The sequence below is a fragment of the Triturus cristatus genome, chromosome 3_1 (genome assembly GCF_964204655.1).
Source record: "Triturus cristatus chromosome 3_1, aTriCri1.1, whole genome shotgun sequence".
NCBI classification, from domain to species: Eukaryota; Metazoa; Chordata; class Amphibia; order Caudata; family Salamandridae; genus Triturus; species Triturus cristatus.
The window spans coordinates 1,001,500,137-1,001,572,225 of record NC_140583.1 but is presented as its reverse complement, the minus strand read 5'-3'; the positions used below and the strand labels follow the sequence as shown (position 1 = coordinate 1,001,572,225).

At 45.0% G+C, this 72,089-nt stretch overlaps 1 long non-coding RNA gene across 1 annotated transcript; it reads right to left on the bottom strand.

Annotated features, from left to right (window-relative positions):
* Window positions 1-32,625: 32,625 nt before the first annotated feature.
* On the bottom strand, window positions 32,626-58,204 carry LOC146861389 (uncharacterized). The gene is made up of 3 exons (XR_014978957.1): window positions 58,023-58,204; window positions 48,006-48,090; window positions 32,626-34,154 (listed from the first exon to the last, which is right to left on the bottom strand). It is a non-coding gene; the product is annotated as an uncharacterized LOC146861389 (long non-coding RNA).
* Window positions 58,205-72,089: the final 13,885 nt, after the last annotated feature.

The following is a 72,089-nucleotide window of genomic DNA, read 5'->3' as shown; positions in this document are numbered from 1 at the left end:
ATGGAAGAGTCTAGAGGCACCTCAGTTTTTTGGTGAGAAGCAAATAGGTGGGAGAATGACTGTGTATGCTATTGTATAGTGAGGGTGATATTCATTTCAAGCCCTACCCTTGATGCCTAAAGAAGAGAGCCGATATATTGAGATTTCATACATGTCCAATGCAGCGCGGATGTTCTAAATAGCCAGAGCAGATCTGCCTCCTAGATCATGGATGTGTCAGAGATACTCAGAGACAGATAAGAGCTACATCAGTCCCATGAAGGGAGCAGAAGCCTTCTTGGATGGAATGTAATGGAGAATTGACTTTAATGAGGCAGAAATATATCTATGGATTTCCTTTTCAAGGACTTTGGAGTAAAATGGGTCTAAATTTTCTAAGCACTCCTTGATCTGCAGATGACGTACTGGACAGTGATACTACCAATGTTTTTTCAGTCCAAAGATAGATATATTGCATTAAGAGGCAATCACCAGGGCAGTAACACTCAGTCCTTTAATAGCCGTCTGTGCGTTCAGGATGTAATGAGGACACAGATTTGGAGGAAGGAGAAAAGGCGAATAGAGATAAGGAGATGGTGTTTCTAAAGATGGATATGAAAAGGCAGAGAAACAAAGCTACTTACTAGTACTAGTAGCAGAAGTAGTAATATCAGATGGACGGTCCATGCTAAATGATTGATAAAATGTAAGAATGTTGTCTTTAAAAAATTGGACAATGGAGTTACATACTATCGTTTGATGCAGGCACTGCAGATGCACCAAATTGTTTACCATTAAAAAGCCTGTGCATGAATGCTGATTCACCAAAAAGGGAAGGGGTAGGGGAAGTGACCTCACAACTCAATGATAGCACAGAAAGTAACATCATATGACCTTTGATGCCACAAGATCTTAATCCTGATGACATCATAATAATTGACATCACTGAAGCCTAGTGTATACCTCAAAGGCAAACCATATTGCTAAATCACAGACAGATGCAGAAAAAAGAGTTAAAAAAAAATATAGTGGTCAGGCATGCTAGTACTAATTTGTACGTACTATAAATTGTATATGAAATCTGTTGTTTGCTTAATTTACTTCATTTTATTGCTTGTAAGTTTTGATTTATCATTGCTTGTAGGGAACCATCACAAATGCTTAATGCTGAGGTGATGGTTCTATTCAAAAACATATTTCTTTCAAGCCTTTACTGTAGTGGAGACTGCGGCAATTTTTTTAATTTTCTTTTTTTATTTGTTTAAATTTATCTTGTATTATCAAGAGTGCACTTTCCACTTCTGAATTTATTTATTTCTAACTTAAAGTGTAATCTCCTAGTGGGATCTGCAGAAGGTAAAAAAATGTTCACTAGAACACTGTTTACCTTCAGTGCTTGGTACTGCTTTTGAGCAGGGGTGGTTTCTGCTTTAGGGCTCTGGGACTGCGCCACTCTGAAATTCCGAGTCCAAAAGTTGAAGAGGTGCACCACCAGTTAGGTGTAGGATAATGTGATTTCAATAAGTTTCATAGCTTGTTGGTGTTGATGTTTCAAACAGTCTTTTATTAAGAAGATCCAGATTTTAGAAACTTTCAGCCAACACGTTTCGTTCAAACAAATGAACTTCTTCAGGGCTGTAAATTTACATTATAACATACATAAATATATATAAATGCGTGTTTTCTGCAAAAATTATTAAATACATTGATTTATTGTGAGATATGATTTCAGATCGTAATTCTAATAACATTGGTGTATTTAATTCTCGGCTGCCTGTCCAAGACTGCCTGCCCCGTTCTGAACAAGGAGACGGAATCCAGGCAGTAAATCGACTTTCTTTAATATGACGCATGATACAATGCTTACCTTTCTAAAGCCCTTCCGTGCGATGGGATTCTTTGGTGATATCCACTCTAAGCCAGGAACACTTCTGGTATCACGGTTCTGGGCATTGCAGGCTGCATCCTTACATGAGACCAGGCCTCATTCACAGGCATATATCCTACCCATTCCCATTGTTCATGGGGTGGGATTGGATTAGAGCGCAATAAGTGAGATTTGGCACTATGTCCTCTGTGGTGGTAAATGTTAATGCTACACTTGTATTAGATATATTGTGCTGCGACGCCTGGTCACGCTGAACTTCCCCATTGTGACATCCCAAGCTGTGGTTGTAAGTTGTTGACCCCTTTAGAAGTGGAGATGCTGTGTTTGTTCACAGGCAAACTTGGTCCAAACGTTGTGCAGGGTTTTTGCCCCCTGGCATAGTTGATCCAAATATCCTCAGCTTTTGAGGGAGTCAAGCTCAACAGGAGACATATGTGCATATAGTATCTTGGTTTGTTGAATACCAGAAACATGTCAAAAACCACTAAAATGCTATAAGTATGCATGCCTAAAATATGGCACGGATATTTGGGTGCTTATTAGGATCCTGAATAATTGTGATCAGCGCAATGAGTCTAGAATGTTTTATTCACCCTCTGTACATTTTTTGATTTTAAAGGCAGTTAGACACTCTAGTATGCCCAATGTTTGTGGTGGTGTAATTGTGGGGATCTGACTCCGTCAAATAGCATTAGAACAGACATTGAAACAGGTCACTGTCAGGCTCTATATAAATGCCCTCAAGTCAGCGATTTAGTTCCTGTTCCTGTTTAACTTGTTTTACTTCACTTGTTTTACTTCATCTTGCATTTCCTAAGAGTGTTAGCAGTTTCCATCATGTTGTGTGTCTGTGTTTTTTGTGCATCTTATTACCCTTGTAGAGTGTATACTTTGAACTGAGTCGTGCCAGGTGTTTATGACAATCCGCAATTGAGAGCTTTGGCACTGAGGCTGAATGCAGTGTGAGTTACTCATAGTGCCTGTCAGTGAGTTACTCATAGTGCCTGTCAGTGGGTTGGCCTCTGCAGAGCAATCGTCACATATTCCAGTTCCAATTGAAATTCTATATAAATGTGTGTGAAAGGGTACACAGTTGTTAAAATATTGACAGAGCAAAAGTAAATGTAAATAAAGTGCTTACAATTGAGTAAGAGCAGTCTATGTTTGGGGGGATGAAGTGAATGAGATGCGAGGAAGTGTTTGAAGAGAGAGTGAAAGGAGGGAGCTGAAGAGGAAAGAGATGAGGTGTAAGATATGCAGATTGAAAAGATGAGGAAAGACAAAGGGTAGACATTTCTAACATAAAGTGCCCATAACTGAAGACCAATACTCCTTCCACAGGCCTTAATAATTTAATTCACAGTCTCACAATTTAAGAATCTGAGGCCAGATATACGACTAAGAAAATTGCACATCGCAAATTTGCAAGTCGCAATTTGTGATGCGCAGATTCCGATGTACAACAGTGTATTTTACACAGTTTGCGATTCCTAATGGGGTCGCAAATTGCGAGGCTCATTAATATTAATGAGCCTCTCGCAATTTGCAAGCCCATTGGGAATGACAGCCCTCCCATGGATGGTGGCCTGCTGGGCTCAGCAGACCACCATGCCTTGGACTGCTTTTTAATAAAGCAGCTTTTTATTTTTTTAAATGCAGCCCGTTTTCCTTAAAGGAAAACTGGATGCATTTAAAAAAGAAAATGAAACTTTACCGTTTTATTTTTTTAAGCGCAGGCAGTGGTCTCTGGGACCACTGCCTGCTCTTGAAAAATATTTCCCAACATACTCACAAAGGGGAAGGGGTCCCCTTCCTCACTGCGAGTGGTGGTAAGCTGCAAGTGTTTTGCGGCCGCAAATGCGGTCGCAAAACACTAGTACATAGCATGTTGATTTGCTATTAGGAAGGGACGCCCCTTCCTAATAGCGAGAGTCGCAAATGCTATTTTGAGAGTCAGGGACTCCCAAAATAGCATTTGTAAATGCTATTACCCTTTTTTGTGGCTCACTACATTAAAGTGATACCCAACTTTTACTTCCCATCACTTTAAAATGTCACCAGCCACCAATGCTTCTCTGAGGCAAGGGGTCACAAAAGCAGTATTGGAGGGAGAGGCAGCTCCTTCATGTGGGCGGAGGATAGTCGCCCTACCCGCGAGTCATGCCGGCCGCAACTGGCTGCATTTAAAAAAGAAAATGAAACTTTACCGTTTTATTTTTTTAAGCGCAGGCTGTGGTCTCTGGGACCGCTGCCTGCTCTTGAAAAATATTTCCCAACATACTCACAAAGGGGAAGGGATCCCCTTCCTCATTGCGAGTGATTTACCACTTGAAGTAGGTGGTAAGCTGCAAGTGTTTTGCGGCCGCAAATGCGGTTGCAAAACACTAGTACATAGCATCTTGATTCGCTATTAGGAAGGGACGCCTCTTCCTAATAGCGAGAGTCGCAAATGCTATTTTGCGAGTCAGGGACTCCCAAAATAGCATTTGTAAATGCTATTACCCTTTTTTGTGGTTCACTACATTAAAGTGATACCCAACTTTTACTTCCCATCACTTTAAAATGTCACCAGCCACGAATGCTCCTCTGAGGCAAGGGGTCACAAAAGCAGTGCTAGAGGCAGGGGCAGCTCCTTCATGTGGGCGGAGGATCGTCGCCCCACCCGCGAGTCATGCCGGCCGCAACTGGCCAGAGGTCACAAGGGGCTGTGGAAATCTGCACAATGCAATGTAAGCATCTGCGCAACCATTAATAAATAAATATAAATATAAAACATAAATAAAGCCATAGAACTCTAATGAGGGCGGGAAGGAGGTAATTAACACAGGAGAGCCCAATGCAGTTCTTAAATTTCTTAAATACTTTTCTGACTGAGTTATGAGCATTTTTATTCATGGAAGAAACGTGCACATGCCCTTTTAACCATCTTTCAGTACTTTTAGATAGTTGGATCTAGCAGTTGGTCAGTAGAGGCGCTGTCCCCAGTGCTTAATGCACACACACAAAAGTGGCAGTGACAGCAGCAACACAACTACAAACCATCACACTCAAGTGTGGCAATGCAGACTATTCCGGGTCCCCAAAACTATAAGAATGGCTTGGACTGCAGGTACAAGTCCTTTTTAAAGTATATTGAATTAATAAACAACTGTTGTTATGCTCATCTCTACATTGTACAGACAGCGCCACCATCTGGCAGACTGTCAGAAGTGCTGGTGTTGATAATTAAGTACCATAAAAGTTTCACAAGAGAACTATGATGCCATTCTTACTCTAGCACACAGCCCCGCATGCATTAATTCTCTGGGGGTGTAGTTTTAATCCTTAATCCAGAGCAGCAATGGGGCATATCAGCAAGGGCCTGCGATAATTATGGCTCAGCGCTTTTAGCGCGAGGATAATTATCGCAGGCTAACGCTGGATTCTATCACGGAGATAGCGTGCTATCAGCAACGCTTATCTCCCAAGCGATCGGAATCCATGTGTTAGCTGGAAAACAGTGTGATTATCGCTGGAAATCCAGCGATAATCACACTGCGACGAGCGATACCTTGCTGATAGGGCAGGGTGGTTTTAGCCATGTAATCCACCTCCCATTGGATTACATGGCTAAGTCAGATCACAAGCAGGCATAAGGAAAGTAGAGATAACTGTGGTTAGTGCTACTTTTCTTATCGCTCTGCTTGTTTGCGTGCAGCTTGATAATTGGAGAAAAGTCGGTTAGCGACATTTCTCCAGTTATTCTGGAACGCAACGCCCACTTTGCATCTCATTAGAGATGCAAAGCTAGGCTTTGTTGTAAGGGGCGATAAATCAGCAAAACACGCGATAGCGTGTCTTTGCTGATAAGGCGATAAAATGATCGCCGCTTTTCGGCCAAAAACGGCCGCAAAAGCGGTGATAATTTTTTATCGCTGCCTTGTTAATATGCCCCCAAGTTCTATGGCACAGTACTACTATGGGGCATTGTTTCGACTGAGTGCAATTCTGACAGAAATGTTTTCCTGTCCATATCGTCAATATGATATTTTATAACCGTGACACTTTATGCTTCAAAAGCTGATGAGTTTCCGCATTTTTAAGGGTGAGAGGAATAATATAGATTTTCCACAGCCTTGGTGGGCTGAACATCTGGATTTTATTAAGGACACAGAGGCTAATATTATGCAATAATTCCTTTATTGCTACCACTCAGCAGCAAGAAAACAAACATCATGTTCTTAGAATAAAAAATACAGAATCTTTAAGAACATTCCAATATTAACAAAACTCCTCAACATCATCTACTCTCCCTTCTAACATTGCCTGCTAAAAGAGAAACATTTTAAAACATGTTTCATATTTCGAGTCCATGAACAGGAAAACAAATCCAACAAAAAGAAGTCTTCTTTCTTTCTCAACGAAAGCGACCAATCTCAATCAGTTTAACTTGACCTGCATAAATACAAGATATAGACATTAGGGTTTGGGAAACAGAAAAGGGAGGGATAATATTAGCCTCCGTGTCCTTAATAAAATCCAGATTTTCAGCCCACCCAGGCTGTGGAAAATCTTCATTTTATGGCACGACACGGAGGCCAACATTATGCAAGTTCACAGCATATCAACAATACATTGAGCTGCACTCTCAATAGGTTTAAAATAATATTTTCTAAACACAGAATCCGAAGACCAATCTGCACATCTTAAAATGTCTTGCAAACTACCTCCCAAAACACGTGCTTTTGACGCAGCTGCACCTCTTACGGAATGTGCACCAAACTTACTTATATCTATACCTGCTTTTTCCATTAATGTTTTCACCCATCTAGCCAAAGTGGGTGAAGAAACCGCTTTATATGGGTACCTGTAAGAAATGAGTAATTGATCTACCCCAACAGGTCTTATAGGCCTTGTTCTAAATTCAAATTCCTTCACACAGTGTATCACACAAAGTTTCTCCTTATCCTGAAAGTATTGGAAAAAAAATAACATTAGAGTTAGTTTTCGTTCTTTGTTTAATATAAAAACAAATACCCTCTGGAGTAAAGCATCTGCTTGTTATTTCTAAGGCACGTACATCAGAAACTCTTCTAAAAGTAAGAAGACATAACAACAATGTCAGTTTATAAGATAAATCTTTAAGATCCAATAGACTATTATCATCCCATGATTCGAATAAACGTAATACTATAGTTACATCCCAAAGAGAAGTATATCTAGGACCAGGTGGTTTAGCCAACCTGATACTTCTCAATAATCTCCTGACCATAATGTCCTGACCAACAGAAATTCCATTCACCAAAATATGTCCTGCAGATATTGCAGATCTATACAAATTCACTGACCTATATGCCAAACCTCTTTTATACAAATCTGTCAGGAAGTTCAAGACATGAACTACATCTGCTGTTACGGGATCCATATTCCTTTCCACACACCAACCATTCCATTTATTTCATGCAGACTTATATACCTTCCTTGTTCCGTGTGCCCAAGATTCCTCAATGAGTTTTGAAGCTTCTGATGAAAGCCCTGGCTTACTCCAGACTCTCCTGAAAGTCTCCATGCCAACAGTTGAAGTTGACCTGAATCCACCAAACAGTGAACCTCCCCCAGAGGGCCCCACAAGATCCCTTGAAATATAGGAATTAGAATTGGAAGATCCACACTCATCTCCAATAACATAGGGTACCAAGCTTGCGAGCTCCAAAACGGAGTGATCAGCACCACTGTTTCTTTCCACTTCCGAATCATCCCTGCCACTCTGCTTATCATTGAAAATGGTGGAAAAGCATACGGACGAAGACCTCTCCAATCCTGCAGAAAAGCATCTATTCCCATTGACTCTGGGTCCGGATGCCAACTGAAAAACCTCTCTAGTTGAGTGTTTACTCTGTTCGCAAAAAGGTCTGTCTGAAAAGGACCCCAAAATTGGTTAAACTTCGCAAAAACTAATCTGTCTAACATCCAATCGCTGGAGTCGTAAAAATTCCTTGAAAACCAATCTGCCACAGAATTTGAATTCCCTGGGATATGCTCTGCTTGAACATGAATATTCCTCTCCAAACAATACTCCCAAAAAACTCTCGCTAAATCTGCTAGGCCTTTTGATCTTGGACCACCCATCCTGTTGACATATCGTACTGCTGAAACATTGTCCATCCTTAAAATGACAGAACACCTTGCAGTCTGATCCCCAAAACATTTTATTGCAAAAGATCCTGCTAATAATTCTAAACAATTTATATGTAGATTCCTTTCCTGACTTGTCCATTTCCCTCCAGTACTTACTAATCCGCATCTTGCACCCCAGCCTTCCAAGCTTGCATCTGATTCCACAATCAGATCTGCATTCTCTCCAAAAATTGCTCGCCCATTCCAAGCTTCCATATTCCTCAGCCACCAGATCAACTCCTGTCTTGCTTCTCTCTGAATATCTCAAACCATTCCTTAAATGGAAACCCTTCAATCTCTGTAATGCCCTGTAATGTAAAGGACCTGGAAAAATAGCCTGAATTGTTGAAGATAATAGACCTAGTATGCGGGCCAACATTCTTAAAGAGATGCTGTTCAATTTAAAAAAAAATTCAATTATTTTCGAATCCTCTTTAATTTCTCTTTTGGAAGTTTCAAAACTGCTTCCACTGTATCTACTACAAAACCCAAAAACTGAGTCTGTTGACTGGGTATACATTGTGATTTTATCCTGTTCACAACAAAACCCAAAGACTTCAGCAACTCTATCGCCAACTTCGTATGAGACAGAAGAGTATTCTTGTCTTTATCCATTATCAAAATATCGTCTAAATAAATTATCATTTGAACACCCCTTTCTCTCAGAAAAGCTGCCACCGGCCGGAGAACCTTCGTGAAACACCACGAGGCGGAAGACAGGCCGAAAGGTAGACACACAAATTTCCACATCTGGCCTCTCCATATAAATCTCAAATACCTCTGATGCTCTTTCCATATTGGTATTGTCAGATAAGCATCTTTCAAATCTAATCTTGTCATCCAATCCCCTCTCAATAACACATCTTTCAACAAATGTATTCCCTCCATTTTGAAATGGTGATATAGCACCCAATCGTTCAATTGACGTAAATTTATCACAGGGCGCATTCCCCCTTTGTCTTTCTTTTCCACCAGAAAAATATTGCTTATGAAACCTTCCACATTCTCTCTCTCTTTTTCTATTGCTCCTTTCTTTAATAATTCTTCTACCTCTAACTCTATCATCTTCATTTGATCTTTTTTGAAAAGCATACGATTCAGAAACATTCTTTGAACTGGTTTTCCTATAAATTCTATTTTGAAACCTTGTACTGTTTCCAACACCCAAGGGTCATTTATTATTGACCACCAAATCTCTGAAAATTGGGCAAGTCTGCCGCCCAATTTTAAGTGGGTAACAGAAGGGTCTTGACTTACCAATCGAACCTCTGCCTCGTCTCTCCCCTCTATTAAATCTTCCTCTCGGTCTTTGTGGAAAAAATCCTCCACCACGAAAAAATTGTTGACCCTGGTAGCCTCTTCCAAATCCACGAATGAAGGAGCCTCTTGAAATTCCTTGTCCTCGGCCGGGGAACCGACTCTGCGTTCTCCCAGCCGGGCCAAAAACACGTTCACCAAACACCTTCTTAATCTCTCTTTGAGATTTTTGTAGGCTGCTGAACGCCCCTACATACCTTGATAATTCCTTTATAAATTCATCTCCAAACAGGAGCCCCTTAGCCAAAGGTCCTTCCTCTTTTGTTGCAAAGTCTATCAATTTTGGGTCAATTTTTAATAATAAACTCTTCCTTCTCTCTATAGATAAAGCTGTGTTCGTGTTACCCAATAAACATACAAATCTTTGAACCCATTCACGAAGTTCTTGTACATCAATATCGTTTTTTCCAGCATAGGCCTCCTCCGCCATGTCAAATATTTTTGACACTGGACCAACCACATCTAATAACCTATCTTGACAAGATTTTAACCCACGATCTATTCCTTTCCTTGAGTCACGACCCCCTTTCGCAATATATGCAAACATTTTCGGGTCAAGTTCTGGTGTCATCAACACCTTATTATTTACAATTGGTCGTGGACAGTCGGATCTTAGTCTTACTCTCACCTCCTTTGGAATTTCCCTTCTCATCCAGCATTCTAAATACTGTGAAACATGATCAGATGTTGACCACTCTGGTGAAAAAGGATGTTTGATTAATAATGGGTCAAACATATTATCTCCCAATGGATCTTTAATTATTTTACTCTCTGTACTTGAGCTTTCTTCTTTTTTTTACTTTTTTAACTTGTATTTCATCATCAGAGTCAAAATCCTCACTACAACTTAGTTCCATCTCTGTACTCTCAGAGGATTCGTCACACACCACATATTTGTGTCTGCGCATACCTTTTTTTGCTTCATCACTTGGGCCTCTAACTTGCCCTTCGTTTACGCCCGAGGCTTTCGCTATTTGCCTGTCTGAACAGCATTCATCCTCTATTATAGTGGTTTTTGATTTCTTATTATGATCTTCTTTTGAAGAAACATGCTTCCTTTTCCTTGAAGCCTTTTTACCACTACAATGCGCCGTTTCATTCTCAGGTGCTGACCAAAATCTTTCCTCCTCCTGTCTATTTGATTTTGACATGGCTAACAACTCTAATTTCTTTTCCATTCTTATTGAAACTTCTGTCGTTATTTTTTCAATTGCCTTATTCAATTTCTCCTCTAGAGTTCCTTCCCCTTGCTCCATAATGCCAAATTTGTAACTTTTATACTTCTAAACAAATAATCCCAAAAAAGTTTTTTTTTTTTTAATTATTATCTAATTATTAAATTATATCCTTTTTCTATTTTATAACTAATTTATCTATTCACTGACTATAACTCCCTTCACTCCCTTTGAAAATAAGCTCCTTCGATCTTTCTGACTGAAAAAACTCCGTCTCCCCGTGTCAAAACGTCGTTGCTAAGCAACCGGCGTCACTATGTAAGCTGTAAAGGGACATTTCTCCTCTAAAAAATACAACGCTTTCCAAAACAAACAAACGCGTTGTCAGGAATCAGGTCACTGCGACATGCAGAAGACTCTACAAGAGACCTAGAATCTTTGTAAAACCTTCCTTGTGCAACCTGTGGTTGAATGTCTAGAAGAGTTGCACGTTTTAAGATGGCCGCTTGGTTTTCCATTTACGCGGCATTGGGTCTATGGGAGTCTAAGTTATCGCGAGACTTTAGGTGCCGAGTCGCGAGTCGGCGCGCGAATCTGCGCACTTCAATTTGTATGAGGAGACGAGTGGTTGTTCGGAGAGAGTCTCGTAAGTTCGCTGCCGTGGGAAGTAATTCTCTCATGTCAGACTTCTAGAGTTATCCTGCAGTGTTACGTCCAGTCAGTCGGACGTTTTGGCTTCCATAGTGCCACTTCAGGAAGGGTGTCGGAGTTACCTTCTATGTGGTAAGATACGGCTGTATCCAGTAGTTGGACTTCAGCTCTTCATCCTCGACCCTTCCAGAGTTCCTTCAGCTTAGAAGAATACTGAGAAGTCTTCGGTGAGGACACCATTTCCAGCATCACAAGTAAGACTGTTCCGGTCTCAGGATTCCCGTTCGTCATTTGACTGTGACTACAATGAAAAGTTGAACCCCAGTGTCCTAGCGCTTTTCCTGTTCTCTCCTACCTCTTTTTCCTTCCTTGTTCCCTTTTGCGCGCATCAAAAGAACCTGTAACAGTGAACATCTCCTTCATTACTCTTTATGAGGAACTGAGCTATCTGCAGGGATAAAGTCAATTTGCCTTCAACTGACTAACTGCTCACCAAGTCATATTCTACAATAGCCTACTGGCATATAGCAGGTGGGAATTGTGAGGTAAAATTAGTCATTGATGCGGGGAGGGAAAGGCAATGTGTTAACCCCAGATATTTTCCCTTGTGTGTATTAGGAGTCTTCAGTCCCAATATAACTGAGGCTACTGAGTGAAAGAAGAGAAGCAAGACTCCGTCAGAACCTGGTAGGGTAAAGAAAAGGGTTTAGAACAAGTCCTACAGTGAACGGAAATATATATTTATGTTTAAGTGTTACCAAGGTGTTATCTCCTGTGTGCATTAGGTGAACTCCAATTCCAGCCAATAGAATAACCAAACGAAGACTTGGCAGGCAGGCGGAGGAAGTCCAGGAGTAGTCGGAGTGTCTCTTCTCTGTCCAATTCCCCTTTCCCCCTTCCTGGAACAGCTGCCTGAGTTGCAGTGGGTTCTGGGGAGTGGGCGTTGGGAACTCTCATCGTTCTGTCTCCGTGAAGAAGTTGGGCACTTGACAGATTGAAGTGCCCACGAAGTATTTTCACCCAGACAGAATGACGGAGGGATTTAACTTAAAGGCTGTAGGAGAAATGTTGATAGGGATTCAACGAGAGTTAGGAACCCTCAGTGAGGAAAATAAAAATTTGAGGCAAGAAATTCAGGCTTCTCGTCAGGAGACCTTGATATTATCCCAAAGAGTTAGTGAGATTACAGGGGGAGCATCTAGTTCTTCTCAAACAGTTCCCACGAGTTCCGTCCCTGAACATAATACACGCACTGTCACGCAGGTTCTCCATTCTGTTTCACCCATTATCCCATTGGCCCCTCCAGAGAAGTTTAGTGGGGATCCCCAGAAAGCCCAAATCTTTTTCACACAATGCTCCCTACACTTCATGTGTCGATCCACCCTATTTCCAGATGCACAGTCTAGAGTGGCATTCGTTCTCTCTTATCTAAGTGGAGATGCAGCTAATTGGGCGATGCCTTTAGTTACTCAAGATGATCCGCTGCTATATGACTTTGATCAATTCAAGGCTGAATTCCTTCGGATTTTTGACAGACGCAAGATCTCTCAAGCAACTGATAACGAACTGCTAGAGCTGCGACAAGGCAATAAAGATTTAATTGCATATTTGACGCAATTTAATAAATTGTTAGTAGAGACTAATTGGCCGGAGGAGAAGAGAGCAGCCTTGTTTTATCGTGGTTTGAAAGATGAGATTAAAGATACTTTGGCCCAGATTCCGAACCGACCAACTGAATTTTCTGAGTTAGTGGATCTGGTTTTGGAAATTGATTTTCGCAGCTCCGAAAGAAAAGGCGAAAAGAAGTTTAGAGACTTTCGATGGAACTACCCTCGATTTGATAAAGTACGTTCTGAGGGTGGCAAGAACTCAGAAAAGACTGCTGAAAGTGAACCAATGCAGATTGGCTCGGTACGTGGTCCGTTGAGCAAGGAAGAGAAGGAACAAAGGAGAGCGAAGAAATTATGTATGTATTGTGGTGGTTCGGGGCACTTTGTGAAGGAATGCCCGAAGAGACCTAAGACTCCAGTTTCGGGAAACGGGCAAAACCATCTGTAGAAGGAGTCATTCAGATGGCGAAAGGGGAACACGAGACTCCAACCTTCCATCAAGTTATGAATACCCTTCAAACGCAAGCGCCCCATTTAATATTGCAAATGACCCTGAAGTTTGGGGAACAAGAAATTACTGGAGTGGCGATAATGATTGATTCAGGTGCCACAGGCAATTTTTGTGACATTAAGTACGCAAAGAGGATCGGAATACAAGCAGTATTAAAAGACAAAAAAGAATCTGTTCGGGCAGTGGATGGGACTAATCTCTCTTCCGGCCCCATCACTCATCATACTGAAGTTGTGGAACTCATTCAAGCCAATGGACATCGAGAACTAATCCAATTCAATCTCATTGATGCCCCTCAATTCCAAATCATCTTGGGGCTCCCCTGGTTAACCATACATAATCCTACCATTGATTGGGAGAATCGGACTGTGGAGATGGATTCCTTATTCTGCTTGGAGCATTGTTTCCCTGCGACCCCTGAGAATATTGAAGAGAATATTGAACCCTCTCAAGCCGCCTTGTTGTCAGTCCTGGAGTTATTGGAGTGGTTGAAGCAACAGAGATTCCGAAAGAGTACCGAGAATTTCAAGAAGTCTTTAATGAGCGAGAAGCTGAAAGACTGCCACCGCATCGATCATATGACTGCGCAATTGATTTGGAACCAGGTGCTGTGCTGCCTTGCAGTAGAATATATGCCTTGACTGAAGCGGAAAATGCCTATCTTAAGGAATATTTAGACCGCTATCTAGCCAACGGATTTATTCGACCATCTCAGTCCCCGGTCTCATCTCCATTATTTTTCATCCCTAAGAAAGAAGGATCTTTGAGAACGTGCATTGACTACCGAGCCATAAACAGAGTAACAATCAAAAATCGCTATCCTCTTCCTTTGATTTCAGTTCTTTTGGATCAGATTAAGGAGGCTCAGATTTTTACCAAACTTGATCTTCGAGGTGCCTATCACCTTATCCGAATGAAAGAAGGACATGAGTGGAAGACGGCATTTCGAACGAAATATGGGCTGTTCGAATACCAGGTGATGCCATTTGGCCTGTGTAATGCCCCAGCCGCCTTTCAGCATTTCATCAACGACATCATGGGAGATTTGATTGACAAAATAGCTGTGGTTTATTTAGACGACATCTTAATCTTTTCCAAAGATCCGCAAGAGCACACTGAACATGTCAAATCAGTCCTAGAAAGACTTCGTCAACATCAGCTCTTTGTTAAATTGGAGAAATGTGCTTTCAGCGTGCAGTCTGTGGAATTTTTGGGATTCATCTTGTCTCCGGAGGGAATCACTATGGATATGAAGAAAGTTCAGTCAGTCATTGATTGGCCTTCTCCAAGAGATGTTAAAGAGGTTCAGCGGTTCCTTGGGTTTGCCAACTTCTACAGGCGATTTATCTTGGGATTTTCACAGAAAATCATCCCCATTACGAGACTCCTCAAAAAGGGAGTAAAATTTCAGTGGGGAGAAGAAGCGGAGCAAGCCTTTGCTTTTTTAAAGAAGAGCTTCACTTCGGCTCCGATCCTGCTTCACGCGGACCCAGCTGAACCCTTCTTTGTGGAAGCTGATGCATCTGATCAAGCAATTGGAGGTGTGTTATCTCAGCGACACAAATCTACGGGGCAATTACATCCAGTGGCCTTCCGGTCTAGGAAGTTAAATGCTGCAGAAGTCAATTATACGATTGCTGAGTTACTGGCGGTGAAGGATGCCTTTGAAGAATGGAGACACTATCTGCTTGGAGCCAGGCATACGATCACGGTGTTCACAGACCACAAGAATCTTCAATTTTTGAGATCCGCAAAGACTTTAACACCTCGCCAGTTACGTTGGTCCCTATATTTTGCAGACTTCGATTTTGTGATCACGTACCGCCCAGGGAGCAAGAATGGAAAAGCGGATGCTCTGTCAAGGATACAAACCGAGACCACAGAACATTCGGTGGACCCCCAACCTATTATTCCAACCTCTAAGTTTGTATGTTCCTTGACTGTGCTCAATTATCAAGAAGAAGTCAGAAAATTGATGTCTGAGGAGGAGATGAAGGAATGGGCGCAATTGGAAAGTGGCAGGGACATTATCAACTCCTTGCCTTATCATAACGGAGCTCTATATTTACCCACCAAAGAAATCCAAGAACGAGCATTGAGAGACTGCCATGATCTACCCCTAGCAGGACATAAAGGCATATTTAAGACCCAAGACCTGATTCAACGCTATTTCTGGTGGCCCAGTATGAATTCCCAAATTAAACGCTATGTAGAATCTTGTGAGCTTTGTGCACGGGGGAAATCCAGTAGACAGGGTCCCCGGGGACTGTTACAACCCTTGCCCACTCCTACACATCCATGGCACACAGTCACATTGGATTTAATTGTTGACCTGCCCCTGAGCCGAGGGTTTGATACTATACTGGTGGTAGTAGATGCCTTCACCAAGATGAGCCATTTTGTCCCGGTAAAAGGGGTTCCCTCAGCCCAGGAAGTAGCTAGACTCTTTAGTGAGAATATAGTAAAGATTCATGGGATTCCTAAGATTTTGATCTCGGACCGAGGACCCCAATTTGTGTCCCGCTTTTGGAATGCATTTCTGCAGGGTTTGGGAGTAGAAATTCGACTCTCGACCAGTTACCACCCTGAAACAGATGGACAGACTGAAAGAGTAAACCAAGAATTAGAGCAATATATTCGTTTGTTTCTTCTGGATCGGGGTGGTGAATGGGCGGATGTTTTGTGGATGGCAGAATTCACACACAACAATGCTACCAATGTCTCTACAGGGTACTCCCCCTTCTTTTTGAATTTTGGGTTGCATCCAAATCCTTTTAGCTTTCAGGGGGATTTAGGGGTACCCGCTGTAGGGGATCTTTTAGAGAACCTATCCTCAGTCCGTAAATCAGCAGAAGCTAACTTGATAAAAGCAAAAGACAATTTCAAGAAACAAGCAGACAAACATCGAAAAGAGGCACCAATATTTCACATAGGGGATTTAGCTTGGCTATCCTCCCGGAACCTTCGTCTGAAGGGAAATAGGAAATTTCAACCCCGTTTTGTAGGTCCCTATCCTGTTGAGAAAGTACTAGGACCAGTAACAGTGAAACTTAAACTTCCTTCTAGTTTAGGTATTCATCCAGTTTTCCATGTATCCCTATTGAAGAAGACGGTCCCTCACATTCGATTGGGTGATCCACCACCTCCTTTAGACATTGAGGGACACTCAGAGTATGAGGTAAAAGAAATTTTGGATTCAAAAAGAGTACACCAGAAATTATTCTATTTGGTTGACTGGAAGGGTTATGGCCCTGAAGACAGATCTTGGGAGCCAGTACAGAATGTTCATGCTCCCTTGTTAATTAAACGATTTCATTTACAGCACCCTTTCAAGCCAAGACCGATGAATCGGTCATTGAGAGGGGGTACTGTCAGGAATCAGGTCACTGCGACATGCAGAAGACTCTACAAGAGACCTAGAATCTTTGTAAAACCTTCCTTGTGCAACCTGTGGTTGAATGTCTAGAAGAGTTGCACGTTTTAAGATGGCCGCTTGGTTTTCCATTTACGCGGCATTGGGTCTATGGGAGTCTAAGTTATCGCGAGACTTTAGGTGCCGAGTCGCGAGTCGGCGCGCGAATCTGCGCACTTCAATTTGTATGAGGAGACGAGTGGTTGTTCGGAGAGAGTCTCGTAAGTTCGCTTCCGTGGGAAGTAATTCTCTCATGTCAGACTTCTAGAGTTATCCTGCAGTGTTACGTCCAGTCAGTCGGACGTTTTGGCTTCCATAGTGCCACTTCAGGAAGGGTGTCGGAGTTACCTTCTATGTGGTAAGATACGGCTGTATCCAGTAGTTGGACTTCAGCTCTTCATCCTCGACCCTTCCAGAGTTCCTTCAGCTTAGAAGAATACTGAGAAGTCTTCGGTGAGGACACCATTTCCAGCATCACAAGTAAGACTGTTCCGGTCTCAGGATTCCCGTTCGTCATTTGACTGTGACTACAATGAAAAGTTGAACCCCAGTGTCCTAGCGCTTTTCCTGTTCTCTCCTACCTCTTTTTCCTTCCTTGTTCCCTTTTGCGCGCATCAAAAGAACCTGTAACAGTGAACATCTCCTTCATTACTCTTTATGAGGAACTGAGCTATCTGCAGGGATAAAGTCAATTTGCCTTCAACTGACTAACTGCTCACCAAGTCATATTCTACAATAGCCTACTGGCATATAGCAGGTGGGAATTGTGAGGTAAAATTAGTCATTGATGCGGGGAGGGAAAGGCAATGTGTTAACCCCAGATATTTTCCCTTGTGTGTATTAGGAGTCTTCAGTCCCAATATAACTGAGGCTACTGAGTGAAAGAAGAGAAGCAAGACTCCGTCAGAACCTGGTAGGGTAAAGAAAAGGGTTTAGAACAAGTCCTACAGTGAACGGAAATATATATTTATGTTTAAGTGTTACCAAGGTGTTATCTCCTGTGTGCATTAGGTGAACTCCAATTCCAGCCAATAGAATAACCAAACGAAGACTTGGCAGGCAGGCGGAGGAAGTCCAGGAGTAGTCGGAGTGTCTCTTCTCTGTCCAATTCCCCTTTCCCCCTTCCTGGAACAGCTGCCTGAGTTGCAGTGGGTTCTGGGGAGTGGGCGTTGGGAACTCTCATCGTTCTGTCTCCGTGAAGAAGTTGGGAACTTGACACGCGTGATTCTACACATGCGTCGGAAGACAGACTCCAACGTTCCGGTAAGCGCGAGCTAAGCTCGTAATCCTTACAAACATTCCAATTATCTCTTTTTCAAAAATGCGCACATTAACCGCCTCGCTAGCACCTTTCAATCCGTGCCAAATATTTCAAAAATGCTCATTTACTTCGATCTTTTACGCGATCGTGATCCTTGATCTTTTACGCGTTCGCGAACCTTTTTATGCCGCTTAACCACAAAAATTCCTTATTTTCAAACGCGCAACTAGCAAAAGCGATCTAAGAGTCTCCAACCTCACAAAATTAATTAACAAATAAAATCTCTTAAATGAACGTTTGCCTCACCAAACTTTTTCCTATTGACATTAGTACATACTATTTACTTTTCTAAACTAACCCTTATCTAATTTATTTTATACTTTTTGTTGGAAACCGGGCAACCGGGTTAGCAGTCACCAGGTTCCCAGCACAATGGTAGCTTGGCTCGAGCGGTTGGGGTCAGGCACCGTGTTAAGCGTACGTCACACCCACACAATAACCATGCGTTCATCCGTTCCAAAAACGACACTACACCGTAAAAATAATGGAAGTCAAGTTGAAAATATATATGTCTTTATCTTATTTTCTCTTAGTTGCAGGTTTCATAACATAAATACAATACCATAAGATTTTCCTTTAAAAGAGCAGGTCAAATAAATAATACTACATTGGAATTGCAATAAATAGGTTCAGGTCCTCACTAAGCAAAGAATAAATAGATGTGCAATAAATACAGATGGCAAATAAATACAGTCAGACAATAAATATAGTGCAGGAATAAATTAGTGGATGACAATAAATAAAGCACCTTCAATAAATAAGGTAAAACAATCAATGACAGTTACAGTTCAAATCATTTTCATGAGGTCACTTGGTCTTACTTTGCCCATACACAACTTAAGGACACTTGGATGGCATGGGGGTGTCCCACCTAGATTGGTCAAGGCTGGGGCCTAAACTGAGGCAGAACAAGAGTAATCTAAAGATCTGGCCCTCCAAACTACACAACCCTTTATGGAGGTCACTGTACCAGTCTCAGTTCACCCCTGGCACTCCCAGGCTGGTTCTAACGCCCCTTTAGCCCCTAGAATGGTCTTTTAGGGCTCCACGGGGCCTCAGACGCCCCCTCTACCACTTACTGTCCTTTTCAAGATGATTGGCTCCACTCGGCACCGTGTCGACGCCGTGAGGCGGCTCCGGATCGATGTCGTTGGGCGGCCTCGACTCGATGTCGCTGGGCGGTCTCGACTCGATGTCGTTGGGCGGTCTCGACTCGATGTCGCTGGGCGGCCTCGGCTCGATGTCGCTGGGCGGTCTCGACTCGATGTCGCTGGGCGGCCTCGACTCGATGTCGCTGGGCGGCCTCGGCTCGATGTCGCTGGACGGCCTTGTCTCGATGTCGCCTTCCGGCGTCGCAGGGACTCGGTCTCCCCGCTTCTGGGTGTCTCCGGAGTGCGATCTCCACTCCCGACCTCCGGCGCGCTTCACCTCCGTTTCCGGCGACTCCGGTGGGCGGACTTCACTCCCCCGTCGACGCCTCACCTCGACCTCAGGTGACTCCCGACTCGACCTCCGGCACCTCTCCACGACCTCCGTCAGCGCCCTCACTCGACCTCGGGTGATTCCCGACTCGACCTCCGGCGCCTCTCCACGACCTCCGTCGGCGCCCTGACTCGACCTCGGGTGACTCCTTACTCGACCTCCGGTGCCTCTCCACGACCTCCGTCAGCGCCCTCACTCGACCTCTGGCGGCTCCGGGTACGACGTCTGCTTTCTGTCAGCGCCGCTTCTCTACCTCCGGCCCCAGGTCTCCAGGCTTCTCGACGTCAGGACTCCAGGAGGACACTGCTGAACAGGTCAGGAGCTTGCTGTTCTTCTTCTTTAAGGCCTGTTCCAGATATTCAGTTCTTTAAGATGGTTCTTCTAGTCTTGATCCCACACAGGGCTCTAGGCTGGGCTTGGTCAGTAGAGACTAGCATCAAGGGTGGGTTTCTGGACCCCACTCCAAGCACTGGTTTCCACCTCTGCTGCCTTACTCCGACCTCCTTCTAACTCTGTCCTCTCTCTTCTCCAGTCAGATGCTAACTGCCACTCTGAGATGGCCTCCCAACATTCTAAACTGCCTCCCACTGTCACAGGGTTCAAGAATGTTCCAGGAGGTTCTGGTGATGTCACAGGTGACAATGGGTGGCCACCATTTTGTGTCTCAGGCCCTCAGACAGAAGTTCCAGGGGTAGGGAAAATGGCTCCCTGACCCTGCATCAACACTAAAAAGTCTGGTGGTTCCCAAAAAGGAAAAATTATAACAGGGTTTGAGGCAAAAGTGGGACAAAATAAATAATGATGAGGAGGGACCACCCAAAGGGCTGACAGGTCTAACACTTTTTAATTATATCAATCAACACCATTCTGATCAAACTAAAACCCATTTAATACTCTTTATATTCCAAACAACATTCTCCAAGCCTCTTATATTTAAATTCCTTCATTAATTATAAAAATGTTATACTTATCTCTTTGAGCAGTAGCAATAAAAGAAGGGAGAGTAGATGATGTTGAGGAGTTTTGTTAATATTGGAATGTTCTTAGAGATTCTGTATTCTTTATTCTAAGAACATGATGTTTGTTTCCTTGCTGCTGAGTGGTAGCAATAAAGGAAATATTGCATAATGTTGGCCTCCGTGTCATGCCATAAAATTCAACTTAAAATATTCCCAAAGCAAGCCCTGGGCCCACATGGATATGTGCAGGGAAAATGACTGAAAATAATGGAGAAGTCAAGGAAAACAATGCTACACGATGATGAGCTGCTTGTCAGCTGCAGACAAAGGAAGCTGTAAATCTGCTTCTTATAACAGCAATTTACAAGCAGAGCCTGCCGAATGCAATATTGAGAATGTAGCAAAATCATGTTAAAAGGCCTTATGTACAAAGGAAAATTATTCTGATTTACGCATTTAAATGTGATCACCTTGCACTAGCATAAGTTACACCATACTTACAGAATAACACAATAATAATATATTCACTTAAGCTGCCTCTCAAGTGTAGCTTGAGAGAGTGCCCAAGGGTGCGTCATGGAGTAATACAGAAACCCCTTGCAAATGAGGGGGCAGATTTACAAGCCCCTTGCGCCACTTTTGCGTCACTTTTCCCATGTTAAAAATGACGCAAAAGTGGCGCAAGGGGCTTGTAAATCTGCTCCGAGGTGCGCACCGAGTCAGGCATAACATTTTGGGGATTCCCAGAAGGTTTTAAGGACATTACTCGCACCTTCCATCATATTTACGTTACAAGTGCAGGGCAGACACACAATAGATACAGGAGTGGCAGGGAGCACCAATTACGCCAGCATTATCGGAGAGAAAGGGGATAGAGGAAGAAAGGACGCACTAGAGAAGAAAGGAATTCTAGAGTTAATGCGAAAATCTATGAATTTTCGAATAGTAAACTCATATATTTTACATGCATTAATGAAATATGAATACTTAGGGATATGATTTTTTTTTAATCATATCTGTTTGGAACGGGATGGTTGATAAATACCTAATTAGACATCATTTAAGAAAAGACATAGAAGTAACTCATGAGAGTCATAAGTTATGCCTGTGTTTGTAGCTCAGAACCCGAATTCTAACCTGACTCTACAGTAAGGAAAAATAAAGGCAATTTTTCGTATGAGCTGGGCTCTAACATTATTTTGCAGATGACTACAATAAGAGGGTAGATAAACATAGTACATGAGGCAATGATGGCATTTCTCAGGGTAACAAATCTGCTCTCATTGGCATAGGATTGTTTTCCGTTGCGTCATCAATTATTGTCTGCCATTTTCTCTTTACATATACATCTTGGCCCAGGCTTGTGTTTGCTGTCCGTAGAGTTAACTCTAATGTCTCATATTTTGTTGCCTTCAACATTCTATCTCTCCATCATTTCATGAAATCCACTTTCTGGTCAAATCGCAGAACTTTATCTAACATTGATATTGGAACTCACAATTACACCTATTTCCCATCATCCCCAGAAGCACTATTCTCATGACTTCGTATCTTCAGAACAGTCCTCATGTGCACAATCGGTGCTCCTCAATATCACAGTCAGTCACGTACAAGCGTTGTGAATCTTGGGTTCTAGACCCAGATCTGCTGGCTCTGGGTTCCTAACTCATGATTTAGTTCAGTGTACCGTCACTGTGGGCCGATTCACAGAACTAATCTGAAATAAAATCCTAAACTTACTACTTTTGGTATTCACAGAAGGCTTTTAGTAGTAGTAAAGTTAGGACTACTAACTTTACTACTACTAAATGCCTTCTGTGAATACCAAAAGTGGTAAGTTTAGGATTTTGTCTAAAGTTAGTAGTCCTAACTTTACTACCACTAAATGCCTTCTGTGAATACAAAAAGTAGTACATTTAGGATTTTGTCTCAGATTAGTTCTGTGAATCGGCCCCTGAGTGAGGAAGTGCAATTTAATTGCAGTCTCACACAACCCACAAAGCATTCCTTTGAGGATGATGTTTGAATTTTCTGGGTTAGTAACAGCCTTATAAAGGTTCGGGGACACCGTGGTAATTCATACCCAATTATGGTCTTAGAATAGCACACTGAAGCATAGCACTAAGAACTCACTGTATATGTGAAAGTGTTTAGTTCAACAGTCTTACTCCTTTGCTAATTGCATGAATAAAAAGCACACACAATATAATTAAAAAAGCACATATGCATGTTGCTATTAGCGAGATAAAAATGAACAGTTCTAACATGTATTGGAATGTTCCTAGCATCCTACCACCCTAACGCTACCCCCTAATGCTACTTCTATGCATTATACTAAGAGAGCATGGAATAGCTAACGTGAGTTTCTTGTGGCTCTATGCACTGCATACCCATTCACAGCAAATCAGCTGGGTAATCAGACTTCAGTTGGGAAGAGAGTGTGCATTTAGAAAGCAAACACACTATTCACTAGACTCAGCTCCTCTCATGACTTGATTGACTCTTGGCATAAGAGCAGATGCTCTGGCAGTCAGGCAGAGATAATCAACAGGGGTATACCCAAATTACCCTTCAATACCTGGGTATGGGACGTAGTTTTATACAATGAAAAATGGTATAAAGGAAACAATACTAAGCTATTTTTGAGTAGAGCACATTTAATTACCCTCTCCAAAATTATTATTATTCACAACGAATATATCAAAATCTGTTTGTAACACACACAAGCAATGCCGCCTATTCAAAGAGAAAGACAAACAAATGACATATATCGCACTATATTGTACATCAAAATGAAAAGCAAACAAAAAACATATAACAATAACCCTAAAGAAATTATTCAGACTAGTGTCCCCCCTATACTTCTGGGCGAACCACTTAGAGGTAGTCGAAGTGCAACACTTTAAGGCTTGTATACTAGTTGGCCTAGCTCTAGTGTAACACAACACAATTCCAAAGATCACTATAAATCCAATGACTCCTCCTTAAAAGTGTTGACGTGACCACGTTTCAGCCTTTTCTTCTTAGGCCTCTTCAGGGCAGGGGTTATACAATAATGATCCTAAAGACCGGGATAGAGGGATCTATCGCGCTAAATATATTACAGCGCCCCGGGTACAGTATCTCCCTATCAATAGGGTGGGACACCCACCCTTTAATGAATCTCCATTCCCGTGTGTTTCTACAAACACATAAATCCAGATTTAAACGGTTAGTGTATCAGCTCAATGAATCAGCCGACAATCCCTCACTCGGCCTCTATTATCCACTGCCGCCAAAGTGCATCTGCTGGACCTCTCATGATAGCCTGGTGTGAAGGCTTCTCCCCCATCACTTATCAATTCCAGGGGTTTGATGACTGACATTTAGACAGAACTTCAAAATAAAGCTGAATTTTCCAAAATCAGAGATGCAAATACATAATTTTGGGCAACATGTTTACTTTACATATCTCCTGTGTCTTGTGTCACTCAATGTGATAACAAATTAGGGGCTTATTTACAAGCCCCTTGTGCCACCGGTACGTCACTTTTTCCCATGTTAAACGTAACGCACTTGCAGCGCAAGGGGCTTGTAAATAAGCCCCTCAGTGTTTGTTTAGATGCTAATGATACTGCTACAAGTTCTGCAAAAGCTAGTGACATGCTGACTGTGAACCAAAGGCAGTCTGGCTAATTTAATGTTTTTCAAAATGGAGTCTGACTTGGGGGTTCACGACACAAGAATGCAAGCCTACCTACTCCAAGGGCATTTTAAAGTTATATTCATCCTGCAGCACACACTAGGTATCCATTTCAGAAAATAACAGAAAGTCAGACACCTGTAAAACATGGGTGTACATGTAAATTTCTCATAGTTTTCTGACTTTCTAGGAATTCACATACATCCCCAGTACATGCAAATATAAACTATTCCTACATTTTCATGCACACTCTTGATTCTCTGTGCTAATTCACCAGGCAGTTCACAGAGCATGTAATGAAAATAAGAAGTGCAGGGATTAGCAGTTTGGGGGATAACCGCCTGGAGGGAGGTCTGTATCTGGGGGGTATTGAGGGAAGTGGTGCGGTCTACATGACCGTACACCTTTGGACTACACCCATTAAAGGATGTAGGCCAAGGATATATAAATGGACATTTTGAGCTGCTACCCATTATTTTGTGGTAGATGACATGGTGAGAGCCAGATGCGAAACACTTTGTGCAGGTTTTTCACTTTGTGCTTAGATAGGAAGTTATATTGTGGAGATGTCCAAGGGCGCCTCGATTTGTTGGAGATAGGAGTAGTGGTAGTGCTGCAAGAGGCCAAGTAGGGATACAGGGCTGCTCGTATGTTCGAGGAGCGGCCCTAAGGCAAGGCGGGGTGGGGAGTGGCAGCGTGGCAAAAGTGGCATAGCGGTTTCAGCTGGTGTAGCATGCGACGCTCCCCGCCGGGGCTCGCACTCCGCGGAGGAGGTGGTGTGAATGAAGAAATGATGGGAGGGTTGGGGGAGAGGTTGAGGCCCATATCAAGACACATGAGAGACACAGGGAAAGCCTCGGTATGCCAAGAGGCCTGGAACAGGCCACAAAGCATGCTGTAGATGGGCAGCAGGCCCAATCTTGTGGCAGCCAGACTGAAGAGTCGGCATGGGGGAGCAAGGGAGTCAGGAGTTGGGACCCAGTAGTAGCCTAAGAACTCTAGAGTGGGAGGGGGTGGAGGGGCTTTTTTAAGAAGGGGAGTTTTGGGGCGCGGCAGAGCAGTATAATATGGGTCAAGATTCTGCTGTGGTGGCCACGCCCATGTAACCCAGAGAGGCCAGAGGGGCTGGGAGAAGGTTACAGATCTTATTGGGAAGGTGGCATTGGCTGGAGAGGGCGCCGCAGTGTTTACAAGCACAGTTGCCATAGGGGCTGACAAGGTGAAGGGACCTGCTGGGGAGGACGGTGACTAGGGATAGGGGGGTACAGGAGGCCACACTGCTTAGGGATAACCCCTCCATGGCAAAAAGGGGTCCAACATCAGCGCCGGTGGCAGTGATGCTGGATTGGAGTGAGGAGGATCAGGAGGAGGTGGACATCGATGGAAGGGCACACAGTAGTGTCAGCCAAGGGAAGCTACTAGGGCAGGCTAAGGACAGACCCCAACAAGTGTACTCCGGGGGTGGGGCAGGGGTGGTAACACAGGCACAGCGAGGCCAGAGCACAGGGGTGGAGGTAGTGGAAGGGGGAGGGTTTTGGTGATATTGGTTGATCCTTTGTTTGTATGTATGAGAGTTTAACCATTTATTTTCCCAAAGATGGTTTGATTTTTGGACTCTTGTTCTAATTGGTGCGCTACCTGTTTGGTACGAAAAGGGCCCCTCTCTTATGTTGAGATGCTATTCACAAGTCCCAAATGACATTTGGAGTTATCTATCAGCGCACTATGACGATGAATTCAGGGCGCATATGGCCCTTGATGAGGAAGCAAATTGGAGGAGATAGATTCTGGGAAAACTATTTTCAGACTAGTGGTTTTTAAATAGTCTACCTGCTCTTTCAGGCCCACCCCATCCAGGGAGAAGTGGGATTTCAATAAGGGGATTTGCTCCAGAGAATATTGGAAGATTAGACACAAATGCTCCAAGTGCACAAGGAGTCACGCACTTGTACACTGTTTTGGCGCTGCTGGGAATCAGCAGGGGGCCCATCCAGCGGGATATTAGGGCCAGTGGCACCAGAATCAAGGGGGCTCAGGCACGTCTCCAACCATGCCAGGAAGCTACAGGAAAGTAAGGGAGGGCACAGAGACTTGGTTCGTGGAGCTCGTACACCAGTTAAGTTAGACAGGTTCAATTACTGGCTGTGCATTATGTCAATAATGTGGACACAGAAGTATTGCAGGAGGGGTTTAAGTGGGGTTTCGATTTGGGGTAGAAGGGTCCTAGAGTTCAGCAGTGGGTGTAAAATCTGAAATTGGTCAGGTATCATCCTCAAGTGGTGCACAACAAATTGCAGAGAGAAGTGGGGGAAGGCAGGATGGCAGCTCCTTTTGACGAATGGCCATTAGGGTCCCTGATTGTTTCCCCGATAGTGGTGGTTCCTAAAAAAGAGCAAGGGCATCTGTCATGGCCAGAAGGGCAATCGGTGAACAACTTTATAGTGGAAAATCTGGCATCAGTGCCATATTTTTATAGTGGATGTGGGAATGTCACTGGTGGAGCGGGCGGGGGTAGGAGTGAAAATGACAAAGTGTGACATAAAATCAGCCTTTTGGTTGTTGCGAATGCACCCGGAGGACATCCAATTGCTGGGTATTCAGTTCAAAGGGCAATGGTATGTTGAGAAAGCCCTCCCAATGGGATATCCCATTTCACACGCTCTGTTCAAGCATTTTAGTTCATTTCTACAAGGGATGTTGACTTGGTTCACTGGGCACATGTGGGTTACCCTCTACCTGGATGACTTTTTTATGGTTAGCAGACTTAGTGTTCTGCCAGTACTTGCTGGTAAGTTATCAAGAGCTCATGGAAGACAGCTGGGTTCCTTTGGGGCCTTAGAAAATGGTGCCCCACAGACAATGCTCCTATTCTTGGGTATAAAGCTGAATTCTAGGGTCATGGAGGCACTTTTGCCACTAGACAAAAAGCTAAATATGCAGCTGTTGTTGAACACTATGCTGGAGAAAGCTAAAGTTAAAGTTAGATACGTTCAGGTGCTGGTAGGCCTTCTCAATTTTGCAAATAGGGTGAAATGAGCAGGAAGGACTTACTGTAGGAGGGTTGAGAATGGGGTTGTCTTGTCTGTCCCTGATGCATCATCACATGCGACCGTCAGCAGGTGTGAGGGTGGATCTGTGCATATGGCGCTTCTTTTGTGGCTTGCTCAATGGTATCCCGCTGTGTACACCATGAGAGTTTGAGTGAGATATTCAAATATACTCTGATGTGGCAGGGGGGCATAGGATTTGGCTTGTAATGGTATTTGGTAGCTAAGGAGTATGGCATGCACTCCTTTCACATCGGAGTTGCGACAGAGGCGTGCAAGAGGGGTTGGTCCTGAGAGTGAATTATGGAGCTGGTTAGATGATCCTCCGATTGTTTTAAAAGATATGTCAGATCAGGTGTGGGGGGGGGGATTTTGAAGAAGTGATTTCGCTGGGTTTTTCCCTTACTGTTGTTTTGTATTTCAGTTTCGGTTCTGGGCCTGGAGGCCACCAGCTTGTCTATCTGGATCGTAAAGCATTCCTAAATACAATCTCACTTTCTGTGGCATGGTATGGGAAGGGGGGAATGCGCTGGAGAGAGCTGCCGCCCAGTCTGAACAGGTTGATTCATGGGAAAGGAATGTTGTGTAGTTGCATCTATCAAAAAATTATTTGTTTCTGGAGAGGGGAAGAAGTATTTGAGGGAGATAAAAGTGCAGTGGTCAGGGTGCTTTGTGCCATATACTGAATTTATACTCAGAAGAAATTGGTGAGGAGCTAGCAAGCCGGAAGCAATTGATAAGGCCAGAGTGAAAATCAATATGGAAATGCGCAGATTTTGCAAGGATGAAGGACTAGGCCGAAAATAGCATTGTGATTTGAGATACGATATTGTGGAATTTTTTCTAGGGGGCATGGTCTACCCTTTCCGGTGCAGGATGGAATTGTATTTGTTTAAGGATGAAGGATTTCTTGGCTCAGACCTTGAGGGTGTAGCAGTGAGCTAGACACTGTCAGGGGGCAGAAAAAGTCAGGCTTGTGCCTTTTTCTGAGTGGCAGTTGGCCAACAAGTTTGCATGGGTTTAGCTAATCTTATTGTTGCCATCGGTGAGCCAGGCAGAAAGGGAGGGAGGGTGTGAACAAGCTCACACCGGAACGAGGCAGGAAGTTAAAGGTTACTGTTAGACCCGGGATCCCTTTTTGGCTGAGGTAGGTAACTTAGGCCAAATAGGGACCCGCGTTTCCACGTCAGGGAAAGGAAGGACGCCTTCTGAGATAGCCCCCGCTCACCCCTTGGTAGCTTGGCACGAGCAGCCAGGCTTATCTTCAGGACAAATGTGTAAAGTATTTGCAACCACGCTCACAGTAACCCAATGATGACACCACAAATGGACTCCACACACGTTTTATAAAAACAAGTATAACATTTATATATATAAAAAGATATACGATCAGACCACACAATATATATCCAACATGTGAGTATGTGTAATATTCGTCCTGGCTGGTTGTTAGGCCAGCCACCCCTAGTCACTTTTGGTGATATTAATGAGCACTTCTAAACATTCCACTGTAGTCCTAATACAATGTTATGCAGTTCATAATGCTAGAATCAGACACTTTGCAATGGAAAAGTAATGCGTAATACAGTCCAGCACCGATCACGGTGCCTCCGGCAGGCTCCTCGCCACTCGTGCCGACTCGCAGTCAGCGTCCGTCAACAGTTGCCCCCAACACGGGTATGGTTTAACAAAAAGTACAGCTCTGCACTCCGGCCCCAGTACTGCCACTCGTTTGGCCAGTACAGGCTGTGATACGAGCCGAAGCAGAGGCTCGCGCTGCCGGAATGAGAGAGGCTGAGAGCATCTCTCTACGAGCCCGCACCCTGCCCCAGGCATCGACACACATTACCTGGGGGTGAGACCTCACTCTCCTCTCCTCTTCCAGTGACTTGGGCCTCCGATGCAAACTATGTGAATTGGCAACGGTGGGCTCGGCCAACGGCTCAGCTCCCCTGGGGCTGCCGGTCTGGGCCGCTACAGCTACGAAGGTCTCAGGCTGCCACAGGGCACACGCACACAGCGTCGCTGAGACTCCCTTGAGCTTCGGGGGCACGATCACCAGGCACTCCTCACGAAGATCTCAGGCTGCACGATGAACACGCACACAGCGTCTCTGAGACTCACTTTAACTCTGGGTGCACTATAACAAGGCAATCCTCACAAAGGTCTCAGGCTGCACCAAGCACACGCACACAGCGTCGCTGAGACACTTGGATTCCGGGTGCACGATAAAACGGCAATCCTCACGAAGGTCTCAGGCTGCAGCAAGCACACGCACACAGCGTCGCTGAGACTCACTTGGATTCCGGGTTCACGATAACAAGGCAATCCTCACAAAGGTCTCAGGCTGCACCAAGCACACGCACACAGCGTCGCTGAGACTCACTTGGATTCCGGGTGTACGATAACAGGATGATACTCACGATGGGCTCAGGCTGCAAAAAGCACATGCACACAGCATTGCTGAGACTCGCTTGGACTCCAGGTGCCCACGATCACAGGGCACAGCTTATGAAGGTCTCAGGCTGCACAAAGCACACGCACACAGCGTCGCTGAGACACTTCTGAAAACTTTTGTGTTCCTGAGTTTCCACAACAGGGAGCCAGCTCACCTCGGGCCCTTGGGGATAAGTTACTTGAGGACACAGCACAGCAAAGTCCTTTTAAGCAGGGGGACACAGCACACAGCAAAGTTCCTTCAGCCCTTCCTTGGTTAAAACAGCAAACTGCAGACCAGCCCCAGAACACACAGCTAGGGTCAGTCCTTTCTTTCAGTCTCTTCAGTTTTTTTTCCTTGGCAAAGGTTCCTCTCGACCACGAAGTAGCTCCAGTCTTGTTCAATCTTGATCAAGCCATTCTCCAAAGTTCAGGGGCTTCAGCTCTCATAGCTATACCCCTCAATGGCTTTGAATTCTTTGTGTTCAGGGGGGCACTGACCCCTGTTCAAACCTGTTCTGTGTGCCTCCCGGCCAGTGACACCTTCTTCCTTTCATTAGTGGGGTCTGGATTCTCAATCACTCAGCAGGAGATGGGACCATTGCTTTATGGCTGCAACCCAGGCCTCTTCACCTCTAGGAACTACTCCTCCCCCTACACTCCAGATGCAGGTCAGCCTGTGGTTGTCTCGCCTCCTCCCCTGGGTCAAGACATTCCCCAGATACTATTGCTTTCAAATCCAGACAGTCAATCCACAACCAGGCAGAGACACACAGAAATGTAAGAGCACAAAAACTCAGCCACATGTAAAAGAGTGGCTTCTAAACACACAATGCAAAAACCACCTTCATAAAAAGATGTGTTATTACATTGTGAGTTCAAGCATACTAAACTTCACCTCTCCATCTTAAGCTTTTGGGAAGATAGACTGGAAAACATGTTACACAGCCTCCCCATTCTGTCCTATGGGGAAGTAGGACTTTCAACAGGGAAAAACAAAATGGATATTATTTCACTGTCAGGACATGGTACACACCTTAGTACATGTCCTACCTTTCATATGCACTGCACTGTGCCCAGGGGGTACCTTGGACCTACCATAGGAGTTTCTGATGTACACAGAAAGGGAAGGGTAAGGTCTGTCAAGTGGGTGCACTTGTCAGACAACATGGCAGTTTAACAAACTGCGCACAGGCCCTGCAATGGCAGGCCTGAGTTACTTTTTTAAGGCTACTTGTGTAGGTGGCACAATTCGTGCTGCAGGCCCACTAGTAGCATTTGCATTACCGGCCCTGGCACACATAGTGCACTTTACTAGGGACTTTACTAGTAAGGCAAACATACCAATCATGGACAACCAATTACCATTATACTTTATACAGGGAGCACTGGTACTTTGAAACTGATAAATAGTGGCAAAGTGTCCAAATCATGTAAGTTGGCAACACCATGTCAGTAAAAATGTCTAGGGGGAAAGCAAAAGGTTTAGGAAACTTTAGCCACAAAGGGCCAAGTCCTACAGTTACGTTATAGGAAGTTACGTTTAGTAGATATTAATAGAATAACTGTTAAACAGTAGAGGAAGTTAAGAAGGTTACAATTGCAGGAGGATACTTGCTGGGTTACGATATGTGGGGGACAGGACCTTAGGGTGGGGTGGTAGTTATATTTGGTGACAAACTTTGTATAGTGAGGATTTCGTTTTGAAGGGGGTATGCCTAGGAATGTTGTGATGCACACCTGTTTCAATAAAGTGGCTTTTTTCACACATAAGGAAGTGTTAGTGGTCTGTGCTGCACCTCTCTCACTCAATAGGCATTTGGGGAACAGCCAAATGGAGGGACGTCCGTTCCCCGGGGGTATTGGGGGTAGTGGTGCGGTCTAGACCACCGTACACCTATCGGCTACATCCATTAAAGGTTGTAGCTCAATGCCCTTTTGGGCTGCTATCCACCATTTTATGGTAGGTGAGACAGTGGCAGCCTGGTGAGAACGTTTTAGTGCAGGTTTTTTCCTACCCTCCCATCCCACAGACAAAACGGTTTTCTCGGGAACTAGCACCAAATTTTCACATTAAGTGTTGCCCGTTTCGTTCAGGACAGGTGTATAGGGACTGGAAGCATTAATATGGTTGTCGTATTGAGATAGGTGCAGGTGTTTTGGTGGTTGGCCGTCAAGTTTGCATGGGCTTAGCTAACGTTATTGTTATTGCCATCGGCGAACCAGTCTGAAAGGGAGGTGTGAACAAGCTCACACCAGTACGAGGCAGGAAGTTTGAGGTTAAGTTATATCAAGTTAAGTTTAGCAGATGCTAATAGATTCACTGTTAAACAGTAGGGAAAGTTAACAATTTCACAATTGTAGGAGTACAGTATGTTAGGACATAGATACTTGCTGTGTTATGTTATGTGGGGGGCTGGCCCTTAGAAACGTGGGGTAGGAATATTAAGTGACAAACTTTATATAGTGAGGTTTTAGTTTTGTACGACGGTATTCCTAGGAATTTTGTGATGCACACCTGTTTCAATAAAGCAACCTTTTTCACACCTAAGAAAGTGTTATTGGTCTGTGCTGAGCTTCTCTCACCCAATTAGATTTTTTCCACACTTACCTCTACTTTTCTTTTTCTGTTCCCTTCGAGAACACTTTTTTATGTGGAAAACCCCTTTTCTTAAACGTCCTTAGAAATTGGATGTGCTCTCTTTCTGTTTTACTGGTGTCATTTCTATTGTTTCTGAAGTAGGTAACGCCTTCCAACGCCTCCCCAAGTACTGTGAAAACCCACAATCAATTAGTAGAGTGTTCAATACATTATGCACTCACTCACCCCTGCCACTTCACCTTTCCTGCCCTTATCCAACCTTAGTGCTGTGAAAACTGAACTAGCACATTTTCGTGCTACTAAGTATTTGGGCTCTTTTTATACTTATTTAGAATTGTATTTTCAAGAAACACAACTGCATCAGTCAATATCAGTTGTAAATGATACAAGACATGAGTTGATCTTCATGCTCATGATATTTTTATTGATTATTTTTACAAGATCTGGATATGAATATAGTTGCATATGGCAGTGTTGAAATATACATTTATAAGCATAAAAGTAGGCATACACAAACTCAAAGTTCCTATACGGCAGTGTGGTGAACAAACAAGTTTAAACCCTATGAAGAGGATGCAGGAAGGCACCAGCCAGCATTCTCCTCTCTGTTCTCTTATTTTCTATGGAATCTGAGAGTCTCCCTTCTTCGGCCATCTTTCTGGTTGTGCTTCTTTTTTCTAATATTGTTCTGGGTTAGTTTACATTTTGCTCTCAGACGTTTGCTGAAAAAGCGCATCATTCCAAAGGAGGTGAAAGAATGCAACATGCGAAACATACTTAAATTACACAAAACTTTAAAAATATATTGTGTAGAATAGAAATTGATAATCATACATAACAGTGCAGTAAAAGTAATGAGGGGCAGAGAGTATAAGGGCTGCATCAAGCCATATTTTAATTATACCAATGGTCAATGAAATTATGTAGGAATAGGAGACCAAATTATGCGGCAGACGTTATGAAGCAAGAAAACGTACATTCTTCTACTCCTTAATCCGGCACCGTCTGTGGTAGTATTATTTTGTAACTTTTAACACAAAGACATTGTCTGGTAAAAGGTTTCAGCTCAAAGTACCAGTTTCACATCGGAGCACAGCAGGGCACCCACTGTGGCCATTATATATAACAATAATAATTATAAGAATATTTTAATCTGTTGGAGCTAGAAATAACTTTTTTGTTGACAAGAGTACATTTTGCAGCAATAGGTGGACTACGGACCAGAGCAGTAAGGTTATAATTATGTGGAAATCTTCATAGCCGCAGAATCATATAATTCCAATGGCCCTGGGTATACCTAATCAGAAAATAATGTTTTTAATCAGGAAGAGGCTTCCCATGACTATTAATATTGCCTCAAACCATGTCAGATTCATTTTCTATCAGTTACCCTTCTTCATCATCTTTTTTTCATTTTACTTTGTACTAATTGCTTCAGGCGGACTATGTCATTTGAGGGAGCAAATACCACATCAATTACTTTGATTCTGGTTGGGTTTGAAATGCAATCCTCCTCTAATCTACTGCGAACCATGCCACAATTGGGGGGCACCCAAGCGGAGTCGTAGTTACTGTGCCACGATTTCTGGAGGGGGTGCCCCTGTCGATCAATCTTCTTCACTCTGCCTACATTCACTCGAAGTTTCAGGACGACGTTTTTACCCTCCATGCCAATTGGATATCGTCTTGCTTTCTCAAATGCTCTGCTGACGTAGACCCCAGGTCCCAGCATTCCATCCGCCGAGCGTCTGAATCCTGACTTGATAATGGATTCCGCCTGTGCCACGGTGGTCCCGTGGTACATGATGTAGAGTTTCCCGTCTTCGGGTTCCTCGAGGGACTGCAGGCCAACATCACTGTAATAGGGAAAATCCTCTTCTGCCCAGAGGTCATTTGCGTATGACAATGAGAAACTCATTGCGCAATCTAGAAAACATAAGGAAACGACAGAGCATGAGTCTATCGACAACTATCATTGGTAAATTAAGTTAGATAATTTCACAAAAGAGGCTGCAAACGTTGGCCATAAATACTTGTTTTTGTGATGAGCACAATAATGTTCATGGGCATTCATGAGAATTAAAACCAGACTCGGTAACAGCGGTGGGCGGTGGGGCCTTGTAAAGGGGAAATCCTGAGGGACGATGCAGAGGGAAAATAATTTAGTTAATTTTCCCTCAGCATCATCCCTCGGAATTCCCCCTTACACGGCCCCACCGCCCCACTGCTGTTACCTGCATGGACCGAGGCTGATTAAAACTATAGTTATAAAATATATCATTTTAAATCAAGTAGCAATACCAAGACTGTTAGACCTGGCAGGTTTACCCCCAGACTTTTTGCTTTTTAACTCCCAGTTTTTGACCTAATTTTTGTTGGTTTTTATACTCTGGGCACTTTATCACTGTTTATCAGGGCTAAATTGAATATGCTCTCCATGTAAATCGAGTTACTGATTTCTATATACATGATTTGCATATTTGATTTACTAATAAGTCCCTAGTGTGCCCAGGGCCTGTAAATCAAATGCTACTAGTGGGCTTATGTCAATATAAAACAATGGGGTAGCCTAGTTATGTGCAGAACCTGGGGATTCGTACATTAAGTGAACAGTGGTTCTGCCACCTATTAGCTTTAGAAAGCGTCAAAACTATTTTTACATTTGGTCCCTCTACTAAGATGGGACTATCATTTGATGATGAATGTCCAAATCAAGTCCAAACAAAAGAAACTCATGTACTTCTGAATAAGTATATGATTTTATAGTAAATTAGTGAAAGTTATGTACTCAGAAATGAGAACAAAACATACATATGCACACACAGATATATAATGTACAATGACACTTATTATCAAATTAATGACATGAAGTGAAGACAAAGAAATATATTAACATATCACAACCCAATATATACATAGCAAATAGACATATATTTAAGACACACATTTAGACACAGTGTGAGGTATATGAAAATATGTTTCAACCCAACTAGCAATTGGTCTAGGTATTCTTGATTGTTCTGGGTGAAAATTAACACGTGATAGTATGAGTCGACGTTTCGAACCCTGGACATTAGTGCGATTATGTAATTGTCTGTGATGGGTCTTCTTCAGGACTATATATAGATTTTGTGTGTGGCCTTCAATAAGATTCCACCTTGATACCAGGTTAAAGATATTGACAGCATGGCAGCTTGTACAAAATAGGCAGTAGACCTGAATCAAAAGCAGCTTTCCTTATCAGCTAGTTTAGAGATCAGTGGCACAACGTGCCTTCAACCTTCCGGCGTCTGGCGCTCGGGGTCTTCTATTATTATTCAAAACTTCACTATTGGGGCAATGGTTTGTCGGGACCGGCTGCCTCCAAACAAAACTCCTCATGGTACTCCGGGCCAGTTAATGCCTCAGAATTCTCTCTGGCAATGATGTCCTGCATTGAATCTCCAGGAGCCTAGTGGGCTTATGGCACTGGTTGTGCCACCCACACAAGTAGCTTTTCCAGTGTGTCTGCAGTGTCTGTGCACACAGTTTTAAATTGCCATGTTGAACTGGCAAGGGCACCCACTTGTCAGGCCTATCCCTTCCCTTTTATTACATACAAGTCACTCCTAAGGTAGGCCCAAGGTACCCTTCATGGCAGGGTGCAGTGTATGTGAAAGGTAGGACATGTAGTGGTGTGCTTTACATGTCCTGATAGTGAAATATTGTGTTTTTTGTTTTTCACTATTGAAAGGACTAGCTCTCCCATAGGCTAACAGAGGAGTTTCCTTGTGACATCTTACAAATATAACTTTCACTTGCAACCAGCTAGAGATTTCGAGTTCAGGCTCTCTGAACTCAGAATTCAATAAAGCGCTTTTAGTAAAGGAGGTTTCTAAATTGTGGGTTTAAAAATGTCACTTTTAGAAAGTGGGCATTTTCTTGCTTACCCATCCTGTGCCTCTACCGGCCTGTTGTATCAACATCTGGTTTTAGATTGACTGGGCACTCCTCACTCCAAACACTCACACAAAGGGAGCTGAGGTGTGCCCTGCATATGCTGATGAACCATCCTGGGTAGAGTGGTGGGAGGAGTTGTCACTTGCCCCTAAAGAGGCTGTGGCTGCCCTGCACAATGCTGTCTCCGCCTCCTGTAGTATGGCTGGACAAGGGAGGGCAGGACTGGTTTTCCCTGAGCAAGAGCAACTTTGTGACAAAGACTTCAAATGGAAAAAGGTGTATAAGCATTAGTCCTAAAACCCCAAAACTTTGGATTACTTCTGGAATCAAGAGGAACCTCTGCCAAGGAAAAAGAGCTGAAGAGCTGTGAGTAGGGGTACTGCCCCTTTGCTGAGTTTTACTTTGCTGGGTTGACCTGCTGTTGCTGCTTCTGCTAAGGAGAGGACAAAGACTGGACTTTACTGTGAAACGTGCTTCAGAAGGATCTCCAAGGGCTTGTGCGTGCTTAACTCCTGTTCAGAAGTCTCAGGGAGACAAAGACTTCACCTACAACCTTCATGAACTCCACTGCTGGAAGTTCTGACCTGCAAGGGGGTGCCTATTCCAGTTCATGGTCCCTGGAGGTTGTTCCTGCTACAGAAAGCTGTGAAGAACTGAAGAATCTAAGAAAATTGCCACTTTGCTCTTCTTGTGGCTGTTTTATTTGACGCTGCACAGCCATGCAGGAGAAAATTCTGATGCAGGGCCCCGTGCGGCCAAAGAATCGACGCAGTGTCTGTCATTGGCCCGCGAGACTGCTAGACGCCGAGGCTTGTGCACCGATCCCTGAAGTCCGAGATCACCACACCAACTCTGATGTAAGCGCTCCTGTGTGGCTTAAAGTATCGATGCATTGTTGGACTGCGGCTGAAGAAATTGATGCATCGATCTCCAGTGCAACTAGATTTCCACGCATCGCATCTGTGCACCAAATATACATCAATACTGGGGCTACAGTAAGAATCCGACGCATCATCTCCCTGCACAGTAAGATACCAATGCATCACCTCCTCTCCAGTAAGGAACCAACGCATCACCTCCCCTGCGTGGCAGTAAGGAACTAAAGCATCCCCTCCCCTGAAGCAAGGAACCAACGCTCACCGTCCTGATCATAAGGAACCAATGCATTACCTTCCCAGAGCCTATTTTGCTTGTGAGTTTTGACACATAGTTTTCTATGGATAGAACTGTGTTTACCTTTTAATAGTCATAATTTGATATCTGTATGTTGGATCTTTTGTCATTTTAGTCTTGTTTGGTTTAGGTAATGATACTTTTTATTCTACACTGGTGTGGTGTCCATTTGTAGTATTTTCACTGTGTTAGTGTGTGTTATGTGCAATGTCTTTACACATTACCTCTGAGATCAGCATGACTGCTCGTGCCAAGCTACCAAGATGGCGAGCAGGGGTTAGTTTAGACGTGTAACTCCCTTATCCTGACAAGAAGGAAGGGTCCCTACTTGGACAGGTTGCAAGCCACTGCCAACTAGAGACCCCATTTCTAACAAAGATTAATTTTACATCAATAATCAGTATTCAGAAGACATAAGCTATTTACCTGTAGTTTGCAGCTTGACACAGCATAGACTCACTTGCTATGCATATCGCACCTCATATGCGTTAGGTCTAGATTAAAGGTCAGGTGGTGGCAATGTCTTTTGTGTAAATGAGGTAAAATGGCATTAGGTGTCATCTGCTGTCTATCATTTAGTGAAATGTCTTATTTCAGGGCAGTTTAATTTGGCCAGACTGTCTTCCACATCTGTATGAAACTAAAAGTTTGAATGCATTGTAGAGATCCCGAGCTGGTAGTTAATAAATGAAGACACTAATTAAGAAAAGAAAATTCAGGCAAGCTGAAGTGCAAATCTGTCTTTGTTTAGTTAATCTACAACCTTGAAGTCATTGTCACTTGGACTCTGGATGTAGAAATAAACGTTAACAGAGGCCTTTCATTACACTCCAAAACTCTACTAATAGGCAAACAGACAAGCTCAGATTTTACAATCAAATGGTCCAGTTTCCAATTTTGCCTGGTATTTTACAATGCAGAGATGTGCAAGCTTGCTTTTGAGAGTACTATTAGAGCTCTGCGTGATAGTCTCTTAATTTGTGACCATCTGCATTGATATTATTATTCAAATACAACATACACTCAATGGTTTTAGTAAAGCTGGAATTCTAAAGAAAGTTGACATATAGAGGAAAGAAAGTTGAGATTCGGTTTGTAAATATATTGTAAATATTGCCCACTGAGCTGTATAAATGTGCATGCATGTACTGCTGTATAACTACTGAATTACATTCAAAGACGGTGGCTAAATTGGAGGACTGATGGAAAGTCCTACATTGATGTTTGTTACCAGAGGGGCCATTTAAATACACTGTGCAATGATCATGTCTTCGTCGTGACCAAGGCTTATGAAGCTGAAACGCGTCTAACGCTTTACTTTTGCGGATTTAGGATTAAAACATAGGAGTGAAGCAACACTTGGAATGCCATGTTCCTTGGTTTAGACCGGATGAGAAGTCGTTGATATTAAAACTATTGTAAATATGATTGCTAAGCCCTGCCACAATTTCTTCTCTAGTTAATTGGGGATGGTATCATTTAGGCTTGGGCCCTTCTTGAAATGGCAGTGTGTTAAGATATTGAGGAATGGAAAGAAGTGCTAAAGCATGAACCCAACACCTCTTCTTTGACAGGATGGAATTTATTGGTTCATGAATTTTTTTTACACAGTCTCCAAAGTCATTAGATGCTTTGATCAGTTACCTGCCATTGGAGTTACAAGATGATCTTACGTCACCAGACACAATGGCCATTACCCAGAGCTTCTCTTTTAGCATCAGAAGCCATTCCAGAAAGTTGTTTCTCTGTTCTCATCCATTGATCCACTTAAACCAGAGTACTTGATTTTATTGTTTGTTCCTTATTTCCATAACTTGTGTCCTCAAAGACCAGTAGAAGCTTGGCTGAGTCATCAATACTGAATGTGCCAGGAGTATGTCAAGTTTGGTTTGCTGAAGACATCTTGGGGACATTCAGAAAGCTTCCCTGGAAATGCATACTGCCCATTGCTTACCATTGGCTTTGTTGTTTGTAACTCACATTTCCTTGCTTTCTATTTGATGGCTCCATTTGTTTGGGGTTGTCCAGTTTGAGTTTGTCCCTTCCCGTGCCGAAACCTTGGTTACTGTACATTTATGAGATCTCCCTTTCTGTAACCAGGCCTTTAAATCTTGTTCTTATCTTGTCACATTTGCTGTGCATTTAAGCACAATGGTCAAATGTCAGGCTCCTTCTTCCCAGGTAGCATGTTGTTTACTTTTTTTCTGTGACTTCAAAATAAGAGCCTTTGTAGGAAAGCAAGAGGAATGCAGATTGCTCTCCCCAGGAAGCCCACTCATGCCCTTCCTGTGCTCCAGTTTATGAGGCTGTAACATAACACTTAAAACAGGCCTGCAGGGAAGAAGTGCATGCACTTTCTGTGGCAACAAATATTTATGTTGAGGCTCTACTATCAAAGAACTTTTGTCTTTTGCTTAATGTGACTCTCTAGTGAATGTCTAATGATCTTTCTGTTTACAGTCAGCGAGTCAGAGTACCAAACCCTTTTAAAAAATAACACGGATAGTCAAGCCAAAAGGTGTAGCTTACGCAACTACACTTAATAATCAATAGCCTCCGTATATGCAACATGTGCAGTAGTTCTACGCCATAACAACCTAGACAACGCGGAATACTGCTTTCCAGAAAACTACAAACAGGAGCCCGGAAACAATAACTAGATTATTTAAGCTAAAGCTTTAAACATTCTGCCTATGTCAAAACATACTTTTTATACTATTTGGTGGATTTGTGTGTTGTCAATGATGAAATAGGTGAACGTGTTCCACTGAAAGAACAACAGCCTACCATCAGGGCTGGCTTTAGCATTGCTGCTGTCTGGTGCGACACTCTACGGCACTTCACTGTATGCCTCTCTACTCTACTCTGCACCACTCTACTCTATGCCAGGGCGCTCTACCCAACTCTACTATGCACCACTGCACTCTTTACCACTGCACTATACACCAGTCCAGGCAAGGCCACTCCACTCTACTCTGCACCACTCCACCCTACGCAAATCCACTTTACTCTGCAACACTGCACTGTACACCACTTCACTCCACTACACTACACTACACTATGAGACTGCACTCTATCCTGCGCCACTCCACTTTACCCTGCACTACTCCACTCTATGCTACTTAACTGTACTCTGAAACAATCTATTCTATGCCTCTGCACTGTACTCCATTCTGTGCCACTCCACTTTAAGCTACTCTACTCTGCACCACTCTAAGCCACTGTGCTTTATGCCACTACTTTATGCTACTACACTCTGCCCTGCTGCACCACTCCACTCTACCCTGTACCACTCCACCCTATGCCACTTCATTCTACTCAGAAACAATCTATTCTATGTCAACTCACTCTATGACCCTGCACTCTACTCCCCACTACTCCACTCTGCACCACGCTACGCCACTGCACTCTATGCTACGCCACTCTACACCACTGCCCTCTATGCCACTCTACCCTAAACCACTGAACTCTACTCCAATGCTCTCAACACCATTTTACTAAAAATGCACTCTACGCCACTGCACTCTATGCCACACTGTTCTTCTCTGCACCACTCAAATCTATTCTGCACCACTCAAATCTACGCCACTCTACTACACAGCTACACTTTGCCTCACTCCACGCCACTCCAATCTCTTCTGCACCACTGCACTCCACACCATTGTACTCTATGCCACTCTGCTCTACACCAGTGCACTCTGCACCTCTGGACTCTACCCTGCACCACTCTACCCTGAATCACTCACTCTGCGCCACTTCACTCTACTCTACACAATTGCACTCTATGCCACTGAACTCTACTCTGCACAACTCTAATCTCCGTCATTCTACTCTACATCGCTGCACTTTATATTTCAATGCACTCTGCACCACTTTACTCAAAACCAATGCACTCTACGCCATTGCGCTCTAATTCACACTGCTACACCCAACCGTAGGCCACTCTACTCTGCGTCACTGCACTTCATGCCAGTACTCTATGCTACTGCACTGTACTCGGCACCCCTCCACTCCACCCTGCACCACTGTACTCTATGCCACTTCACTCTACGCTGAAACAATCTACTGTATGCCACGGCATTCTACGCCACACAACTCCACTCTGTGCCACTTTATGCCACTGCACTCTACTCTGCACCACTCTACTCTATACCACTGCCCTCAATGCCACTCTGTTCTTAACCACTGCACTCTACACCATTGCGTGCAACACCACTTTACTCAAAACCAAGGCAATCTACACCACTGCATGCTATGCCACTCTATTCTTCTCTGCACCACTGTACTCTATGCCACTGCACTCTAGTCTGTGCCACTCTTCTCTGAGCCACTCTACTCCTTGCCACTGCACTCTATGCCACTCTGCTCTGCAAGACTGCACTCTCGGCCACTGAACTTAATGCCCCTGTACTCCCCACCCCTGCACTCTATACCACTGCAAGCTATGCCACTCTAGGCCGTTTCATTCTATGCCACTGCACTGTGAGTCACTCTGTTCTACTCTGCACCACTGTACTACGCTCCACTCTACTCTGTGCCACTACACTCTTCACTATTGTGCTCCACATCACTGCACTCTATGCTACTCTTTTTTTATTCTGCACCACTGTATTCTATGCCACTTCTCTCTGCCCCACTCTACTCAGCACCACTCTACTCTGTGCCACTGCACTCTACTCTGCACCACTCAAATCTACTCTACTACACTCTACACTGCTACACTCTGCCTCATCCCACACCACTCTAATCTATTCTGCACCACTGAAATCCACACAATGGCACTCTACACCTATCTATTCTACACCATTGCACTTTGTGCCACTCTACTCTGCACCTCTGTACTCTAATCTGCATCACTCTAGCTTGAAACACTCACTCTATGCCACTGAACTCTACTCTGCACCACTCTAGTCTCCGCCACTCTACTCCACATCGCCGTACTCTATGTCAATGTACTCTCCGTACTTTACTCAAAACCAATGCAATCTATACCATTGTGCTCTACATCAGTGCACTCTATGCCCCTCTATTTTATTTTGCACCACTGTACTCTACCCCACTGCTCTCTGCACCACTTTACTCTATGCCACTGCACTCTACTCCACTCAAATCTATGCAACTCTACTACACCCTACACCGCTACACTCTGCCTCACTCCATACTACTCCAACCTATTCTGTACCATTGCACTCTACACCATTGCACTCTATGCCACTCTACTCTATGCCACTGCACTCTACTCCACACTGCTACACCCATCTTTACGCCACTCTACTCTACTCTGCACTACCCTATGCCACTGAACTTTATGCCACTACTCTAAGCTACGGCACTGTATCCTGAACCACTCCACTCTACCCTGCATCACTGCACTCTATGCCACTTCATTCTACTCTGAAACAATCTACTTAACACCACTGAACGCTATACCACTGCACTCTACGCTACACAACTCTACTCTGCACCACTCTGCTCTTTACCCTGCCCTCTATGCCACTTCATTCTAAAACACTGCACTCTACACCAATGCACTCAACAGCATTTTACTCAAAACCAATACAATCTACACCACTGCATGCTATGCCACTCTACTCTACTCTGCGTCATTCTGCTCTGCGCCACTGCACTCTATGCCACTGCACTCTACTCTGTGCCACACTACTCTGAGCTACTCTACTCCGCGCTACTGCACTCTGTGCCACTCTACTCTTTAAGACTGCACTCTCGGCCACTGAACTTAATGGCACTCTACTCCACACCACTGCACTCTACGCCACTGCACACTATACCACTGCAAGCTATGCCACGCTACACCATTTCATTCTATGCCACTGCACTCTGTTCTACTCTGCACCACTGTACTCTGTGCCACTCTACTCTGCACCACTGCACTCTCCGCCTCTGAACTTAACACCACTCTACTCTTCACAACTGCACTCTAAACCATTGTGCTCTACGTCACTGCCATCTAGCCGACTCTGTTTTATTCGGCACCACTGTACTCTATGCCGCTGCTCTCTGCACCACTCTACTCTGCACTGCTCAACTCTACACCACTCTACTCTATCCACTGCACGCTACTCTGCACCACTCAACTCTACAGTGCTCTACAGCACCACACTCTGCCTCACTTCACACCACTCTAATATATTCAGCACCACTGCACTCTATGCCACTCCACTCTACACCTCTGCACTCTACCCTGCACCATTCCACTCTACACTGAACCACTCCACTGTATGCCACTTCACTCTACTCTGGAACAATCTACTCTACGCCATTGCACCATATGCCACTGAACTCTAATGTGCACCACTACTCTATGCCACGCTACTCTATGTCACTGCACTCTACACCACTTTACTCAAAGCCAATGCACTCAACGCCATTGCACTCTATGGCAATCTACACCACACCACTGTACTTTATGCCACTTTGCCACTTCACACTAGGCGATTTTAGGATACTCCACTCTACGTTACTCCACTCTACGAGGCTGCACTCCATTAAACTATATTCCACTCTATGACACTCTACTTCACTCTACAACACTCTACTCCACTCTACAACAGTAGTCCACTCTATGCCCCTCTAGCCAGCTCCCTCTATGCCACTCCACACTCCACTCTATTCTGACACTTTATCCCACTCCACTCTATGCCACTCCACTCTAATCTACGACACACTACTCCACTCAATGCCACTCCATTCTACTCTACGCCACTCCACTTAACAACACTCGACTCTACTCTTTGTCATTTCACTCTCCTACACTACTCCACTCTATGCCACTCCAGGATAATCAAATATGCTCTGTTCAAATCTACAACACTCTACTCCACTCTTATCAACACCTTCTATGCCACTCCACTGTGCTCTACACCACTACACAGCACTTTATGCCACTCCACTCAACTCTACTCCACTATATGCCATTCCACTCTACAGCACTCTGCTCCATCCATGACCCTCCAGGCCACTCCATGACACTTTAATTCACTCTACTCCACGCCACCTAACTCCATACCACTCTATGCCACTCCAGGCCACTCCATAACACTCCACTCTATTCCACTTTATGACACTCCATGCCACCATCCTTTACCCCATTAACTTTTAGCCATGCTGAACAGAAACTGTGGTGGTGTGCAATATGGCTAAACAATAGCTCTTGCATTGACGAGACCTATTGGCTTTCCCAATGCTTGTTTACAAATGTGCTTAATGTGGACAAACTAACAACCAACAAATTATGCAGTTCATTTGACACAATATGGCGGAGATATTCGGGATCAGGAAAGTGAAGAGGGAATCTTGGGTGATAGGTATGTACTGTTTGTAATAAGGGAACACAGGAGAAATTGGCCATGCTGAGATTGTCTGCGTGAATGCTCCTCAACTCTCAGTCACATGACTGTTTGATGCTTAGATTGTTATTAGTTTCTACATTAGGGGTATGTAAAGCTGAGAAGGCCATCATTTTGGAACTTTGTAACTTTGTTAATTTTTGTTTTTAAATGTTGAGATCTTCGCCAATTACAAAACTCACGGTGAGAGGAGCCAAGATGGCGACCGGGACGGCAGCGTAGACTCCCGGCTCCGTGAACCTCCGCATCCCGCACGGATATCCTGCAAGAGATCCTCAGTCTGCGCTATGCAATCGTGTTTGTGAATGAGAGTGGCACCCGATCGTGTGACTCCGAGGTTTCTGGCTGCGGTACCGCCGGAGAAATGTGCATTTGAACTTTGCGGCCCGTGCAGCCCTGGAGCCTGGACCTCGAGTGGACGCCTTGGCCGGGTGGCAGTTCAACAACAGCGGCCTGTGGTGACTGGGTGGAGTCGGTCCACCGGAGCGGTGCTAACCTCGGCCTGCATTTCGCCGTGGTCGCTCCCACTGCTAAGCGTAGCGGACCGAGGGCATGCCCGGGGGTGCAATTCTCAGATTCTCCGGTGATTGCCCCTGCCTTTGACGGTGAGCTGCCCGGACGCCGCCCGTAGCTCACCCTGATCCCTGCGGGCTGCTCCCGGATTTTCGCGGGAGCTGGTCCGTGGTGGGGACGACTGTTGCCCGTGACCATGCAACGGATAATTTTTGCCTGCCCCCGGAACCCTGTCTCCAGCGACGTGGACCTCGAGGCGCTGGTCCCTGGGTCCCGGCCCCAATACGGGTCGGGCCTCCCCGGCGGCCATCTTGTTGCGATGCAGCCTACCATCCTGTCCACTGGGTCGCAGCGGGATTGGGAGTGTGGGACTTTTGGGAGTGTGGCGGAGCGCTCGCGGAGAGCTGTGCTGGGGTACGGCGACCTCCTAGAGGCCCTTGGTGCCCTTCATTTCTCCTTGGTTCGTGGCGTCGGGGTCTTGGGGAGTAAGCTCGATGGTGTGGCATCAGTGTTGGGACAGTGGCGGCCTGCCTGTCCTCAGGTACACAGGGACTTCCCACACTGCGCACAGGAGGACAATGTCGCGGCCACCCCTGCGATTAGTGCACAGCTGGACACTCCGGACAGTATGCTACCGTGTGATCGGCTGGCTGAGGGTTTGATCTGTTCCGGAGGTATTGGACCTGAGTGGGAGGTGGTGGCCTCGTCCCGTGCACGGCCTCCGGCGACCCAGGGACAATTCCAGCAACAGTTGTCTACTTTGGCTGATTCCGCCTTCCTGGACCTTGTGTGCAGTGCAGATCCTGGGGCAGCACTGGGAAAGACGTCCCTCCATGATGCGGACTGTGTTGGTACTCAGAGACTTCCACCCCACCTGTGTGCGTCGCTTCCCGGTCGTTTTTGGACACTTCTATACCTGGGAACATCAGACATGGCGCTGGGTCGACGGGTAGGCATGGGCAGAATTGCAAAGAGAGGTCAAGGATAAGGCTGATCCTTCGGGGGTGGTCATCTAGTAGACGGGCGGACTCAGGGGTTGCGTACTCTCATGACATAGCTATTAGCATATTAGGTGCATATATGCTCCCCATCTCTCTTTGATATGGTCGCTTTTGTGCTGCTTATTGTTTGCTGTGGGGAGACCTCACAGTGCGGGAGGGAGAAGCCGGGGGTATGTTTTGAAGGCCCTCCTCCAGTTTATTATACTTTCTCTACCCCCCCGTCTGGTGGGGTTCTTTTCTTACTCCTTTTTCCCTGTTTCTTCTATATTTCGGGTCTAGTTCCAGGGCGACAGGCACACTGCTGGGGGGGGGGGGCCGTACTCATTTGCAGAGGTGCAGGGTGGGGGGTTGGGGGAGGGGATTCTTTAGTCTTTCATCTCTTTTTCCATGGCCTCCTTTTTCTTCTCCGCTTCTTCTTGTTTTTTTTCTTTTCTGGGATCAGCGTGGTACACCTCCTTTGTTGTGAATCGTTGCCTTCTCCTGTGTGCCACAGTTTCCGGGGTGTTCTCTGGGCGTTAGGGCGGGGGCCTGCAGGCGCAACTGTTTATGATATTCTTCCCCATCCTGAATTTCCTGTGTCTGCGCCATTGATCCAATAGATTGCTGTTTATTGCTTACGTCTATTATTCTGCCTGCCTCTTATCGCTGTTGGGAAATTGTTTGGCACCTGATCCTACTGTCTCGTTCCATTATAAAATGAAAAACCCTTTTTCTCCTGGTGTCCTACCTGGGCTGCTCACTGGCTGGACTATACTAGCATGAAGATTCTGCTCTCCGAGGTGCCGCCTGTGTTCACATTTGATTTTTATTGTTCTGATTGCTTAGCGGCCAGCCCCGGGGGGTTGTAGGCCCATACTTGTTATTGATTGAAATGTCAATAAAGGTTTTTCAAAAAAAAAAAAAAAAAAAAAATTACAAAACTCACAAAGATTGAAAAATCAAGGACATTTTAATTGGCCATTTGCAGCAGCGGGAACCCATGCCCAGTGCAGTCAGGGCCCGCATAGGTAGCGGGTGGATTGCTGTCACTCAGAGGCACTCTCCATTCCCTAATTCAAGCCCTACCTATGGGCCATTATTGGCATTCGTTCCTGCATGTCCAGAAGCAAAACAAAGGTTTCCCGAATATGCAGGACCTCGCGGGCATAGGGCTTGCCCTAGTAAGCATGTTTTTTTTATCAAACAAGACCCTATTGATATATTGGGGAGAACTAGGGCAGACTTGCCAATCAGTGTGCGACCCCTCCCTAATGAAGTTTAATACAAGCCCCTGCTCACTAGGGACACACAGGTGAGGGTGGTCCTAATCAGACACCAGTACCTAAGCACTGGTGGGTACTGGCAGTGGCGTAACAGAGGCCACCCACAGTCCCCGCAGTGCGGGGAAGTCCTGGGAGCTGCGGGGAGGGACCCTTGACACAATACTCTGGCATGAGAGCTCCTGAATAAATTCGGAGCAGGGACCACTCCATGTACCTTACGGGGGGGGGGCCCACAACTTTCGTTTCGCCACTGGGTACTGGACCCCAGAAATTAAAACTGGGTGTCATGTCCCTCCATTCAGAAACTGCTCACTTCTGATGAGTACCTGACTGAGGACACATATGTGTGTTGAGGAACATGCAGCACTGGCTGTTTTTGAACTTTCAAGCTTTCCCCGCTATACATTAGGGAGAACTGGCACAAGGTTGCCAGTCAGTGGGTGGCTCCACCCCATTTCAATATTATTGTTTTCTGTCACAGCTGGGCACCAGTCATATATCACACATGAGGAAGGTACTTACCCTGTGTGAGCTTTCTGTTGTTTTCTGTGAAAGATCTACGGTGTTCTGTGACACTTCTGATGGGTATGATGGTCTCCAAAAAGTCCTGTCGAAGCAAGAAAAACATCAAACTATGGACCCTGTGTTAGCTTTTCATAGATTATCAACCCCATCTGTACATGCCTGTATTTACTGTAATCCACACAGTTAACTTCACTGGTTATTGGTGGATTGTCCAGTTATTCTACCCATTTAATAGCCCAAAGATACCATTTTTTCCAATAATTCAGCCATTGTTACAGACACAGACTGAATTGCAAGGCTGGTGCTAAATTAAGCCCACAGCTTTGAGGAGCAGCAACATTACGCCACAAGGTGGCACCAGAGGGACTAAATGTAATACTAATAAAACACAATGGTGCCTTGGCACTGTGATTACAAAACAGCGGCTTGAAATTGCCTTTTTTTTAGGTCTGAGGGCCAAACCAACAACCTGCATTTTGCCTAGGGGTTCCAAAATGTATTTCACCAGAACTGCTTATTTCGACACTTTGAAAATATTGCACTATTTTATGATAGTTATGACTAGCTACTGCTTACTGTACTGACACAATCAAGACTTACTTTCAAAGCAATCAAACAATTTTATTTATAGATTGCACTCAATGTTGGGATACCATATGATCCTGTGCTGCCAAGTGTTCCAGTCATGGGTTACACTTTCAACTGTAGCATATTTTGTGAGTTGTAGTCTTGGATCAAACGAATACGACTGCAGTACAGGAGTATCCCAAAATGTTACATTAAGAATCCCGAGAGCATACAAAAGAACATTAGTAGATACTTGTCAGGTATATTCCAAAGAGATCTTTGAAAAATGTTACTTCTTTCTTCTAAACTTCTAGCCAACATGTGTTATGTTCGGCTTCATTGCCTAGACTTCCTCAGGCTTTGGAACAATACCAGTATGTGCAGCCGAAATGTAAACCTTCTTCAATTGCAAGCAAACTCAAGGTAATTCTGAAGAGGAATACAAACTGAAGGCATCTGTATATTTTGATAGTCAATTTCGACTTTTCGCCTCAAGGACTCCTGTTACAGAGTAATTAATAAGCATTAGATCGTTGGAATGTTGGAAACTCCATTGAAGAAAATGAAGTGGCTTAGGGCTAATAATGGCTGGTATAAGCCTTCTGTTTCAACATTGCGAGGTTTGTTTAATGTTTCTCCCTTTTTAATGTAGAACATTCTACCGTTAGTTGGTGGAATGTTCAAATAGCCTTATAGCCATTCTGCTTCGGGCTATTCCGGTTGTTAAAAGCTTTTCACTCCACTCCAGTCTACTCCACTCCAGTCTACTCCAGTCCACCTCCACTAGAACCTACCCCAATTCGCTCCACTCCAATCTACTCCAGTCCGGTTCACTCTTCTCCGATCTACCCTAATCCACTCCATCCTCATCTATTGCACTCCATGCCACCGTAATCCATCCCACTCTACTCTAATCTACCCCAATCCAATCTTCCCCACTCTACTCTTCCCCAATTTACCCAACTGCACTTCTCCCCAATCTATCCAACTCCACTCCAATCTACTCCTCTCCAATCTGCCACAATCAACCACACTGCAATCCACCACAATCTACCCCACTCCACTCTACACCACTCAACACCTCTTCAGTCTAACCAACTACACTCCACCTCAATTTTCCCACTCTACTTCACGCCATTCTATCCTATTCCACTCCAGTCTAACCCAATCTACCCCAATCCACCCAACTCTACCCTACACCAGTCTATCCCATCCCAGTTTACCCTACAACACCCACTCCAATCTATTATTATTATTGACATTTGTTAGGCGCAAAATGAATCATCCCCACAGGGATCTCTCTGCGCCAGTCTCCACTCCATTCTAGGCTACTCTAATCCATCCAGCCTACCATACTCCAATCTACCCCATCCCACTACAAACTACCCCACTCCAGGCACCACTACTCCACTCTACCCCAATCAACTCCACTCCAGTTCACTTCAATATACCTCACTCCAATCTACCTCACTCCACCCAATCTACCACAATCCATTCAAATCGATCCCGCTTCACTCCAGTATACCTCACTCCATTCCAATCTATCCCAGTCTAATCGAATCCACCCTACTCCACCCCAATCTACCCCCTCCTCACTTCCTCAATCTACACCACTCCACTCCATTCCAATCTCTACTCCAATCTATCCAACTCTACTCCAATCTACCATAAACTACCCCACTCCAATCTGCCACAATCTACCCCACTCCAATCCACCCAAATCTACCCCACTCCACACCTCTTCAATCTACCCCACTATACTCTACCCCAATCTACCCACTTCACTTTACTCCAATATACCCCACTCCACTAAAATCTACTCCACTCTACTCCATTATATGCTACTTTAATCCACCCTAGCGACTCCAGTCCAATCTACCTCACCCCACTCCAATTTACCCCACTCCACTTCAAGCTACCCCACTCCACTCTACCACAATCTACCACACTCCACTCTCCCCCAATCTACTCCACTCCAGCTCACTCCAATATACCTCACTCCACCAAATCTACCACACTCCACTCAAATCTATCCCGCTCCACCCCAGCCTACCCCACTCCACTTCATTCTACCCCAGTCTACTCCAATCTACCCAATCCACTCCAATCTACCCTAATTCGCTCCACTCCAATCTACACCAGTCCACCCCACTCTTCCCAATATATCCCACTCACCTTCAATCTACCCCACTCCAATATATCCCACTACAATCTACCCCGAACCAATCTACCCTACTCTACTCTAATCCACCCCACTCCACTCCATTCTATTCTACTCTAATCCACCCTATGTACCCCAGTCCAATCCACCCTAATCTATTCCACTCTTCCACACCCTAATATCCCTATTTTACTCAAATATACCCCAATCCATTCCAATCAACCCACTCCACTCTTACCCAATCTACCCCACTCCACTTCACTCCACGCCAATCTCTGCTCCAATCTATCCAACTCCACTCCAATCTACAACAATCTACCCCAATCCACTCTACCCCACTTCACACCTCTTCAATGTACCCCACTACACTCTACCTCACTCCACTTCACTCCAATCTACCCCACTCCACTCAAATCTACCTCACTCCACTCCAATCTAACACAATCTACTCCACTCCAATCTATCCCAATCCACCCCACTCCACCTTACTCCAGTCTACCCCATCCCAATGCAGCCCACACCACCCCATTCAAATCTATCCCATAACAATCTACCCTACACTACTACTGTACCCCATTCCACTCCAATCTACCTTACTCCACTCCAATCTACCCAACTCACCTTCAATCTACCCCACTCAAATCTATCCCATTCCAATCTACTCCACTCAGATCTACCCCACTCCACTCTAATCTATCTCACTCTACTCCAGTCTACCCCACTCCACTCCAATCTACCCCAGCCTACTCCAATCCACCCCAATCCACTCCAACCTACACCAATTCGCTTCACTCCAATATACCCCAGTCTACCCCACTCTTCTCCAATCTACCCCACTCCACTCCACTGTAATCTATCCCACTCCTCTCCAAACCAATCTGCCCCATTCTACTCCAATCTACCCAAATCCACTCCACTCTACTCCTCCACTCTTCCCCAATCTACCGCACTTTCCTCTAACCCACTCTACCCCACTGCACTCCAATCTCTGCTCCAATCTATCCAACTCCACTTCAATCTAGTATAAATACCCCACTACATTCTACCATAATCTACCCCACTACAATGTACCACAATCTACCCCACTCCACTCTACCTCACTCCACACCTCTTTAATCTACCCCACTACATTCTACCCCAATCTACCCACTCCACTTCACTCCAATCTACTCCACTCCACTCAAATCTATCTCAATTCACTCCACTCTAACCCAATCTATTCTATTCCAATCTACCCCAATCCACCCCACTCCACCCTACTCCAGTCTACTGTTAGACCTGATACCATTGGCGTGAGTCTCCCTTCCATTTTTCACTGATTGCCTCCTCTGTTTTTGATATGCTTTGCTGGTTTAGATGCTCTGGGCACTGTGCCACTGCTAATCAGTGCCACAGTGCAAGTGCTCCCTATGTTAAATTGATGTACTGGATTAGTGACTCCATGATTGGCTTATTTGATTTACTTGTCAGACCTTAGTATAGTGCACCATGTGTGCCCAAGGCCTGTAAATCAAATGCTGCTGGTGGGCTTGCACCACTGGTTGTGCCACCCACAGAAGCAGCCTGTAAAGTGTGTCTCAGGCCTGCCATTCCAGAGCCTGTGTGCAGTCTAGTACTGCCATGTCAACTTGGTAAGTGCACCCACTTACCAGTCCCTAAACCTTCCTTTTTCTTCATATCAGACACCCCTAAGGTAGGCCCAAGAGCAGGGTGCATTGTAAGTAGAAGGTAGGACATGCCCTGATGTGTGTGGCATGTCCTGATAGTGAATTACACCCATTTTGGTTTTTCACTATTGCAAGGCTACCAGTCCCCATAGGCCAGAATGGGCAGTTTGATTATAACACCTTATAATCCTAACTGACGCAGGGAACGTGGTGGAAATTCGAGTTTAGTATGCCTGAACTCAGAATGATAAAATACATCTTTTAGTGAAGTTGGTTTTAACATTCTGTGTTTGAAAATACCACTTTTAGAAAGTAGGTATTTTCTTACCTAACCATCCAGCCTGCCTCTGCCAGCTTGTGTATTGTGTGTCTGGTTTTGTGAGTGACAGGGGCAGGGGGATTCCAGGAGACAGGGTGAGTCAGCACAGGGCTGAATAGACCTATCTGCATGTAGAGTGGTGGGAGGAGTAGCACCTGGGGCTAAATAGGGCTGTGCCGGCCTTTCCCAATGCTGTCTCCACCTCCTGTGGTGCGTCTGATGTCCCTGGCCCACCCTTCCAAAGTAAAAGAGGAGTCCTGTAAACAAAGTGCTCCAGGACTGCTCAGAACTGGTTTGGACTAGGTACAGGCTCCTCTGCCTTCAGAGGACAAAGGATTTAGTAGTATAAATATGGGGACCCAGACCCTAAGGCTTTAGATCACTTCTGGAACAACAAGACAAACCTCTGCCGAGGAGAAGAACCAAGGAAGCTGTAGGAGTTTGACTACCTCCCTTCCAGTATGCTGTGTTGCTGGGTTGGCCTACAGTGGTGTCTTCAGTGCAAAGGAGAGGAGAAGGAACTTTCAAAGAACTTTCATCATCTTGCAGAATATTACTCCAAGGGCTTGAACTTGTGCTGAGGTCTCAGGGACAAAAGACTTCACCACCCGCTCCCCTCTGAATTTTCTTGCTGGGAATTCTGTCTGCAGAAGCATGCGTGTCGCTGGGAGCTGGAAGCGCGACTCAACGAGAAGAAGTGTGTTGCAGTCGTAGCTGTGCCGTCGCATCACCGGAGAAGCATGTCGCCACCACAGTGGTCGCCGCCGCATCACCAGAGAAGAGTGCCTTCGTCAAAGATGTTACCAGACGCATCACCGGAGAAGTGTGTCGCCGCTGCAGAGGTCGCCGCCGTATCACCGGAGAATCGTGTTGCAGGGCCTGTCGCGTCTCCAAAGTTACAGAGTTCGCCGCACGGCCGCTGGGCCTGCTCACATCGTCTTCACGTCGTCGCATCAAGGGCGCCATCTTATCGCATAGCACCGTATTGTCCCATCGCATCAAGGTGCCATCTTGTCGCATCATAACCGGAACGCAGTACGAGAATCAACGCATCACCTCCTCTCCGGTAAGGACCACATCCCTCCTGGACAACATCCATAACATTGGATTCCGCCAGATCGTGACCGAACCCACGCACTCAGCAGGACACACCCTCGACCCCCTCTTCACAACAGGAAACCCCATCACCTTCAGCCACACCACCGAACTCCCATGGACTGACCATCGATGCGTCCACTTCACCTTCAGAACACCCACCATCCACAGACACCACCACCTGCTCCCATAAAGAAACTAGACCAGAATCACCGACGACCAGCTAACCTCATCACTCAGCAACTCCACCCCAACCATCGCGGAAAACAACGACGGCAACACCGCAGCCCGAACCCTGCACAGATGGATCTCCGACAGCGCCAATACCATAGCCTCCATCAAAAAAATCAACAACACCCACACCAAGAAAGCTAGATGGTTCACCACCGAACTTCGAGAGTCCAGACGCACTTGCCGCCGCCTCGAAAAGGCCTGGAGGAACACCAAATCCACAGAAGCCCACAACAACCTCAGAACCGCCACCAACGCCCACCACCAACTCATCAGAAAAACAAGAAAAAAAGTGATTGAAGACAGAATCTCCACTCATGCACACAACAGCAAAGAACTCTTCAACATCATCAAGGAGTTCCGCCCAACCCACCAGTGAGTCCACCGACATCCCTCCCTCACAAGACCTCTGCGACAAACTCAGCACCTTTTTCCACCACAAAATCGAGAGCATCTACAACAACTTCGACGAAGACAACCATCACACTGAACCCTCACCAACCACCCCCGACACCCTGAAGCCAGCGATCGACAACTGGACAGCCCTCACCACCGAAGACACAATGAAGATGATGAAGTCAATCCACTTCGGGGCCCCCACAGACCCCTGCCCCCACCACATTTTCAACAGAGCCACCGACACCATCGCACCCATGCTCTGCCACACCATCAACCGCTCCCTGGCAACCACCTCGTTCCCTGACGACTGGAAACCCGCTGAGATCAACCCCCTCCTGAAGAATTCCTCAGCGGACCCCAAAACTACAGACCCATCTCCCTGCTCCTGTTCCCAACGAAAGTCATCGAGAAAGCCATCAACAGCCAACTCGCCACATTCATCGAAGAGCACAACATCCTCGACTCCTCCCAATCCGGATTCAGAAAAAAACACAGTACGGAAACCGCCCTCCTCGCCGCAACAGACGACATCAGTACCTTACTGGACAAAGAAGAAACAGCAGCTCTCATCCTCCTCGACCTCTGCAGCTTTCGACACAGTCTCTCACCGCACCCTAATACGCAGACTCCATGACGCAGGGATCCAAGACAAGGCCCGCGACTGGATCCGCTCTTTCCTCTCCGGCAGAACACAGCGGGTCAGACTCCCCCCTTTCCTCTCGGACCCTACACCTACCACCTGCGGAGTCCCCCAGGGTCCTCCCTCAGCCCTACGCTCTTCAATGTCTACATGGCTCTGCTCGCCGCCATCGTAGAACCTATGGACTCAACATTGTGTCATACGCAGACGACACCCAAATCATCCTCTCCCTTCCAACGAACCCAACACCGCCAGACACAACTTTCGAGAAGCCATGGAAGCCGTCGCCAAATGGATGAAAAACAGCTGCCTACAACTAAACACCAACAAAACGGAAGTACTCATCATGGGCCCAAACCCAGACGCCTGGAACGACACCTGGTGGCCTCCCGCCCACCCCCACGGACCACGCACGCAACCTGGGAATCATCTTGGACTCAGAGCTCAAAATGGACCGCCAGATCAACACCGTCTCGTCCTCCTGCTTCCACACCCTCCGCCTCCTACGTAAGACCTTCAAATGGATCCCCCTCGAACACAAAAAGACCGCCACCTCCATTTTAAATTACAATAATTTGATGTCTGCGAATCCTCAGCGGGCCTCCACTGGTTGTAATAATGTCTTCACAGATTTCACCATCTTTTCCCCATTCTCGCCCACCAAGTACTCCGTGATCTCTTGGACGCGGGGTTTGCAAGCGTTCACGCGCCGCCGGGCGTCAAACTGTGACAGCCAAAACAACAAAGTCCAGCCCGTGCGGTCACTCAAACTGCAGGGGGCTGCAAACCATAGGCATACGGCTCAGAAGACTGGGCATTAATTTTAAATTGAAACTGCTGATCGTGAACTGTACGTTGACCAAAAGTTTCCGAAAATCCGGAAATAAGTGGTAAAAATACACGCACAGACGATTTACTATTTGAAGCCCAGCTGACACCTTTTTCCTGTAATCGTCTCAAAAACTACAGAGCGGATTTTCACCATACAAAAAAAGATCTGTTCATAGTTCATTTCTTACTTCATATCAAGCTTAGAAGTGTAAACCTGTTCATGCTTTACTTACGGATTGAAGAACAAAAATCCATATTAGACTTAAAAAAATGCAGTGCTTAATTTTGGAGACCAGCGCTTATCTTTATACGTCAGACATTTCCCCGGAGAAACAGAGCGAAAAGTATATAAAGGAGAAATAAACAGGAAGAGAAGAACAGAAAAAAACCGTCAAAGAGAAACAGCAGCAACCTGCATGAAGAGTGAGATAGGGGCCGGGGAGTGTCTGGCAAGGGGAAAAAAGCCCTGAGGTGGATTCCGGACTATGCAGTTGGTATTCGTCACTGTGTTTTATAGCGCCGACCACGGATGTGTGAGCAGCGCTTTGGGCACGAGCAGTTATTATTTTACAAAGAAATCACTGGAAATGGGAACCCTTTGGATCGATCACATGTGGCCTAACGGCTAGAGCGGCGGGAAACCAGGTTCGAGTCTCGGCAGGGATGCTTATCGTCCTGTGGTTCTGGGCAAATCACGTAGGGGCATATCAACAAGGGATTTATCTCTGCTTTTTTGGCTTTAAAAGCCAAAAAAGCAGAGATAAAACTAGCACCCTATCAACAACAGGGTGCTAACACGCAAATTTGCATGTTAGCACCCTTTTACTCTACGCTTCCCCTTGCATCTCTAATGAGATGCAAAGGGGGCGTTCCAGAGTAAAATAATAGGAGAAATGTCGCTAAGCGACATTTCTCCTATTATCAAGAATGTCGCTAACCCTGTTAGAGACAAAAAAAGCAGCGCTAACCGCGGTTAACGCTGCTTTTTTACGTCTGCTAATTTTCAGACTTAGCCATGATATCCTATGGAAGGAGGATATCATGGCTAAGTTTTCCTGTCCCTATCAACAAGGTAACGTGTGATTATCGCTGGGTTTCCAGCGATAATCACACGTTAGCCTGTTAGCGTGTAGATTTTTATCTCTATTGAGATAAGCGTTGCTAATAGCACGCTATCTCAGCGATAAAAATTCACGCTAGCCGGCGATAATTATCCTCACGCTAAGAGCGCTGAGCGATAATTATCGCCGGTTGTTGTTGATATGCCCCGTAATTTCCCCGCACCTAATTAAAAGAAGCGAGTCCGTCTGTAACGCGACTGGTGCTCATGTAAAGCGCTCTGATACCCTCCGGTCGTGTTCGCGCTAATTAAAACTCCAAAAAGAACCTAAACTTACATCAAGTATATGAAAGTTAATTGAAACAGTCTGAGGTGGACGGGACAAACATTTGCCGAATTTTATGCGAATTCATTGTACGCAGGGCTATTAGCAAAACAAAAAGCGCTTTCTGTGTAAATAGTCACTGAACCAAAATCAGAGTTGCTGGAGCTGCCTCCGAAAAATTACTTGTACGACTTTTATTTTCAAACAGTTCTTCTGGAGCTCGAACAAGTTTACAGGTATAGGGTTTTTTTTGTTATGAATTAACACTACACAGTGAGTTGTCTCGACGGTTCTCGTTTCTTCCACCCCGGAAGTATGATGAGTTGACACTGAAACCTGCGACCCTCGAGTTTCCACTCACTTCTCTGCAGTGGCCGCAGAACCCACTAAGCTTTCGTACATACACCACATGCATCTTCCTTCTCCCATTGCTGCTCTCACTTTTCTGTTTTGATGGGCTCAAGAAACATGAAAAAAATATGAACGTTAAGAAATTGTTTTCAGGTAAGTGAAACATAATTATTGCCGCTCCTAACTGTTCTGTCAATAGGGTTAAGTCAGCGCCAGGACACTCTTAGGAGTAGCCGTGCGCTTTACAAATATAACATAACATAAACATAAAGATACACACACACTTTTCGAGCGTGCCTGTGAAAGGAACCTTGCACAAATCACCAGTCATTTCTGCAAATAAATATGTTCCAAAGAGCAGAACTTACCGCGGAGACGGCGTCTCAAGGTGTGTCTCTGAACACCAGTGCCGCGGAAGTTTTATATCATTTCAGAGTAGTGGGTTTCGGTTTCATTTCTCTGTAAATTGTAGATTTTTTTAAAAAAGGCGCGAACTCTTTCCTTCCTTTGGAAGGAGGGTGGGTCTGTTAAACTTCACATTTCACTGGGCAGATGCCAATTTTCCAGTAAATCCTTCTAGCTTCATGGAGAATAAAAAAACACACCACTCAGGAAGTTTGGGAAAGCCCCTGTGAGATAGGGCCACGGTCTTGCACATTTATTTGTATGTTTATATTGCACAAACTTGCCGCTTACAGAGATTGGGGTGAGGCTGTGAGTTTTGTTCCAAGTCAGACCTATGCCAAATAAAGGTTCTTGGAAGCAGAAGGCACATGGAAGCTGCTTCCTTTCTACTCAGTTCTACATTCCATTGAAAGCGGATGTTACCGTGTTAGGTGGTCACTGCATAGTTCTTCAGAGCGCTATATCTTTTAGGCACTACACTCATTACAGCACACATCGCAGGGAAACTAAGCTGGGAGAAGGAGCTAATAGCAATCCAAGAAATTGATGTATTAATTTTTTTATTTCGTTTTACCTATCCTGTCGTCGGTTGACTTCACTCCGCACCATGGGGCATATTATCAAGCCAAGCGATAAAATTATCGCCGCTTTAGCGGCAGAAAACTGCCGCTAAAACGGCGATAATGGGCTTGATAATATGCTCTATGGAATTCCAATTAAAGCTCAGGTTAGATGTCCTTCACATCTAACATGGGCTTCAATTGGAATTCCATAGAGCATATTATCAAGCCCATTATCGCCGTTTTAGCGGCAGTTTTCTGCCGCTAAAGCGGCGATAATTTTATCGCCTGGCTTGATAATATGCCCCCACGACTCTCACAACCGCTCTTACCTGTGCCGGCCACGCCTGCAGCTATACCTCCCTACCTTGTCTAGGTTCCGTCTTTTTTCTGTGTTACAGAATATTTAATAGATATTTTCTTATTTAAACATTTTGGAGCCCAAGCCAAAAATAAAATCCTTAAATTAATCATGTTCATCCCTGATTTATCTTCAGCATTTTTGTTTTCAAGAAGCAGCTGCGACAGCCTCCTAAGCAAGACCCTTGATATGTGTGCGATTCAATCATATGCTAGGACGGCACTGTTAGAGGGGGAGTGGCTTGTGTACATTTATCCATTTCCTGATACACAGTGGGGCAGATTTACAAGGAACTGACGCATCTGCAGAGATGCGTCAGTTTCCTTGCGTCAGCACCGAATTTCCTTGTGTCACTATGGATGCGCTGTATTTACAATACAGTGCTCCATGGCGCAAGGATTAACAGATGCTTCAGAAATTCTGACGCATCTGTTGGCACAAAAGTGAAGTGACTCATTGCTGGAGTTAACAATGCGCCACAATAGATGGGTGAGTCCTATTCAAAAAGCCCTGCTTCATTCCTTACGCCTGGTCTATGCAGGCGTAGAGATTTTGACACAGTGAACGCGTAGAGTGACGCAGTGAAATCTTGTAGATTTCACTGCGTCAGTTCTGCATGGCTTTTTGCTTGGGAACGCCCACCCGCATACATTATACCTGATGCAGGTATAATGTGACGCAGGGTTTTACAACGTGACTCATCGCCCTAGATGCGTCACGTTGTAAATGGGCCGCAACATTTACGCCGTGGCTGCGTCACAAAAGTGACACAACGCCGGCGCAAAAGTCACGCAAGGGGCTTGTAAATCTGCCCGAGTATGTTTAAATATCTAGTGGTAGGATGTTCAGGGCTTCTGTCTCGAACCTTTACATTTTTGTTACTTTTCACCAGCTGTGTTTTCCTGTTTTACATTTTCTCACATTGACTGTTCAAAGATGTCATGTGCTGCCGTTGGAATTCATGATGGGTCACCTGATGGTGGCTGCTTTTCAAATCAGAGTGAGCATAACCAGTCTTGACACGTAATATCATCCTATGTTGTGCTAATCTTTTGTACACGTGTGCGTGGGCCAGCTTGTGACTTTTACTAATACCATGGTGAGGAGTTCGCCATAAGCAGGGCCACTTGAATAATGTGATTCTGCAGCTGCTTTATATGTGTAGCATTGGTCACATAATCCATCACCTGCTGCATGATCTTCAGAGTTTATCAAAAAATGGATTCTAACTCAAGCAGATGAAAAGTTACTAAAACTGCAGCAATAGGAATTGCAGCACCGTGGAAAGCCATTCACAAGCTGACCTGTCAACCCTTCAGCTGCTTATTCCTATATTTAGCTGTTAAACTGGTACTAAAGATGTGAAGCTTTTCCCAGTGCTAACATTCATAGACGTCATTTAGGGATGGCAGGGGTCGCAACTGCGAACCCGTGTCTTCCCCCTTGCGACCCTTGGCCCAGGCATTGCAACCCCTAAGAGGTGGTTAAAGCTGAGCCAGGAAGGAAAGGTAAACAGTGCTCTTGTAACACTTTCTTATGGCTCAGCAGCAAACAGAGAGTTAGGCTGACAGAAATAAACACAGCCCAGCAGTGAAATTCACACTGCACGGAAATCAAAATGTTGCCACCATCAATGAGCGTGTGGCCCTGTCATGAGCTGCCTTTGTAGTCTGTTGTGAAGTCAGTATGCTACAACCAAAAGTAACTGTTGCAACACAATTATTTGTTGATACTTGAGAGGTCCTGGCAAAATAGGAGTCTGAAAATGTCTTTCACACATTTTTGTCAGGTGACAGGCAAATATGGCAGAGGCAAGGACAAATAAATAGTTAATGAAGGACCAGGAGCAGCTGAGAGACAAGAAGAGAGGTAGTGGGCATAGACAGGACAGGTGGAAAATAAGAAAGATGCAGCTAAGATAGAAATAGGGGGAGAGACTGGTGTGATAAAGGTGACAAAGGAACAGTCTAAAAAGAGACAACAGAAAGTTAACGGGTGAAAAAGAGACTTCAGAGTGAAAGGGGTGATAGGTGAGCGATAGGTTGGCGGAGAAAGTTCAAAGAGCGAGCGGGAGAGTCGGAGATAGGAGTAAGTGAAGTAGTAAGGAGAGACTGGCGGGAGAGAGCGAGAGGGATACATGTTTTAGAGAGAGAGGGGGTAATGAGGCAAACGGGATAGAGAGCTAAGATTTGGGGAAATGGAGGAATTAACATTGATTAGGGGCTGTTGTCAGGGCTTGCAGTCGTGACCCTGGCGTACCCTTTGGCACCCCTGGCACTGCTTTGTGACACCCTGACCTTCGAAGTGACAAAATCAGTGCCAAGAACAGAGGGCCAATTGCAGTATGAGGCGTCTGGGCTTCACCTCATTTTCTGCCCATTGTAGTATACCAATAATAAATAGTATATTATCCCCTATTGAAGACATAACAAGCATTGGCATAGCCAATAGGTCTCGCCTTTGGGACCTTATAAGTGTTTAGCCATGCAACAGTGGCATAACTAAATACTTATAAAGGTCCCAAAAGCGAGACCTATTGGCTATGCCAAGCGGCCCTGCGGCCGTGAAAGTGATTCCGATCGCACATCAAAGCGGCCGTGGGCTCGCAAAAGTGAAAGTAATTGTGGTAAAGCGCGGCGCGCGTGCCCGCGCACATGCACTGTAGCTCTAGGCTGGCCTGGTAGCACTTTTTGGAGCCCTCTCAATAAGACTTGCCAGACCAGCGCATGCGCTGGGTCAGGCGAGACCTTAAAATGGAGCAGCATGAGTTGGAAATAAGACATTCCCTATCAGCTGAAGTAAGTTTTTTTTAAAGTTTAATAAGCTTTATTGAATAAAAGTTACTCATAAAGCATAGGCCAAACAGAAACAAGTTACATAATAACCATCATATAAAATTCAGATGGGCAATAAGACAAAGCAGACAGCTGTTTACATTTTAAGGGTTATATAGGAGGGAGGAGGGGGAAGGTAGAGAGAGAGAAATAAGGGAGGGGGAAGAAAGATGTACTCTGCAACTAGGGATCACATAACAATAGTACTCTAAAGAACAAGAAGGGTATAATAATCATATCTTCATATGAATAATACACTACTAAGGGTTAGTGGAGAGAAAAAAGGAAAAGAATTGAATCATGGAGGTTGGAAATTTTCAGAACGTTTACGGGAAACTTGAGTAACTGCAATCATATTTAAATAAATAGTTAGCGGTAACCAAAATAAATCTCTATTTACATATGGGTTACAATAGGAGGCAAAAGCGATATCCAATCTATGATAACGACACACAGTGTTCCATCAAGATTTAACTGAAAGTTTGTTTGAGCATTTCCATCTTGGATCATGCTGCAAGCCCGTCCAGCAGCTGAAGTAGGTTATGTTCTTTTAAATATATGTTGTGTCTATGGTGCGGGTGAGACTACGTAAAAGAGATTGAGTGACTCATTGTAAGTGAGGACGAGTGAGGCGGAGCCTCATTACATGAGTTTGAGAGAGAGTGCGTAAGAATGAGTAAGTGAGAAAATTACTGGAAGAGAGGGTGAGTGAGAAAGAACAAAAGTTAGTGTGAAGACTCACAGTGTGAGGGAGTGTTATTGGGATTGAATGTGAGTGAGAGTGAGTGAGTGACAGTGAGTGAGTGGAATGGAGAATGAATGCTTCAGAGTGAATAAGAAAAAGTGAGAATAAATTAATGTGAGTAAGACTGATTGTAAGTGAGGGTTAGTAACTATGAGTGAGTAAGAGTGAATGTAAAGGAGAGTGCATGCAAAGGAATTAGAATGAGTGGGTGAAAAGGAGAATAAGTGAGACTGAGAAACAAAGAATGAGTGAGTGCAAGTAAGTGTGTGATCACTTATGAGTGAGTCCCAGCGACAGTGAGTGGGAATAATTGAGAATGAGTGAGGGGATGTTAGTGAGCATGAGAGAGAATGTGGTGCTATGCTTCCAAGTCTGCAGTTGGCTGTGATGTACTGAAGATAATTCTTGGTTTATAGGCAGTCATCACAAAATGCTTGCGCTAGCATACTAGATACAATTCTTAGCATGCCCCTCACTGCAATTCAAGTATTACGCCCAACCACTTTCAAAGATCATCTGCCGCCCCTGTTAGAACAGAAGGTAAACAGAGCCTTGATGAGTACTGTCTACTTTTAGCAGATCTCAGTGGGACCAGGACATTTAATTTCGATTTTGTACAATAAATGATTTCAGCAGTGCAATACACACTCTTCTAATTAAATTTAAAAATAACTAAAAAGCAAACACATTTTAGACAGCTGTTGCTTTATTTATTGTTAATGTATGAAAATGTATGAAAATGTGTGTGAATAAAACATTCACTCCTGTGCATGCTGACGTGCAAATGATCATGAATCAAACTGTATTGGGAATAAGGAACAATTTCAGCTAATAACATACTTCATATTCATGATATGCTGTATATCAATGAATACATGTGAAGTTAAAATACTATTGCTTTTTTAAAGCATCTTTTTTCCTTTCCCTATGATTTATTAATGTGTTTCATGTAGTGCTATACAGTAGGGGAATTATTAAATCGTGACTCTTTGTGGTACAAATAATTTAGGCTAATGGTGCTTTTCAGTGTTCTGTTGTACTATATTCTCTCCACAAGAACGCATATTTGTTCATGTAATACACAGGGAAAGGTGTAGGGTTGCACTGGCATATCATATCAGCACTCTAAGGTTCAGGTGTCATCACTTCCTGGTAAGATCAAAGGTCAAAGGTCATGATGATGTCACTTCCTGTGATGTTAGTATGGTCAAAACATGTGTAGTGTCACTTCCCCTACCCCTGGCATGTGGTGAATCGACGTCCATGCTAACATTTCCAAAAATGTCAAAATAAGTAATATTATCAAAAATGTACCAATTATGCCACATCATTTGCCTTATATCTCTGCATAATTTTGTCAACTGCCACATAAGTTGTTCCTCCCTGCCACATACTACCCGTGGCCTGAACGTTGGTGATACATGCATGTGAAACATAATGCAGACACCTTTAGTGAAAAGTAAATGAAAGATAAACTAATCAATGGTAAGAAAATGGAATTGTTTAAAATTATTACTTCAGAAATTTGTGTGTATAACTGGTTGATACATTAGGGACTAGTGACTTGTGTGTTTATAGACCTATTAGGTCCCAGCCTGGGAGAGAAAAAAGTGTGAATGCATACATCAGTTTAAAAATGTATTAGGCTCTTCACACTATACTAAAGGCTGGCACAAAATGTGCAAAGGACTTAGGAGGAAAATGCTAACCCTTTTAACTAGGTTTGCTTCACAAAAGTGACACAAACCCAGGGAAAGTGTTATGTTGGGATTTACTTTCCAACACTAATTCTGATTTGCGTTGGAACATGGCCTACAGTAACGCAAAGTGGAGCAACATGCTACTTTGTGGCAAGGAGTTCCATGGGTTGTAAGTAGGCATTCCCTTGCAGCCACCCATGGTATTTGATGCAAAGCCACATCTACTAAAAAAAAGTAGACAGGAATTTAGACATACATCTACGCTTCCATGAAGCAGCTGTAAAGATTTGTGAAAGTGTTAAAGGGTACTCTTCAAATCCCAAACCTATGCTTTACATCACACGTCCACCCGTGCATAATTGCAGAATGTAAATAACAATAAAGCATACTTGCAAACTGTTGCTACATGCTTGCCTTTCTTTTTCACTTCAGAACCATGCAATTGTTTTTGTTTATGTTTATTGGAGCCTGCTCGCCGACAACAGGCACTTTGTATAGGGTCAATGGAATGTCCCCAAGCCTGTCCCCACCCCCTCCAAACATTTACTGACTCCTACAACCCTGGGAAGGTATCATCATAGTGGAGACTTTAGTAAAAGTTCTCTAAAGCTACACAATGGAAATATGAGCAGGGAGGTCTGTACCTCTCCTAGTCCAAATGGCATTTGCTCTAAAGACTAAGGGGCATATTATCAAGAAAAGGCGTTAAAATTATCGCCGCTTTAGCGGCAGAACCGCTAAAGCGGCGATAATGGGCTTGATAATATGCCCTTGAGAATTCCCATAGAAGCCCATGTTCTGGTGTCAACATGGGCTTCTATGGGCATTCTCTGCGTCATATTATCAAGCCCATTATCGCCGCTTTAGCTTTAGTTTTCTGCCACTTAACGCTGTGCTTGATAATATGTCCCTAAAAGTCTGAACAACATTTAAACAAACAGAACATTTGAGAATTTCCCAACATTGACTCGAGTCATTTTTCACCTTCTCACAGTAGAAATTTGGCAACTTCACTTTATTTTCCAATCCCACAGTGTGAACATCAGGACGACCTTGGACGTCTTCCTGCTCCTGATACAACATGAGTAGGAGTCTTTTCTTAGTTTATTAGTGCCTCTCAATTGAGCCAAAAGTTCTCTTCCCAGGCCTCACTATCTCTTACACACAATGTGCCTTTCACTAGCTATGAGATCATGTGAACGCACCTGCAAAAGACAGAACATTGCAGCGCAAGAAAAACCTTTACATTGAAGGTTAAACATCGATGGCCAAATGCTAAAAACCTTTGGCTAAACTCACTTAGTAAGACAGTCAACGTGCACATTCAGATGCATGTTTATACGTGCACATGGAGTTACATAATAAATTCAAACATTAATAGATGAGTGCAAGAGTACATAAGAAATGTAAGCTTCAGTAAAAGCAGTATAACTCGAAATACATAAGTATAAGTGTGAACAAGAGTGATCATTTATAAGATTATAATGAAGACATTAGCGCACACACTTATGTGAATCTCTATTTTCTACAGTGAGTTGGCGCCTCAATTTGCATTACTAAAGTTAAGGCACACGTTACATATATGGTGCTATATACATGTGTCGCTCTTCTGTGACAAATAGGGGTGAAGCCTAATTTGTGTGTTTCCAGTACAATAGCCTTCCCTCGGCGGGAAGTTTTCGTTTAAGTTTTACAATTTATACGGTGAATACTCCTTCCTCTGACGGGTATAAAATAACACAGCGTTTAGGCATTCGTATGACGCCTTTACAGTGAATAAGGCCGCGTTCCCCGCGCGCCCTGCCCTGCACTGCAATCTTGCCTCCGTCACGTCACCTGTGGCAGCAGTGGGCAAATCTAACCTGCACACCCGGAAGGGGGAGAGGCAGAGTTCTATTTACTCAATGAGTGGCAGGATTGCTAACTCCGAAGAATAAATGTCACACGATTTGGCGACGCCCATGTTCTTTCCTCAATAAATAAAGTAGGTTTAATAAACCTTGGAGACTCCACTCTGTAATTTTATGTCCGAGGGTGGACGAGTAAACCTCCTGAAAAATAACCCTCCAATAAAAAATAACATAGACCGCACCAAAACCCTAATTACCGGGCTGTTCGTAATGCTTCGCTATGTTTTGAACTTTGTACAGGGCACACACGGGGTGTGAATCAGTCCGCCATTGTGGCCATAATCCTCCCACGCTATCACCTAAAGCGGGGCCGGGGGTCATTTCTTCTGCTTCCTCCGAGGCCTGATGAGCTGGGGCTCCCTAAAATGTGATACATTCTTAATGGGCCATTAATATGATAGAAGACCGAAAGTGAAGGCAGGGCTGAGCTGATGGGTGTGGGGCAAGTGCTGTCTAGTACAGCGACAGAGAAAGGAGGAAAAAGAGGGAAGGGAGAGATAAAGAATAAGGAGACTGGGGAAGGAAAGAAAGATGAGGAGGTAGAAAGGATAACGAAGGGGAACAGAAGGAAGGGTGAAAGGAAGGCAGGAAACACGAAGGGAAGGATTGGAGGAAAGGTGAAGGAAGGGTAAAAGTACCAGTAAAAGAAGGGTGAAAGGATAGATGGAAGGACTGGTGGGTGAAAGAATAAATTGAAGGAAGAGTGAAAACATGGCTATAAGTCTGGAACGGTGGACAGAGGGGAGAAAAGATGGATGGAGAGAGGGAAGCGCTTCTAATGCTGAAGACAACTCTTTTGGGGAGGGTCGGACTACCTGAATGAGGTGAGAAGTGTGGCCCAAAATGGCGTATTTTTTTAATTTTCTGCCTATGTACATTTCACCAACAGTACACGGCTCCCTCCTGCACAGATGAGGGATGGGCTAACCAGGAACCATGCAAGATGGCAATGGCAGGTGCTCTTGTTAAGACACTGGTACATTTCCTGCAGGGGTGGGCGGGTGAGGGGCGGAGACCTACTACCTCATAATCTGTTCATAATCTGCTCATAATCTGTTCATAATCTGCTCATAATCTGCTCATAATCGGTTCATAATCTGTGCAGTGTAACTCAGAGTGACATTGAGCTCCACTTCATACACCAGCTGCATTGTGTAGCAAAGGCTACACGTATACAAAATAACAGTAGCACCCATGAGATTGTCTGTTCTATACACTGGTGTTAGGCAGAGCCAAGCAAATTATGCTTCAGAAGAGGGCAAATTATGCAGCAGGGTTGACTACATTATGCCGCAAGTTATGCTGGTTCATGTTGCACGTTTGTGATAGTATTACTTGCCATTTTTGCACATGTTAACACTGTCTGGAAAAAGTTTTCTTCTCATTAGTACTACGTTAAAACCCCAAAACAGCAATGAACAGAAATATGGCTAGTCAACATTTGTAAAGGGCTTTCCACTGCACATTAATGCAAGTCTCTGTGTTTTCAGTAAGTTTTGATGCGTTTCAGCAAGTACTTTTTTTGGGTTAAAATCTGCACACTCTCCAGCAGACAATGGACTATGTGGCAAATGCAATACATCTATAATAGTGTGTAAAATGCAGCACACCAAAAGCACATAATTCTAGTGGCCCTAGATTTAGGTAAGCAAATAGCAGTCGTACATTCACATTTTGGATTCACTGGCAAAGCGATTAATTACCATGTATTATCTCACCGTTATGGTGCAATTTTATGTGTGAGCAAATCCGCTCACAGGGAAGATTTGCTGGTTAGCACGCAGCACCCAATGAGCACCAAAACATGGCAGCTACACTCATCCTCGACCTCCCACATAGAACTCACATCACACCACACCAAAGGGAGGTTCCTGGTACACACATGTGTTCATTTCAAACACCTCACACATATTCAAGGCACTACACAACTTAGACCCCACCTACCTGAACACTCACATCTCCTTCCACCAGCCACCCAGACACCTCTGCTCCACAGACTCCTACTCGCACACATCCCACCCATATACAGAACCAGATCAAAGGACGGGCAGTCTCTTGCTTCGCTCCTGAAGTGTGGAACAACCTCCCACTCCTCATCAGAGCCTCCGCCTCTCTTCCTGAATTCTCCAAGAAGCTGAAGACCTGGCTTTTTTTTTTTTTTTTTAAACCGTTTATTGCAATTTCAAGTATATACAAGTATGGGCCTACAACCTTCCGGCCGGCCGCTAGAATGACAGGAGCATGTGACATACGTACAAAAAGGCACTTGGCGTAGCAGAGAAGTAAATCAGGAGGTATCAAGGACGTGGGCCACATGACTCTGAGCCCACAATACGGTTTCAGTTTATACAAACACAACAACACAAAAAAACCACACCCGCAAGGCAACCCACAGTCAAAAGTAACAGCACGTGCACCTCAAATCGGGGACCCCAACCATCCACAGGAATCTAAAGAGGGGAAGGGGAGCAGATCAAGGACTGGGGGAACCCTGTGCCCGGGGCTGGGGGAGGGGGTCAACTAAGGGGACGGAGCTGGTGAGACAGCAGGCAGCAATGGTGGCCTGCAAATACCCCCGCGGTAGGCGTTCCAGGGGCCCCATACTTTCACCCACGCCCCAGGCTTACCCCTCGCCACATACACCACCTTTTCTCGGAACATGCACCAGTCCATGTGTTCTGTCCAGGCTGACACCGCCGGGGGCATCTGGGCTCCCCACAGCTGAGCGATGTCACGCTTAGCTACCATATATCCCAGAGTCACCCATCGCGTCTGCGGAACCGAGTAATCATGTGGTTCCCACACATTCAGCAAGCATCTCCTCGCTTCAGGCAACAGCGCGACATGCGTAACCACTCGCAGGACCTCATGCACACCACGCCAGAATCGCTCCACCTTCGGGCATTCCCACAGGATATGCAAAAAGGTCGCCAAAGCACCACACCCACGCTTACACAACCCATCCTCGGTATAGCCCATACGCAGAAGCCTTGGCCCCGTCATGTAAACCCGGTGGAGTATCTTAAGCTGGACGAAGCGAAGGCGAGCCGGTATGGCCACCTCCTTCGGAGAGGCCACCGCGGAAATCCAGTCCTCGTCGTCCAACTCCAGCCCATCGGCAACCCAAGCCTCACGGAGGCCAGTCAGCAAGCCCGAGCGGTCATTGATCAATTTCTTGTAAATGAGGGAGATCGTGCTGTCCGGAACGTGGCCGTCTAGCACTCTATCCTCCAGGGGGGAAGACTCCGGGATGGAGGCGACGTCTGGGAAGACGGAGCCCAGTGCGTGACGGACCTGCAAGTACCGAAAGTATTCACTGCCCTGCAGCTGAAACTCCGTCTGCAGCGTCTCGAATGTTTTGAATCCCCCCCTCGTCCAGAGATCCCCCACTTTACTGATGCCTATCGTGTCCCACTTCTCGAAGCCCTTCGAGGTCCACAGGGAACCCAACCGCTGCGGCGCATACAACGGTGACGCCCGGGTCAAACGGTCCTTCCACCCCATAGCTGCGTTGGCCGCGTGCCACACTCGCACCATGACACGCGTGGGGCCCGTCAAGCGGGGATCGGGCGCGCCAGAGTAGAGCGCTCGATTGTAATCGCCACCGGGCAGGAGCATCTTGTCCATTTCAAATGCCGGGTTTAAAGCGGGCCCATAGAGGCCGTGATTAATTGCAGCTAGCTGGGAGGCCCAGTAATACCGCTTAATGTCCGGGAGGGCAATCCCCCCGTCGTACCACGGGAGCGTCAACTTCGCCAGGGCTATACGCGGCCTCCCGTCCCAGAAAAGGCGGCGCTGTAGACTCTCCACCTCGCGGAAGTAGCGCGCCGGGACCAAGTCCATAGTGTTCTGGAGAGCGTACAGGAAGCGCGGCAACGACATCATCTTAAACAATGCCGCCCGGCCGAGCGGCGAAAGCGGCAGACGCCGCCAGCGCACGACGTCTTCCTTCAAGCGCTGGAGGGGGGGAAGCAAGTTCCGCTCGTAGCGGGCCTCCGGGTCCAGCGTGATATAGACACCCAGGTACCGAAATCCCTGCGAGGCAATCTGGATCGGACAGCCCCGCGGGAGAACGGGAGCCTCCCCGGAAAGCACATAGACACATGATTTAGCCCAGTTGATGACGAGGCCCGAATTACGGCCAAAGGAGCGCAGGACGTCAACCAGGACAATCAGTGATTTGCGCGGGGAGGCTAAGTACAAAAGGATATCGTCAGCATAGAGGGACACGCGGTCCTCATACTCGGGGGTCCAACGGAGACCACGGATGGAAGGGTGCCACCGCAGCCACTCCGCCAGGGGTTCCAAGGCCATTGCAAACAGGAGCGGCGACAAGGGGCAACCCTGTCGCGTGCCCCGTCCCAGCGCGAATGGGGCTGAGACTCGTCCATTCACTACCACCTGCGCCAATGGGCCCGAATACAACAATTTAACCCAGCTGATGAACCCCGGCCCAAATCCAAATTTCGCCAACATCGCCCAAGACCTGGCTTTTTAATTAACCAACCTATCATAGGCGGGGCTAGGAATACACACCGGCTCAGAGCCAGGATACATTCGGAGGTGATAGTGCTCTTTACAAATACACATAACATAACACAAGAGAACTGAAGTGGAAGGCAAAGAATCAAGTGGGATTTAAAATGGCAACAATTATGGATCTATGGCAAGAATCCCTCCCCACTTAGACAAATATGAGTGAAAATGTAAAGAAAGAACCTGAGGTGGACTGGCCCAGCATTTGGCAATTTCCATTCAGATTCCTTGTACGGGGTTATTAGCAAAAATAAAAAGTGCATACTCTGTAGAAACAGCAATTTAACCATAAATTCAGAGAATGCGAAGCGTCCTCTGTAATATTTATTTCGGCTATTATGGCGGCTCACGTCAAGCAATTTTTAGTTTTAAACAGGTGTAGATGACAAGGGGTGTTTCGAGATTAAGACAGCAAACGTTGTAACCTACAAATTGAGCTGTTGTGTGGAGCTGAAGAATGTTTAACCATCACCCAACGAGACAGTTCTTTCAAGGCGTATTTCATCCACCCGGAAGAATGAATGGCTGAGTTGGCCCTGCCAGGGTTAGAATCTCTGACCGCCAAGTTTCACCCACATTTCTGCAATGGCCACTGAACCCACTGAACTTTACTTTTTCACTTGTGCTTTTCTTTGCTCCCTGCTGCTGTCTGTCAGAGACAGCAGAGGGGGTGATAAGAAAGTTAAGAAATAGTTATTTTGATGGGCGGAGGCAGCACGTCCACGCTTTAGCGCAAGTAAATGATCATAGATAAGATGATTCCGAGTGAACTCGTAAAAGATCCAAACAGTAGTTTCATAAATCACCCCTTCTGTGAAGTAAAACAACGAGGAGTGTCTCAGAACATCAGGGCTCTGGCATTTTATAGCATTTCACAGGTGGTGTATGTCAGTTTCCTTTCGCAATTGTGTGTCTTGTTTTGAAGCATATCCTGATTTGTTCTTGTGGGGATGGGCGGTGCTGCACGGTTTCGCTGGACTGATTTAATTTGTACAATGTGTCCTCCTCCCTTTGCTAAGAATTCACATACGTTTTCAGGCATTTTTTTATGAGTGCTTTTTCTGAGAAAGGACCAAGGCCATTTATTGTAATTTGGACTTGCACTACATGGCTGCTTAAAGAGTGGATTGAGAAGGCGGGGTGGGGTTGTTGTTCACTGTGATACATACTAAAATGCTTCTGCATTTTAAAAGAAAAAAGCTAATTAAAGCTACAATATATAGATTTTGTACATCTGCACTTTGCTATGTCTCGTAGGCGCTACATTCATCACATAAACCAACTTCGGCTGCGCGTTGAAAGCAGCCCAGGAAAATGTTTTAATGGTGGACGAATATTGCATTCAATGAGCTTTGCCAGCGAGTGCGGGTGCAGAGAATTCTCA